A 72089-nucleotide genomic window follows, 5' to 3' on the forward strand; every position below is an offset into this window, starting at 1 on the left:
AGGTTGATGCACTAACCCCCCTTCTCCACCGTGCTGCAAAACATGCACTTTTTGTATTTTTCATTCAAAATAGAACAATCAAACATAGAATAGAAAATAACAATTTTATCGCATGCCAAGTTGACATTACACTGTCAACGGCATGGTCGGACGGCAGCAATATCAATATTTGATGCTGGCTTATTGACAGTCGTAACAAATAATGGAGACGAAGCCCATTTCTTGGTGGCCCTATACCAGGGGTGCCCATTACGTCGATCGCGAGCTACCAGTCGAGCGCGGTAGGTGTGTCAGTCGATCTCCAGCCAGGCTTTTAAAAAAAATAGACCTAAAAATTAGTGATCATCAATCTTCACCAAGACGTCACTTAAATGACATTCACGGTACCGGAGGGTCTTGTGAGATGACGCTGGCTGCTGCAAGATCATTATTATGAAAATATGACCGAGAGGAAGGCGAGAAACACTTTTTATTTCAACAGACTCTCGCGCCGTACCTTCCGTCAAAACTTTAAAGGCCGACTGCACATTTCCTATCTTCACAATAAAAGCCCTGCTTCATGCTGCCTGCGCTAACTAAATACAGAGTCTCGGAAAACTGGCGTGCACAAGCGATCCCTCAGTAAGCTGGCGTGCACATCACTTGTGCACGCCAGCTTTCCGAGACTCTTATTTTGTTAGCGCAGGCAGCATGAAGCAGGGCTTTTATTGTGAAGATAGGAAATGTGCAGTCGGCCTTTAGAGTTTTGACGGAAGGGACGTCGCGAAAGTCTGTTGAAATAAAAAGTGTTTCTCGCCTTCCTCTCTGTCATTTTTTCATAATAATGAACTGGCAGCAGCCAGCGTCATCTCACAAGACCCTCGGGTGCCTTGAATGTCAATCAAGCAAGCTACGGAATTTGCCGCCAATGTTTTTCTTGTAAAGTGTATGGAAGCTGGATGAATTAGATGCCAAAAACCGGCGTTATCATCATTACTGTCTGATTCCAATCAATGCAAGTCATCAGAATCAGGTAATACACCAACTTATATTCTTGTCTTTGTGAAAGAAAGACATCTATATGTGTTACACATGCTTGTATTATCATTAAACACATTTAACTTGTTTACAAAAATGTCTCTTTCAGAAATAAATAAATATAAATGATATATATAAATGAGGTAGATCCCCTCGAGTTGGTCAATTGAAAAGTAGCTCGCCTGCAGAAAAAGTGTGGGCACCCCTGCCCTATACAATGTTTTCATCTTATCCAAACTTTTCACATGACTGGAATATAAGTTGTTGGTTTATTGGTTCAACTCTTTCTGGCGGCATAGTACAAAACGTTTGCGTTATTATGTTCACTCTCGGTTGTCAATTCTTGTAGACTTTGACAAGGATACATAACACTTCTTTGAAACCTTCTCGACCTGGCTGGATGTTGAAAAAATGTTTATTTTCCCCTAAGAAAATAGTTCTGTGATCATTTACTTTAGTTGTCCTCAGTGGTCTTTCAGGTATTTTGGTGTTGCTGTGCCGGCCAGTACATTCTTTCCAGATTATAGATTTTGTCTCCTCCAATTTCTGCTTATTTTGGGTCTATTCCACAGCTTAATGAGCTCCTTTCACTTGCATTGACACCTCTTTGGACCACATATTGAGAGTTCCCCTGCTACCACATGCACACTTTTAAACTTGGAACCAATTGAAGACCTCTGACGAATTCGTGGTCAGGAAATTTGCATCTGTCGTCAAGGGAGCGTTCTCTAGACTTGTCCTGCACATCTGTTGCAAGCCGCGCAGGAAGGGTATTGAACTTCTTGTGAATGTTGTGGGACCTCCAAGTTTGAACGATAAATACTCCCTAAATCGAAGAGCTATTGCTAAATATTTACAGAATAAAATGTGGTCCACATGTGCGTAGTTATGTTAACAATATTTTTCCAACTACAATGACTCAATTTTACAATCTTTATTACTAATAAAGTTCATGACTCTACTACCAGACTGTAACCAAATGAAACTGTTTACAGTTCACATGGTGTTGTTTTAGGCTTTTTGAAGATGTTTCAGAAAGACAAAACTTTTTGGACAGTCTTAAGCAATAATTTTCAAGGAAAGCATAAAATATATTTTTTTATTGCCTTATTGGCTTGATACTCTAATGATGTAACTGACTAGGATAACACCCATCTTGACTCAATTAGTGACATGTCCTCCTTAGTTTAAAAGTTTACTTCATTTTTATATCTTCCTGAAAACTAACTTGTAACAGGGCAATTTTTACTGGTTTTCAGTAGGAAATACTTTTTTTTTTTTAAACAGTTTCTGCATGCTATTATGGCATTACTATCTTTAAGAAAGATAAAATCAGACATTAGCTAATAAAAAATAGAATAAGAATACATTTCTGAAAGTAAATTATTTCTAAAAGAAAATAAAAATCAGCCATCAGTGTCATTATTTTGTAACAAATACAAATGGCATCATTTAAAAATATTTTAGTTATTGCAGTCCAACATGAAAGATAAGTAGACACTTTGAAATGAGAAACCATAGCATAACTGACAGAGGCATTAGGACAAAACATTTTAATCCATCAGTCAACTCCATTTACAAAAGTATATTCCATTTTATATACAATATATACACAGACATATAAACAACAATCATTTTACCACATATATGTATTTATGCAGTAACTCGACAATAGTACTATCATAAAACATACCACTAATATTCTGCAGGGACGCTGTAGTGCAAAAGTGTGCAAAATCTATAGTGCTGTTGCTCTGTGAATACCTTAGAACTGTAAGCCAAGAACAGGGGCCACCAACCTTTACTATCAAAGGAGACATTTTGCTCCTCGTACCACGAAAGAAAATAGTCTGGAGCTGAAAGACATAACATCTCCTATGTATATATATATATATATATATATATATATATATATATCTACTGTAAATGTCATTTTTTTCATAGACAAATACCGTATTTTCCGGACTATAGAGCGCACCAGTATATAAGCCGCAGATATGTTGCGAAATAAGTCACACAAAGATTTTTGAATATTTATTAATACATCTTAATTGTTTCCAAACGGTTCCTGTAACACGGCAGTAAAAAGGATGATCAAAACAAAACCAAAGTTATCGTCACTGCGGGAGATCGCTTTCCAATCAGCTAAACAGACTCAATAAATCCATTGTCTTGGTGAATCACTGAAGAATTTGTGAAACTGAAAAAAATATAAAAAAGAATGTCTTTGTAAGTTCATTTTACTAACACAGACGCTTGTAGAAATGTTAACATATTAGCTAATGCTAACGACAATAGCTTCATTAAATTACAATAGCACGTACAAATATGTATAAAAACATTCCCAGGGTCATCACACATGGGACGATTTAATAAGTGTAAACAGTTTAATTTATATTGTAAATCTAACAAACATTGCTCGGCGTGATGAATGGAGAGTCCATACGAGTTAAAACGCAATGGACGGCTAGAAGATTGAACGGCACTTCTACTTCCGGTTGAAAGGACTAATTGAAAAAACACTCAAATAACAATAACACACCTTATCAGTGTGTTTACTTTACTTTATACTATTGCATAATGGCCGTCAGCAAGGACATTACAACTTAGCCGGACTATTTTAGAAGCTGCAGGGTCGAAAACGTAGGAAAAAAAAGTAGTGGCTTGTAGTTCGGAATTTATGGTAAATTCAGCTTTATTTTCTTCTGAGATGTTTATTTTTTTGGGATGTATTCATGGTAAGCTAACGGCAAGGGTTGCACACTCAAGACGCCAACATCTCTCTTGTACAGCACACAACACAGGCACCGCCTCCCTCTTCCATGCACTCACTAGTCAGGACTCAGACTGTGCACACACACGGCCTCAAAGTTATACAACTCTTTTTGAAAATGCACACTCCCCCGTCTGGCGTTTTTATAAAGTACACAAGAAGAAGGCTGAAGAGCTGCAGGTTGCCGACCAATGCCCTAAAGCCTTTTTATGGCAAACTACACAATAGTAGCTATCTATTTTATATAGTTAGATTAACTCTAAAAATGTCAAATATCACAATTTGGAATTGCTTGGTTTTTTTTAAGCAATACAAAAATTATTTGGCGAGGATAAACATTTTTGTATTAAGCACCTGTGTGTGCAGTATCCTTCCTTGGTGTAATGAGGGAGAGATGCAGGTGACTTTACATAGTGACTTACTTGATGAGCAAACAGACATTCAGCTCGTCACGGTCAATAGCACTTGATCAGTGGAAGCACAAGCATAAAACAGTCCGTACTGTCCTTCTTACAACAGAGTTGTGGTAGAGAGATACTGTTTTTTAACTTCATCACTGCAAATTGCCATCCTGGCAGGATCTCAGAGGCCGATGCTGCAAGCTTCTAGACACCCATGACGCATAGAGGGCTGACTTGTGTAGTTATCAATTCTGCCCAGCAGATGGAGCCTCTCCTAGTCTGACACTTCCGAGGAAAGTGGTGTGGTTGGTCATACTGATGAGCGTGTCCTCATAGACTATACGGATGGAGATCCTCTGGCCAGCGCGCAGCAGGCTCACCCCAGCTGTGTAGCAGGTGTTGAACTTGCGTTGGCCTGTCTCAATGCTGCAGGTGCAGCAGAGGAAGGGGTTGGAATCCACCATCACCTCATAGCTGGCGATGTCTGTGAAGTTGAGGTAGTACACCTGGTGGAGAGGAGGGCAACTTTATGAAAGACGGCAAGGGGTCGTCAATTCAAAATATACTGTGTCCAGCTGACGTGGATTTGAGTTACGAAACGATACAATTAGACACAGATGGTAGAATCCAAAATTGGGAAGACGTGTATGGATAGGTGAAGTGAAGAGGATTTTGGTCGTGAATTACACCAGTAAGAGTTATAAGAGTTACGTCAAGGACCGTACTCACTTCTACCTGACTATATATGAAGTAGACGCCATCCATTAGCACCTCAAGCTCTCCGGAGCGAGAGTGCATTTTAAACACACGGTGATGGATGGACACAGTCTTCCAGTTCCTGAGGATGCCTTCCGAAAGATCTAAACACGTCACAGCAAAAAAAAAAAAAAAAACATTCAATCAATCAGTCATCAATCCTATCCTTTTAATTAATAATATATAATTAATGAGATTAGATTTCCCGTGTGAAAAATTGTGCTTTTACAAAGATGTGATCATCAACACGTTTCAGAGAGGTGTAAGAATATGTTTATTGTTTTAGTTTTTACAATAAAGCTGCACTACATCATACTAAAACAAGGGTGCCCACACTTTTTCTGCAGGCGAGCTACTTTTCAATTGACCAACTCGAGGGGATCTACCTCATTTCTATATATCATTTATATTTATTTATTTATGAAAGAGACATTTTTCTAAACAAGTTAAATGTGTTTAATGATAATACAAGCATGTGTAACACATATAGATGTCTTTCTTTCACAAAGACAAGAATATAAGTTGGTGTATTACCTGATTCTGATGACTTGCATTGATTGGAATCAGACAGTAATGATGATAACGCCCACATTTTCAAATGGAGGAGAAAAAAAGTTGTCCTTTCTGTACAATACCACATGAAAGTGGTTGTTTTTTGGCATCTAATTCATCCAGCTTCCATACACTTTACAAAAAAAACATTGGCGACAAATTCCGTAGCTTGCTTGATTGACATTCACGGCACCCGAGGGTCTTGTGAGATGACGCTGGCTGCTTCCAGTTCATTATTATGAAAAAATGACAGAGAGGAAGGCGAGAAACACTTTTTATTTCAACAGACTTTCGCGCCGTCCCTTCCGTCAAAACTCTAAAGGCCGACTGCACATTTCCTATCTTCACAATAAAAGCCCTGCTTCATGCTGCCTGTGCTAACAAAATAAGAGTCTCAGAAAGCTGGCGTGCACTAGTGATGTGCACGCCAGCTTTCTGAGGGATCGCTTATGCACGCCAGTTTTCCGAGACTCTGTATTTAGTTAGCGCAGGCAGCATGAAGCAGGGCTTTTATTGTGAAGATAGGAAATGTGCAGTCAGCCTTTAGAGTTTTGACGGCAGGTACGGCGCGAGAGTCTGTTGAAATAAAAAGTGTTTCTCGCCTTCCTCTCTGTCATATTTTAATAATAATGATCTTGCAGCAGCCAGCGTCATCTCACAAGACCCTCCGGTACCGTGAATGTCATTTAAGTGACGTCTTGGTGAAGATTGATGATCACTAATTTTTAGGTCTATTTTTTTCAAAAGCCTGGCTCGAGATCGACTGACACACCCCCCGCGGTCGACTGGTAGCTCGCGATCGACGTAATGGGCACCCCTGTAGTAAAATGTAAACTAGTGTTGTCCCTATACCAATATTTTGGTACCTGTACCAAAATTATTTCAATACTTTTCGGTACATTTCTATACAAAGGGGACCAACAAAATTGCGTTACTGGCTTTACTTTATTTTAACGGCACATTTCAGAGGCGGTATAGTACCGAATATGATTCATTAGTATCGCGGTTCTATACTAATACCGGTATACCGTACAATCCTAATGTAAACACTGGAGATGTCCGATAATATCGGACTGCAAATTGTCAGCCGATAAATGCTTTACAATGTAATATTGGACATTATCGGTATCGGTTTCAAAACTATGGGTATCTGTTTCAAAAAGTAAATAAGATTTGTGACTTTTTAAAACGCCGCTGTGTACACTGACGTAGGGAGGAGTACAGAGGGCCTATAAATCTTAAAGGCACTGCCTTTGCATGCCGGCCCAGTCACGTATTATCTACAGCTTTTCACACAAGTGAATGCAACGCATACTTGATCAACAGCCATACAGGTCACACTGAGGGTCGCTGTATGAACAACTTAAACACTGTTACAAATATGCGCCACACTGTCAACCCACACCAAACTAGAATGACAAACACATTTTGGGAGAACAACCGCACCGCAACACAACATAAACACAACAGAACAAATACCCAGAGCCCTTTGCAGCACTAACTCTTCCGGGATGCTACAATATAGATCAGCATGCACTAATGAGCCATGGAAACCTTTTTTCATGTGTAAGTGCCTAAAGCGCACGTACTGTATGTCCTGTGCTGCTGCAAAACTCTTGTGGAATCATATTGCATTTATTGATCAATATAGAGATAAATGTGCAATGAAGTGTACATTTTAGGGTTGTACAGTATACCGGTGTTAGTATAGTACCGTGATACTAATGAATCATTTTCGGTACGATACTGTCTCCGAAATGTACCGCCCTGCGCCCGCGTCGAAGTCACGTCGTGATATTGCTGGTTTACGAGCATGTTCGGCAGCGCACAATCACGGTGTATTTAAAAGCAGACACAGTGTTTGGACAGAAAAGGGAGAATGGACGCATTTTGGCTAGGAAACCAACGATAAAAGTGAAGTTATAACACTGAAACATTCTCAGGAAGAGGTGCTTTAAGACATGGCTAGCTAGCAGCTAAAGTCCAGCCGCCATCGATAGTGTTGTAGCTACTTCTAAATCACTAATCCTCGCCTCCATGGCGACAAATAAAGTATGTTTCTTACAAGTATCATCCCAGCAGGACGAGGAATAGCTAAACATGCTTCACTACACACCGTAGCTCACCGGCATCAAAATGTAAACAAACACCATTGGTGGATCTACACCTGACATCTACTGTAATGATACCAAGTACAGGAGCGTATCTAGTCGATACTATTACGTCAATAGTTTTTGGCATCACAACATCTTCTTTCGTTTTAAAAAAAATGTATATTATGTTTATAAACTCAGGAAATACGTCCCTGATCACGAGGACTTTGAATATGACCGATGTATGATCCTGTAACTACTTGGTATAGGAATGATACCTAAATTTGTGGTATCATCCAAAAGTAATGTAAAGCATCCAAACAACAGAAGAATAAGTGATTATTGCATTTGAACAGAAGTGTAGATAGAACATGTTAAGAGTAAGTAAGCAGATATTAACAGTAAATGAACAAGTAGATTAATAATTCATTTTCTTCCACTTGTCCTTAATAATGTTGACAAAATAATAGAATGATAAATCACACAATATGTTACTGCATACATCAGCAGACTAATTAGGATCCTTTGTTTGTTTACTTACTACTAAAAGACAAGTTGTCTAGTATGTTCACTATTTTATTTAAGGACTTAACCGCAATAAGAAACATGTTTTATGTACCTTAAGATTTTTTGTTAAAATAAAGCCAATAATGCAATTTTTTTGTGGTCCCCTTTATTTAGAAAAGTAGCGAAAAGTACCGAAATTATTTGAGTACCCGTACCAAAATATTGGAATAGTTCCAACACTAGTACCTTATTTTTTCGGACTATAAGTCGCAGTTTTTTTTTCATAATTTGGCCAGGGGTGCGACTTATACTCAGGAGCGACTTATGTGTGAAATTATTAACACATTACCGTAAAATATCAAATAATATTATTAAGCTCATTCACGTAAGAGACTAGACGTATAAGATTTCATGGGATTTAGCGATTAGGAGTGACAGATTGTTTGGTAAACGTATAGCATGTTCTATATGTTATAGTTATTTGAATGACTCTTACCATCATATGTTACGTTAACATACCAGGCACCTTCTCAGTTGGTTATTTAAGCGTCATATAAATAAATTTCCCCCAAAAATGCGATTTATACTACAGTGCGACGTACATGTTTTTTTCCATCTTTATTATGCATTTTTGGCACGTGCGACTTATACTCCGGAGCGACTTATACTCCAAAAAATATGGTACTTTGTATTTAACATTAACAAGGAAACATCATTGTTTTTTTAGTCGCTCGGGCGTGTGCACGATCGCTCCCGGCTCCATCTACACAAATAGAAGCAACACACCTAAGTTAACTTCATGATATGTTGTTAAACAAGGATTAAAAACATGAGATAATGTTGGACCATTCTCATGAATCAAAGCAAAAAGTCTTGCTTATAAAAGTTGTCCCTTCAGCTGAAGGTCCTACAGCAATTGTATTCACAACAGCTGACTGTCATTGTCTCTGGCATGACTGTCGCAAAGGCTATTTCATCCATCCATCCATTTTCTACCGCTTATTCCCTTAGGGGTTGCGGGGGGCGCTGGTGCCTATTTCAATGCGTCTCTTTTGTCAATGCAGAGTAAAAAAAGAAGCATGTTTAAGATTAAACATACAGTGAGTCCTTCTATAATGTGTTTAAATGCAGCAAGGCAGTGTTGTTGAGCTTTGGAAATGAACTCAAAAGAGTACAAGTCTCCGTTGTGCTGTGTAGGAGAGAGTTTTGGAACTCTGGCCAGCGTTTGCAAAAGTCTGCATTTTTAAAGACAAAAAGTGTGCGTTTGCGAGGCCTAAACGCAGAGATAAGTATGTGTGGACACGGCCTTAATATAAACAATTGGAACGCATATTTTTAGTCGTATTTTTTAGCAGAGATAAGCATTTTAACTTGTAGAGAGTGGACCTCTGGTAACAGACCACTCACCTTCTCTCACTTGGATGGTTGTCTCTTGCCCTTGCAAATGAACCACTGCGGGCTGGAAAACAAAGATGTCTTGTGAGTGACTCAGCTGAAATAGTGTTCGGATCAACGGTATTGCGAGGAGATATAATTTTGGTAGGTGACATATTGTACCTGGAATTCTTTTGTTTTTGTCCTATCGGTCCTAACAGGAACCCCTGCAACAAAAAGGGAGACACAGTTCTGAGTGCAGTGGAAGCAAAACTGACACCACGTTGACTAAAAGAAAACAAGCAATGTTCTAGACTAAATAGAGATCATTGCTATCCCACACCATTTTTTGACATCTTGCATTACAAATTCTCACTGTAAAGCGATAGGTTTATTCATTTTGACAACTTGAGCCTTCTCTGAACGTGGGAACATGGCTATAAGCAGGCTCATGCTGTGTAATACAAGAATGGGGTTTGAGTACCTGCTGGGCCTTGAGCGCCTGGAGGCCCCTGTCGCCCAGGGGGGCCGGGCGGTCCTGCAGGACCCATGGCGTTGCTTCCAGGGATACCGGGGATACCAGGAATGCCCGGTGGGCCTTGTGGGCCCTGGGGACCTGGAGGACCAGGGGGACCTGGTATTGCTCGTTTTTTCCCTAAGAAGACAGAATCCAAAATGAGTGAACCATATTACAGTATTTGACAGCAAAGTTGATTTTATTAATAGTCTTACAGGCTAAGATGATAAACAAAAAAATTAGGTTGAAGATAATGAAGCATTTATAAATAGTGGAACTGGCATTATCAAGATTGTATTTGTAGTTAAGAAAAACAATCAGCCATCAGTTGAACAGGTTCATTACCAACAAAGGGTGAGTCAAAGGCATCTAGACTTCTTCTAGGTTACCGGTACTTCTTTTGAGGCCCGTTCAGTTATTTTCAGACCTAAAGACGTTTATTCCTTTTATTACTGATCATTTTTTTTATTGATTATCATGACCTGGAGTAGTGAGAGAATCTACACAGATAAACATGGTTTAGTCCAGTCTCCTTCAGTTCAACCCATCCTTAGATAACACAGGTGACTGCACGTCCTCATAGACATAGCCTTACTGAATATCTGATTACCTTTTTTCCTCTCTTTTCTTTTTTCCTTTCCTGTCGATTCTGAAATAAAAAGAAAAACAAAGTGAAATACTCTACTGACCAATCATCATCGCCTCGGATTGCATCTCAAGAGTCTGGCTTGTTGCGTACAGGTATCTTCTCTATGCTGACATGTTGGGCAGTGAGCACTGGAGTAAGTCCTGTGGGTTTGTCTAGTGTAGCAATTTGTAAGTGTGGTTTCACCTCATCTGTATGAACAAGTGCCTTAAGCATTCACAGGCAATGGAACTGGAGAAGATCATTAGAGAGATACTTTATCCTGCCAAAATCCCTTTCTTTGAATTAAGCCCAGATGGAGAATGCAGATGAAAGTGTGTAAATGTGCATGCGTTTATGTGTGTCTTTCTTTTACGGCCATGTGCACATGTGGGTTTGTGTAGATGACGGTGGGGCATCTATGTCGGTGTGTGAACGACAACATGCCCGTGTGCATACCTTCTTTCATGCAGATGAAGAATTATTTTCAAAAGGCCGTCTCGCTGATCTTGTGTTTACCATGCCATTACAACTACAAAGGCCATTTAACCTTAAAACCTCACAGTTTGAGTCCCCCGTGAACATATGGCCGCAGTTTTTCCTCTGGCTATATGACTGGATGCACCCGCATATAGTTTTCCTAACGAGCAGCCCTATCTAAAATCTGGTGCCCGTTAGGAGGGCAGCAAACACACACTGACGCACCCATACATACACACACATCTCAGACTTGGATTAGAAAAGTCTTTGTCTCAGTGCAAGCAGAGGAAAGAGCTGGGAATGATTAGTGTTTCGGGGTTCGGGACTTTACTGATTTATGTAGGTACTACAAAGTCTCAGGTGAGTTTATTCTTCTAATTTAAACACAATCATCAATTCCCCCCTTACAAGTAACGCCACAGACGTCAGAAGGCCTTGTGATCAATGTACGAGTTGCGCGTCCACATGAAACTTCAAAGACTTTGCTATTCTTTTTTTTTGCATAGCTCAAATTCTAAGCAAAAACAGCTACTAAAGCAAATTTAGACATATTGTCCCATGTGGTCTGCCATTGAGTCATCGATTATGATGAATTAGTTCCAGCGGATTTAATTTATGAAAGCCACAACAGTCCCAGATGATGACCTCCTTGGATGAGTGCATGTTTGGGTGAAAATGTGTGTTCTATAAAAAAATCGTCACTTTTATATCGTATCTATTGAAAGGGGAGATTGATTCACAACATTGAGCCTATATGCTCAGTAGAAATCTCCAAAATATGTTTCAGGGAGGCTTCACGGTGGCAGAGGGGTTAGTGCGTCTGCCTCACAATACGAAGCCCCTGCAGTCCTGGGTTCAAATCCAGGCTCGGGATCTTTCTGTGTGGAGTTTGCATGTTCTCCCCGTGAATGCGTGGGTTCCCTCCGGGTACTCCGGCTTCCTCCCACCTCCAAAGACATGCACCTGGGGATAGGTTGATTGGCAACACTAAATTGGCCCTAGTGTGTGAATGTGAGTGTGAATGTTGTCTGTCTATCTATGTTGGCCCTGCGATGAGGTGGCGACTTGTCCAGGGTGTACCCTGCCTTCCGCCCGATTGTAGCTGAGATAGGCGCCAGCGCCCTCCGCGACCCCGAAAGGGAATAAGCGGTAGAAAATGGATGGATGTTTCAGGGACATAATATTATTCTAGTGCGGGTAAGTAAACATAGTTTTTTCTGTCTTTCAAAAATGGTTAACCTCCTTGTTTGCAATCCTAGTAATAATGTCTATGAAGGTTCTCATTCATCCAGGTCATTGTCATCTCAGGGCATTCAATCGATTGCAACTGGACTTCTTAGTTTGTCTCGAAAGATGTTTTTCCGCTCAGCCGAGTAGGCTTTGTCAGTTCGTGCTCATAGACTTAGAATGGTCAGATCTAGTTCAGCGGCTGCTGCCTAGTAATAATCAACCCCATTTCATTTGATCGCTTAGTGCAGGGGTGCCCACACTTTTTCTGCAGGCGAGCTACTTTTCAATTGACCAACTCGAGGGGATCTACCTCATTTATATATATCACTTATATTTATTTATTTATAAAAGAGACATTTTTGTAAACAAGTTAAATGTGTTTAATGATAATACAAGCATGTGTAACATATATAGATGTCTTTCTTTCACAAAGACAAGAATACAAGTTGGTGTATTACCTGATTCTGATGACTTGCATTGATTGGAATCAGACAGTAATGATGATAACGCCCACATTTTCAAATGGAGGAGAAAAAAAGTTGTCCTTTCTGTACAATACCACATGAAAGTGGTTGGTTTTTGGCATCTAATTCATCCAGCTTCCATACACTTTACAAGAAAAACATTGGCGGCAAATTCCGTAGCTTGCTTGATTGACATTCACGGCACCCGAGGGTCTTGTGAGATGACGCTGGCTGCTGCCAGTTCATTATTATGAAAAAATGACAGAGAGGAAGGCGAGAAACACTTTTTATTTCAATAAACTTTCGCGCCGTCCCTTCCGTCAAACCTCTAAAGGCCGACTGCACATTTCCTATCTTCACAATAAAAGCCCTGCTTCATGCTGCCTGCGTTAACAAAATAAGAGTCTCGGAAAGCTGGCGTGCACAAGTGATGTGCACGCCAGCTTTCTGAGGGATCGCTTGTGCACACCAGTTTTCCGAAGCTCTGTATTTAGTTAGCGCAGGCAGCATGAAGCAGGGCTTTTATTGTGAAGATAGGAAATGTGCAGTCGGCCTTTAGAGTTTTGACGGAAGGTACGGCGCGAGAGTCTGTTGAAATAAAAAGTGTTTCTCGCCTTCCTCTCGGTCATATTTTCATAATAATGATCTTGCAGCAGCCAGCGTCATCTCACAAGACCCTCCGGTACCGTGAATGTCATTTAAGTGACGTCTTGGTGAAGATTGATGATCACTAACTTTTAGGTCTATTTTTTTTAAAAGCCTGGCTGGAGATCGACTGACACACCCCCCGCGGTCGACTGGTAGCTCGCGATCGACGTAATGGGCACCCCTGGCTTAGTGCATAACCTCAGTAAAAGAACACGGAAACAACAGCTTTATTGAGTATGAGCATGGGGCGGCATAGCTCGGTTGGTAGAGCGGCCGTGCCAGCAACTTGAGGGTTGCAGGTTCGATTCCCGCTTCTGCCATCCTAGTCACTGCCGTTGTGTCCTTGGGCAAGACACTTTACCCACCTGCTCCCAGTGCCACCCACACTGGTTTAAATGTAACTTAGATATTGGGTTTCACTATGTAAAGCGCTTTGAGTCGCTAGAGAAAAGCGCTATATAAATATACTTTAGTAACAAAAGTAACATATACTCCAATAAAGTGAGAACCTATTAACAATCTGTTTTCAATATTTCAAATTCTAAATTTGTCACACTCTTCATTACAGTTTACTGAACCCCCTCCAAAGAAACATTAAATCATAGGAATAATTTATCCATCACTAACCCATTGGCAGGCAGATTTTGTGAAAACAAAACAAAAAAAAACATCCCAAACTTTTGGGTAATAAGGAAATTTAACATACAGTACCTGTTTGTAGCTGCTTTCCTGGACTTCTTTTTGCCCTCTGAGTTATGCCCCTGTTATCTTCTGTGGCTAGTAAGTCTCTGTTTTGATGCAGTGAGTTATCCTAGAGAAAAGAAAATAAGCAAAAATTACAGACATCTTTTACACAATGTCCCTTTTCTTTCATTTATTCAAATGAAACTGTTTTTCAATGATGATAAGTAAACACTGTTAATTTTGCCTATCCACTTGCTGAAGACACAGCAGGTTATACAGTATTCAAACGGTAGTCATTGACAAATTATACAAGGTATGTTTCAGCTGAATGAAAGTCGTCCTATCATTACCCAAGTTTTTTTGTCAGGGAATTCCAAAGTGTTGATGCCTAAAGTGTTGATTAATGTCCAGGTCTCACAGGTGCATGATACATGAGCAGGGCGGAATGTGAGAAACTATAAGACCATAAAGGTAGAATTTGGAGTAAGGATTGAAAAAAGTATCCATGCTTGAGACAATGAGACACTTTGGACAAACTTATTAAAAATGATGGCGATATAAAATTTGAGGAAGAAGCCTGAGCAAGGGCTGTTTTTTTTTTGTTTTTAAGGTTTGTTCTGTAAACTCAAGGCATTTGAGTGTGAAACACTCAAGTCATTGTCTGTCCCGCTGGGTCTGTAACTTACCCTGTAACTTAAGTCACCTTTGTCTGCTTTAAACATCCGCCTGGTCACAAATAACTCACGTTCATTCACAAAAGAAGGACATGAATTGTGTTTTGTCTGAGATCATTGCTCATTCGCATAGCACCTGGTCCCATGCCTGCCCAGATGCAGCATTAATGGGCTAAAATGTGAGTCAACAAAACGGCTGACGTGATTGGTTAGCCCATCCTTTGAAAAAGTGAAGGCGCTCCCAGGGGTCATGACTAACTCCTGCCTTTGTATCTACATTAACATCAAGTCTTTTGTCAGCTACGATGACACATTTTTTTTCCCAACTGGCAGCAGTCTTAAGGGTCATAGCAAGTTTTTTGCTAAGATTTTTATTTGTCCATTGTTGGCCACCTTCTGTTCCCATAGAAATATTCTGAGGGTCCTTACTGCTGTCTAAAATAATCTGAAAGTGAAGAGACTAGCTAGAAACTTAATAGACCACCCATAGCTCAACCAAGAGGTGGGTTGCACTTTGTCAGCATAAATGATGCTCCAACAGTGAGGGGCTTAACATCTGCTTGGAAGTTGTGCAATAGACATCCCCAAAGCAGTGACACGTGCAGCGTCTAAACATGGTTATAAAGGTCGTAAATAACTCGGTATTATTTAGTCATCTGGCCACGAATAAAGATAACATAACTCAATTTAATATTGCTCATCTCCAACGGAGAAGAAAAAGTATTTTTTGTGTTGGATGAACTTCCAGAGCCTCTTTTTGTGGTTGCACGCAGAGCAACCGAAACGCCGCAATAGGAAAGTAGACAAGAGCTCACAGTAGTTAGATGGTGTTTGTCAATGTCAATGAAGGATCCTCAAGCAGATGGATTTCAAGGATGACGCTATGTAACAGAATCCTGCCAAAGGAATTTCCAGGGTCCTTCGAAAAATACTGACAATGTGGTCTTTTTTTCTGAGAATGTTTAAGGACGTGGCCTTTGTCCTTGGCAATGGTAAATCACACACGATCCCCCGAGCACCTTAACAATTCTGGCGCAAGTGAAAGGGAAGCAAAGCTGATTGTGTATCGCACCTTGGAGGTTTTATGTTGTGCAGTTTCCTTTTCCAGTGAAAGCCTAACTACTTCTTTATGTGGTCATTAATTTGAAAAGCATATGACACTATCCAGGAGTTCAATGTTATCATGACACAATTCACCCATCCATCCATTTCTTACGCTTATCTGAGGTCGGGTTGCTGGGGCAGCAGCCTAAGCAGGGAAGCCCAGATTTCCCTCTCCCCAACCACATCGTCCAACTCCTCCCGGGGGATCCCGAGGCGTTCCCAGGCCACCCAGGAGACATTGTCTTCCCAACGTTTCCTGGGTCTTCCCCGTGGCCTCTTACCGGTCTGACGTGCCCAAAACACCTCCCTAGGGAGGCGTTCGGGTGGCATTCTGACCAGATGCCCGAACCACCTCATCTGGCTCCTCTCGACGTGGAGGAGCAGCGGCTTTACTTTGAGTTCCTCTCGGATGACAGAGCTTCTCACCCTATCTCTAAGGGAGAACCCCGCCACCCAGCAGAGGAAGCTCATTACGGCCGGGATCTTGTCCTTTCGGTCATGACCCAAAGCTCATGAGCATAGGTGAGGATGGGAACGTAGATCGACCGGTAAATTGAGAGCTTTGCCTTCCGGCTCAGCTCCTTCTTCACCACAACGGATCGGTACAACGTCCGCATTACTGAAGACGCCGCACCGATCCGCCTGTCGATCTCACGATCCACTATTCCCCCACTCGTGAACAAGACTCCTAGGTACTTGAACTCCTCCACTTGGGGCAGGGTCTCCTCCCCAACCCGGAGATGGCACTCCACCCTTTTCCGGGCGAGAACCATGGACTCGGACTTGGAGGTGCTGATTCTCATTCCGGTCGCTTCACACTCGACTGCAAACCGATCCAGTGAGAGCTGAAGATCCCGGTCAGATGAAGCCATCAGGACCACATCATCTGCAAAAAGCAGAGACCTAATCCTGCGGTCACCAAACCGGAATCCCTCAACGCCTTGACTGCGCCTAGAAATTCTGTCCATAAAAGTTATGAACAGAATCGGTGACAAAGGACAGCCTTGGCGGAGTCCAACCCTCACTGGAAATTTGTTCGACTTACTGCCGGCAATGCGGACCAAGCTCTGGCACTGATCGTATAGGGAGCGGACTGCCACAATAACACAGTCCGATACCCCATACTCTCTGAGCACTCCCCACAGGACTTCCCGAGGGACACGGTCGAATGCCTTCTCCAAGTCCACAAAGCACATGTAGACTGGTTGGGCAAACTCCCATGCACCCTCAAGAACCCTGCCGAGAGTATAGAGCTGGTCCACAGTTCCACGACCAGGACGAAAACCACACTGTTCCTCCTGAATCCGAGGTTCGACTATCCGGCGTAGCCTCCTCTCCAGTACACCTGAATAAACCTTACCGGGAAGGCTGAGGAGTGTGATCCCACGATAGTTGGAACACACCCTCCGGTCCCCCTTCTTTGATTAATGTTTTTGAATACAATTCCACAAGCTTGGCACACCTATTTTTGGGCAGTGTTACCCATTACTCTTTGCAGCACCTTTCAAGCTCCATCAGGTTGGATGAGAAGCATTGTTTTATGCAGGATGTCTCTGTACATTGCTGCATTCATTTTAGTCTAGTCAGGGAGGAATGGACTCTTATCAGTGACACTGAATCTGTGTAACATCTGGTTGACCTTTAAGGGGGACCCTCCTAACAAGGAATCTGTATCTTGACCAGCTGACATAATGTATATGTACATGTCTGACCTTCTGAGCATTAAAGGCTGATTGAGTAGTGTGGCAACAAGGGTTTAAAAGACACACAGATCTCCAGATGTTTGCTGTTCATTTGGTGTGCAGGTGTCTCCACATCTCCTGTCCAGCTGTTTGCATAGAAGGGCCTGTTACCTCTCAAAGAATTTTGTGCATACGTTGAGGCAAATGGCAGTACACTTTTTTCTGTTCTGACAGCCAAACATCGTTCCACAGCCAGTTTCTGGCCCGAGATGAAGCTGCACCCCAAAGCCAAAAACAAACAAGCTATCTGCCAGACTGCTACTAAGGTGAAGCTGGTGTTTTAGATGAAAGCAACATGACATTTTATTCATGAAAAGACTATTGGAATGCCTTCATTCAACCATATATAAAGCCTTTGTACCCTTCAAAGGCATGCAGCGTTACTGTAAATCACGGCGACAACGTGCTGGTATGTATGCCAAGTGCCAACTATTGAGCAAACCATTCTTTTTCAGAACAAGGAGAAATTGCTAATAATTAGAGGGCTTTCAAACTTTCAAAGCGAGGAAGGTGTTGGTGTACACCAGGGGTGCCCATTACGTCAATCGCGAGCTACCAGTCGACCGCGGGGGGTGTGTCAGGCGATCTCCAGCCAGGCTTTTAAAAAAAATACACCTAAAAATTAGTGATCATCAATCTTCACCAAGACGTCACTTAAATGACATTCACGGTACCGGAGGGTCTTGTGAGATGACGCTGGCTGCTGCAAGATCATTATTATGAAAATATGACCGAGAGGAAGGCGAGAAACACTTTTTATTTCAACAGACTCTCGCGCCGTACCTTCCGTCAAAACTCTAAAGGCCGACTGCACATTTCCTATCTTCACAATAAAAGCCCTGCTTTATGCTGCCTGCGCTAACTAAATACAGAGTCTCGGAAAACTGGCGTGCACAAGCGATCCCTCAGAAAGCTGCCGTGCACATCACTTGTGCACGCCAGCTTTCCGAGACTCTTATTTTGTTAGCGCAGGCAGCATGAAGCAGGGCTTTTATTGTGAAGATAGGAAATGTGCAGTCGGCCTTTAGAGTTTTGACGGAAGGGACGGCGCGAAAGTCTGTTGAAATAAAAAGTGTTTCTCGCCTTCCTCTCTGTCATTTTTTCATAATAATGATCTTGCAGCAGCCAGCGTCATCTCACAAGACCCTCGGGTGCCGTGAATGTCAATCAAGCAAGCTACGGAATTTGCCGCCAATGTTTTTCTTGTAAAGTGTATGGAAGCTGGATGAATTAGATGCCAAAAACCAACCACTTTCATGTGGTATTGTACAGAAAGGACAACTTTTTTTCTCCTCCATTTGAAAATGTGGGCGTTATCATCATTACTGTCTGATTCCAATCAATGCAAGTCATCAGAATCAGGTAATACACCAACTTATATTCTTGTCTTTGTGAAAGAAAGACATCTATATGTGTTACACATGCTTGTATTATCATTAAACACATTTAACTTGTTTACAAAAATGTCTCTTTCATAAATAAATAAATATAAATGATGTATATAAATGAGGTAGATCCCCTCGAGTTGGTCAATTGAAAAGTAGCTCGCCTGCAGAAAAAGTGTGAGCACCCCTGGTGTACACCAAGGACATGGTTCCCTGTTCTGTGAGGATATGAGTACAAATCAATCACCCCAGTGATGTGTGATTTTATTATCTCAAGATGTCTTTTTATTTCGTTACCAAAATCAAACTACCGAATGCTCCAACATTTTAAGATGATTAGGAGAGGGAATCACAACTATTCAACCATGATACCCTCACATAGATTCGGTGGTGATAATCCAAAACCCCAGAAAAGCACCATCATTTTGCAGTTGGAAAAGTTAGGTAAAACTGAGAGGTGAAATTGAGGATGACAGATGCACAGTGGGAGTTAATGGGTGCCTATCACTGCTCTCTTGGTAGTATGAACTTAGAGCAGCAGGTAACATTCTGATTCCTCCTACAAAACTAGTTGTCATACCTCATTTTATATCAGCTTTGAGTCTGTGATGGGTCACACAAAAGGTTGCTAAGTGCATGGAAAAAATATAAAAGGACACCCTGAAGGGCAGGTTAACCTGATTCCTTTTTCCTTTTTATTAGGGTGTGAAAGGAGTTTTACCATCCACAAAGGTTGCATGGAGGCAACCGGACTCTCCTTATTTGTTGAAAACGTTTCAGGAGACTCCAGTTGCATCGATTTAACCATTGTGGAATACAAGACCCGATGACTAAAAATCTACACGGACTCTGGTCTTATACATAGGGCTGCACGATAATGGCCAAAATAAAAATTACGTTTATTTTTTCACGAAGAGTGAAATCATGATTATTAATCAGGATCATTCCGTTTATTATGTTAGATAAAACAGTGTTGGGTGTGATCGTGACGCTATCAATTTATTCCAAATAAATTGCTTTAGACGTATTTAGTGAAACAAAAACAAATGTGAAACTGCATTAATATACATTAAGTAAGAATGTATCAATAATCGACTTTTACTCGAATCGTAGCTCCTGAATTGATTGATACTTTTATTAGTAGATTGCACAGTTCAGTACATTTTCAGTACAATTGACCACTAAATGGTAACACCCGAATATGTTTTTAAATTTTTTAAGTCGGGGTCCACGTTAATTAATTCATTGTACGATTCATGAATCGTAATCAAATCGTGAGGTGGCCAAAGATTCCGACCTCTCGTGCTATGTCACATGATTATTTTTCAAAGTAATACATTTGTGAAATGAACAAAACTATAAAATGTTACCACTAAATGGTAACACCCGAATAAGATTTTCAACTTGTTTAAGTCAGAGTCCACATTGATCAATTCATGGTAAATGAAGGTTATTTAAATTTTTTTTTTGCATTTTAAATATTAAAAAAATGCGATACAAGTTTGCTTAGTTTGGAGCCCATGGTAACTGCGCTTTAAAAACATCCAAACCCCTCCATCAAGGATTTATATACATTATGAAAGTATATATGTAATGAAGTAACGGGCATATTTATGTTAACATTTAATATTTACTAGGGCTGCGAATCTTTGGGTGTCCCACGATTCGATTCAATATCGATTCTTGGGGTCGCGATTCGATTATAAATCGATTTTTTGGATTCCAACACGATTTCCGATTCAAAAACTATATTTTTCCGATTCAAAACGATTCTGTATACATTCAATACATAGGATTTCAGCAGGATGTACCCCAGTCTGCTGACATGCTAGCAGAGTAGTAGATTTAAAAAAAAAAAAAAAAGCTTTTATAATTGTAAAGGACAATGTTTTATCAACTGATTGCAATAATGTACATTTGTTTTAACTATTAAACGAACCAAAAATATTAATTATTTTATCTTTGTGAAAACATTGGACACAGTGTGTTGTCAAGCTTGTGAAATGCGATGCAAGTGTAATCCACTGTGAGACTATTGTTTTTATTTTTTTTATGAATGTCTAATGATAATGTCAATGATGGATTCTTAATCACTGCTATGCTGAAATTATAACTAATATTGATACTGTTGTTGATAATATTCATTTTTGTTTCACTACTTTTGGTTTGTTCTGTGTTGTGTTTGTGTCTCCTCTCAATTGCTCTGTTTATTGCAGTTCTGAGTGTTGCTGGGTCAGGTTTGGTTTTGGAATTGGATTGCATTGTTATGGTATTGCTGTGTATTGTTTTGTTGAATTGATAAAAAAAAAAGATATATATATATATATTAAAAAAAAAAAAAGAGAATCAATTCTGAATCACACACCATGAGAATCGTGATTCAAATTCGAATCGATTTTTTTCCACACCCCTAATATTTACGTATTTATTGATCTATTTAAGCATTTAAGCACACTTAATTGAAAAACACTTTTTTTTTCATCACTGATTATTACTCACTGCAGATTTCATGAGAGCCAATAAACATAATAAAACATCACTCACTGTGCAAAGCCTTTTGTCATTAAGATGCAGACTGCTGGGATGTTCATATATTCCCATTTTGGTGATTTATAATCCTCGCAAAGAAAAGGGCTAGGGTATGAACCAAGTGTCTTTTTTTGTCGTCGTCGCCAGTTCCAGGTCTAAATGGCTGTCGGAGTGTACTAACTTGTCAGAGTGCCTATTCAGACTTCTTCTGTCCAGGCGAGATGTATGATTTATGATCTAGAAAAAAAACTTACAGGGAGCAAGGAAGCAACAGACCACTCGATATAAACACATGAAAATGAACATGGTGATGCTATACATAGTTAGTGCTTGGTTAATATTTTGGTCACAAAATGTAAATGAAGTATTGTTGGTGTTTTTTGAGTGGTTATTTATTGGATTTTATGGGCGAAATAAAAGCACTCCAATTGGCTACGCTGTAGGCCAGGGGTGCCCACACTTTTTCTGCAGGCGAGCTACTTTTCAATTGACCAACTCGAGGGGATCTACCTCATTTATATATATCATTTATATTTATTTATTTATGAAAGAGACATTTTTTAAACAAGTTAAATGTGTTTAATGATAATACAAGCATGTGCAACACATAGATGTCTTTCTTTCACAAAGAGAAGAATATAAGTTGGTGTATTACCTGATTCTGATGACTTGCATTGATTGGAATCAGACAGTAATGATGATAACGCCCACATTTTCAAATGGAGGAGAAAACAAGTTGTCCTTTCTGTACAATACCACATGAAAGTGGTTGGTTTTTGGCATTTAATTCATCCAGCTTCCATACACTTTACAAGAAAAACATTGGCGGCAAATTCTGTAGCTTGCTTGATTGACATTCACGGCACCCGAGGGTCTTGTGAGATGACGCTGGCTGCTGCCAGTTCATTATTATGAAAAAATGACAGAGAGGAAGGCGAGAAACACTTTTTATTTCAACAGACTTTCGCGCCGTCCCTTCCATCAAAACTCTAAAGGCCGACTGCACATTTCCTATCTTCACAATAAAAGCCCTGCTTCATGCTGCCTGTGCTAACAAAATAAGAGTCTGGGAAAGCTGGCGTGCACATCACTTGTGCACGCCAGCTATTATGAGGGATCGCTTGTGCACGCCAGTTTTCCGAGACTCTGTATTTAGTTAGCGCAGGCAACATGAAGCAGGGCTTTTATTGTGAAGATAGGAAATGTGCAGTCGGCCTTTAAAGTTTTGACGGAAGGTACGGCGCGAGAGTCTGTTGAAATAAAAAGTGTTTCTCGCCTTCCTCTCGGTCATATTTTCATAATAATGATCTTGCAGCAGCCAGCGTCATCTCACAAGACCCTCCGGTACCGTGAATGTCATTTAAGTGACGTCTTGGTGAAGATTGATGATCACTCATTTTTAGGTCTATTTTTTTTAAAAGCCTGGCTGGTTGACTGGTAGCTCGCGATCGACGTAATGGGCACCCCTGCTGTAGGCAGACTTTTATTTACAAGTTAGAATGCATAAAAAAAAAATCCATTCGTTGTCATGTCTTTAATGATTTTGAAATCCCTCCCCTCCAAAAAAAAATGCAGTTCCCCTTTTTCTTTAAATATATATCTTTTCCCACCATAATTTATCAGAATTAAAATAACCATCTTTATTTGACAGACATCCAACTTTGAACACTACACATGCGACTTTGACAAAAACAAGAAAGGAAGTGAACTATTCGTCAATCAATCAATGTTTACTTATATTGCCCTAAATCATGATTGTCTCAAAGGGCTGCGCAAGCCACAACGACTTCCTCTGCTCATATCCCACATCAGGGCAAGAAAAAACTCAACCCAATGGGATGACAATGAGAAACCTTGGAGGGGACCAGTGCAATGGACGTCAAGTGGATCCAGCATAATATTTTAAGAGTCTAGTCCATGGGTGTCAAACTCAGGCCCGCGGGCCAAATCTGGCCCGCCGTGTAATTTCACTTGACCCCTTGAGGCAATATCAAATTAACATTAGAGCTGGCCCGCTGCTGTAACACCGCATTCACCGCTAATACTCTTACTTGCCAACCCTCCCAATTTTCCCGGGAGACTCCCGAAGGCCGACTGCACATTTCCTATCTTCACAATAAAAGCCCTGCTTCATGCTGCCTGCACTAACTAAATACAGAGTCTCGGAAAACTGGCGTGCACAAGCGATCCCTCAGAAAGCTGCCGTGCACATCACTTGTGCACGCCAGCTTTCCGAGACTCTTATTTTGTTAGCGCAGGCAGCATGAAGCAGGGCTTTTATTGTGAAGATAGGAAATGTGCAGTCGGCCTTTAGAGTTTTGACGGAAGGGACGGCGCGAAAGTCTGTTGAAATAAAAAGTGTTTCTCGCCTTCCTCTCTGTCATTTTTTCATAATAATGAACTGGCAGCAGCCAGCGTCATCTCACAAGACCCTCGGGTGCCGTGAATGTCAATCAAGCAAGCTACGGAATTTGCCACCAATGTTTTTCTTGTAAAGTGTATGGAAGCTGGATGAATTAGATGCCAAAAACCAACCACTTTCATGTGGTATTGTACAGAAAGGACAACTTTTTTTCTCCTCCATTTGAAAATGTGGGCGTTATTATCATTACTGTCTGATTCCAATCAATGCAAGTCATCAGAATCAGGTAATACACCAACTTATATTCTTGTCTTTGTGAAAGAAAGACATCTATATGTGTTACACATGCTTGTATTATCATTAAACACATTTAACTTGTTTACAAAAATGTCTCTTTTATAAATAAATAAATATAAATGATATATATAAATGAGGTAGATCCCCTCGAGTTGGTCAATTGAAAAGTAGCTCGCCTGCAGGAAAAGTGTGGGCAGCCCTGGTGTATATTATAGCATCCCGGAAGAGTTAGTGCTGAAAGGGGTTCTGGTTATTACTTGTGTTACGGTGCAGATGTTCTCCCAAAATGTGTTTGTCATTCTTGTTTGGTGTGGCTTCACAGTGTGGCGCATATTTGTAACAGTGTTAAAGTCGTTTATACGGCCACCCCCGGTGTGACCTGTATGGCTGTTGACCAAGTATGCTTGCATTCATTCCTGTGTGTTAAAACCGCAGATATTATGTGACTGGGCCGGCACATTGTTTCTATGGCGGAAAAGCGGATGTGACAACAGGTTGTAGAGGATGCTGAAGCCAGTGCCTTTGAGGCACGCCCCCAATATTGTTGTCCGAGTGGAAATCGGGAGAAATTCGGAAGAATTGTTGCCCCGGGAGATTTACGGGAGGGGCAGTGAAATTCAGGAGGGTTGGCAAATGCGTTGTTACAGCGGCACCGCCCGTGTATAATACCGGCGGGCCAGCTCTCATCTTAATTTGATATTACCTCAAGGGCCAAATGAATTTACACGGCGGGCCAAATTTGGCCCACGGGCCAGAGTTTGACACCCATGCAGTATACCTTCCTGACACAAAATACTACACACATGAATCAGTTTCTACACACATGAATTAAATTTCTCGGTGTCTGTGGGACTGCTTGTCATAGACAGTGCCTTTTGACGACAACTCTGTTCCGCTTGGTCCGTGTTTTCCTTTTCATCACTTTCTGGTTTTGATAAAACGTTTGTACTAGCAACTTTGTAACACTGTCTCTTTACTGTCGAATATACATCTCCATGTCACGAGCAACGACTTGTTTGCTCCATAATTTGCAGATTTTAGTGGTTTGGTTGGTGTCTGACTTTTTAAAAATCCCAGCAAAGCAGTTCCTCTTCCGCTTTTTAGCACCAATTCCTCTTTGGATTTTGTTGATCTAGCTTTAATTGTGCTGTCCGCCTCTGCTAGTACCAGACTGCTGTGTTGTTGACATCCACACTGCCGCCGGCTTTCACTGTAAAGTTGTTTCGAGTAAAAATGCTACTGCAGTTACATTAGCCGCAGACCAGATGTTAAGTTTACAATTCCAACAATAGAGAGTGCTGTGGTACAATAGACATTTTTATGTTCGATTCGTCACACTGCCAGGGGTTTGAACTAAGATCTGCTGATTGAGAAACAGGAGTGCTCGACTACAAGCCAAAAGCTGGACCTGTCAGCTTGATGTCCAGTCCTTGATGCTCTTCAAGCATCAGCCAATGAGGTTGACATACTTGACTAATATAGTCGCACTAGCTGGTATCCATTACACTTACTCCAGTAAACATCACTCTCAATCCGGCTCACGGCACCTGCCTGGATTCGCCCCCTTCACAATACATTTCTGAGTCAAGTCTGAAATGCTCGCTAATGACACTTACCAGAATGACAAATCAATCAATCAATATTTATTTATATATAAATGACCCAAAACATACAGTGTCAAGTGGTGGCTTTCAGTTTTTCCGTACTATGTGAGCGTCTGTCTTATCTTTGACTTTCCATCTGAGGAAAAATAGTCCGAAACTCATCCATCCATCCATCATCTTCCGCTTATCCGAGGTCGGGTCGCGGGGGCAGCAGCCTAAGCAGGGAAGCCCAGACTTCCCTCTCCCCAGCCACTTCGTCTAGCTCTTCCCGGGGGACCCCGAGGCGTTCCCAGGCCAGCCGGGAGACATAGTCTTCCCAACGTGTCCTGGGTCTTCCCCGTGGCCTCCTGCCGACTGGACGTGCCCTAAACACCTCCCTAGGGAGGCGTTCGGGTGGCATCCTGACCAGATGCCCGAGCCACCTCATCTGGCTCCTCTCGATGTGGAGAAGCAGCGGCTTTACTTTGAGTTCCTCCCGGATGGCAGAGCTTCTCACCCTATCTCTAAGGGAGAGCCCTGCCACTCGGCGGAGGAAACTCATTTCGGCCGCTTGTACCCGTGATCTTATCCTTTCGGTCATGACCCAAAGCTCATGACCATAGGTGAGGATGGGAACGTAGATCAACCGGTAAATTGAGAGCTTTGCCTTCCGGCTCAGCTCCTTCTTCACCACAACGGATCGGTACAACGTCCGCATTACTGAAGACGCCGCACCGATCCGCCTGTCGATCTCACGATCCACTCTTCTCCCACTCCTGAACAAGACTCCTAGGTACTTGAACTCCTCCACTTGGGGCAGGGTCTCCTCCCCAACCCGGAGATGGCACTCCACCCTTTTCCGGGCGAGAACCATGGACTCGGACTTGGAGGTGCTGATTCTCATTCCGGTCGCTTCACACTCGGCTGCGAACCGATCCAGCGAGAGCTGAAGATCCCGGTCCGAAACTGTGAGTTGGAATTTCAAATCATCACTTGCCCAACAGGCTGCAGTTTCTATCTAAAAAAAAAAACATGTTGCACCTGAATATTGAATAACGTTTTTTTTTAAATTGGAGGTTCACTTTTAAATTACATGCTGGTGACAACCCACCCTGGTTCTCCCACAGCATGCATGCTGAACTTGTTGCCCAATTCAAGCTGACTTTCTGATAGCCGTTAACGCCACTCCAGATGTTTGAACATCTGGTTTGTTGAGGACTTTGAAGGCACACTTCTAAGCAGATAATTATTTTGCTGAAAATTATTTAATGCAATACTTTTAAGAAACAAACCAGTCTCCAGCCTACAACTTCCAGATCACTTAATGTCTTGAAATTTAATCAAATAGCTTGAAACATTTTCAGGGGAGATTTAGAGTCCTACTGACGCTGTTATTCTGCATCAGCTAGATTTGTGTTTATCTCTAAACGGCGTGGCGCAGTGGTACAGTGGCCGTGCGCAACCCGAGGGTCCCTGGTTCAAATCCCACCTAGTACCAACCTTGTCACGTCCGTTGTGTCCTGAGCAAGACACTTCACCCTTGCTCCTGATGGGTGTTGGTTGGCGCCTTGCATGGCAGCTCCCTCCATCAGTGTGTGAATGTGTGTGTGAATGGGTAAATGTGGAAGTAGTGTCAAAGCACTTTGAGTACCTTGAAAGTAGAAAAGCGCTATACAAGTACAACCCATTTATAAACTTGAGTGCAACCCACCGCCGGGGAGTTTAACTGTTCAGAACCGGCCAGGTCTGCTGGACAGCTGGCATTTACTGTGTTACCAGAGGGTTTACTAACGGCGCATGTTGAGTGGGGGGCTGTTTGTGCACTGTGTGAGATCATACACGACCAAATCATCTGCAAATCATCATTATGAGTATGATCATGTGTAAAATGTTATTATTAAGTTGACCCCATGCCCAAAATGAATAAAGAGTAGATTTATTTTAAAGTCTGAAACTCTCTGGCTCAATGAAACCTTTCATAATAATTAGGGATGCACCGATTAATCGGTAACCGAATATATTCGGCCGAATATGGCAAAAAAAGCAACATTCGGCCTTCGGTGGAATGAGTTAAAAACAAGGCCGAATAGTGGTGTGTGACGCAATTTTTGTGACGCAATTTTTTGACGCGGTGACGCAATCAACCAACGTGCAGTGACGCGGTGACGTTGGGATATGTTGTGTACCTGTATAAGTGTATGAGGTTACAAGCACACACTTATTGAGATTTAGTGGGGCCTCTGTTTACATTATTAACCTGTTGTGTAGGCTACCTGTATAAGTGTATGAAGTGAAGTGAATTATATTTATATAGCGCTTTTCTCAAGTGACTCAAAGCGCTTTACATAGTGAAACCCAATATCTAAGTTACATTTAAACCAGTGTGGGTGGCACTGGGAGCAGGTGGGTAAAGTGCCTTGCCCAAGGACACAACGGCAGTGACTAGGATGGCGGAAGCGGGAATCGAACCTGCAACCCTCAAGTTGCTGGCACGGCCACTCTACCAACCGAGCTATACCGCCCCAGCGGTATGAGGTTATAAGCACATACTTAATTGAGATTTACTTAAGCCTTCTGTTTACATTATTAGCATATCTACTGTGGCTAAGCAGACTTTTGCCAAAAGGACAATAATTCATTTGTTGTGGGTTTATCCACTTTAATGCACTTTATTTTGTTTTGGAATGCATGTTTTGTTTGAAGGCCTAATATAAATGAAAAACTGTGCTTTTTTTGAAAAGCAAAGACTACTGGAATATTAAAAAAATGTCAATATTCAATAAAAAATTACTTTATTTGAAAAACATGTCTAAATATTTATTCTAGGCTATTTATCCATCCATTTTCTACCGCTTATTCCCTTTTAGGGGTCGCGGGGGGCGCTGGCGCCTATCTCAGCTACAATCGGGCGGAAGGCAGGGTACACCCTGGACAAGTCGCAAATCCAACTTGATGGAGCTTGAGAAGTGCTGCAAAAAAGGAATGGCAAAGAGGAATGGGCGAAACTGCCCAAAAATAGGTGTGCCGAGCTAGTGGCATCGTATTTAAAAAGAGTTGAGGCTGTAATTAATGCCAAGGGTACATGAACAAAGTATTGAGCAAAAGCTGTGAATACATTTTAATACACTGTCATTATGAGATCCATTTCCATTTTCTACCGCTTATTCCCTTTCGGGGTCGCTGGCGCCTATCTCAGCTACAATCGGGCGGAAGGCAGGGTACACCCTGGACAAGTCGCCACCTCATCGCAGGGCCAACACAGATAGACAGACAACATTCACACTCACATTCACACACTAGGGCCAATTTAGTGTTGCCAATCAACCTATCCCCAGGTGCATGTCTTTGGAAGTGGGAGGAAGCCGGAGTACCCGGAGAGAACCCACGCATTCACGGGGAGAACATGCAAACTCCACACAGAAAGATCCCGAGCCTGGATTTGAACCCAGGACTGCAGGAACTTCGTATTGTGAGGCAGACGCACTAACCCCTCTGCCACCGTGAAGCCCCCTAGGCTATTTATGCAATATTAAAAAAATTGTGAAAAACCGCATTCATTATTCGGTAACCGGCCTTCAGCCAAGCGTTTACATTTTATTCGGCTTCGGCCACAAATTTTCATTTCGGTGCATCCTTAAAAATATTATTATTCATAATAATAATAATGATAATATATTCAATTTATAAGCGCCTTTCAAAAAATGCAAGGACACTTTACAATACACAGATACAATATGTACAACCTGGTAACAACAAATACAGTTGTAAAGACAGTTACAATGAGTATGTAATTTCAAAGAGGTGGATTTTGAGTCTAGATTTCAATGTATGAAGGGAGTCAATATTGCAGATGTCCGATTGGAGAGAGAGAGATTGGGAGCAGAATGACTGAAAGCTTTTGCTCCCCATGGTGATGAGGAGGGTTGATGGCACAGCAAGGTGGATGGAAGAGAAGGATCTGAGGGAGCGTGCTGGAGTAGCGATGTGGAGGAGGTTAAACAAATATGAAGGGGTGAAGTTGTGGATGGCCTTGAAAGTACATAGAACTACTTTGGAATCAATCATTTGCCTGACCAGAGAAGTTTTTGTGATCGTTAAGATCTGGGCAGCAGAGTTATACACCAGTTGGAGCTTGTTTAGGGACTTCTGGGGGAGCCAAAGAGAAGGGCGTTGCAATAATCGAGGCTGGAGGTGACCAGACTGTGAACAAGGATTCAAGCAGCGCAAACAGTAAGAGAAGGGCGGAGCTGGTGAATTTTACGGAGGCGGAAATAAGCAGAGCAGGTGATTTTTATGGATGTAAGATTGGAATGACAGTGTGCTATCCAAGATGACACTCAGACTCTTAACCTGGGAGGAGGGAACACTGGGGAGTTGTCAATATTTAGGTAGGGACTGTTGACTTTGGACAGTGTGGATTTTATACCAATAAGAATCATTTCAGTTTTAGCAGAGTTTAATTTTAAGAAGTTCGAGGTGAATCGGGATTTTATTTCAACGAAGCAGAAGTTGAGGGATGAAGTTGGGAATGTGGCGTTAAGCCTGGTGGAGAGGTAGAGCTGGGTGTCGTCAGCGTAGCAGTGAATGTAAATGTTAAATTTATGAAAAAATACGGCCAATCGGGAGAAGGTAAGGGATGAAGAGAAGGGGACCCGAGACCGATCCTTGAGGAAAACCTATTGTGACTGCGGAATGATCGGATTTAAAGGATTGTATGAACCGAGTGCGGCCTGTGAGGTATGAGTGAAACCAGTTCAGGGTTTTTTTTTTTTGACAATGCAATGGATGAGTCTATTTAGGAGGAATGGATGAGAGGTGGGCTTCATGGTGCAGAGGGGTTAGTGCGTCTGCATCACAATACGAAGTCCTGGAGTCCTGGGTTCAAATCCAGGCTCGGGATCTTTCTGTGTGGAGTTTGCATGTTCTCCCCGTGAATGCGTGGGTTCTGTCCGGGTACTCCGGCTTCCTCCCACTTCCAAAGACATGCACCTGGGGATAGGTTGATTGGCAACACTAAATTGGCCCTAGTGTGTGAATGTGAGTGTGAATGTTGTCTGTCTATCTGTGTTGGCCCTGCGATGAGGTGGCGACTTGTCCAGGGTGTACCCCACCTTCCGCCGATTGTAGCTGAGATAGGCGCCAGCGCCCCCCGCGACCCCAAAAGGGAATAAGCGGTAGAAAAAGGATGGATGGATGGATGGATGAGAGGGGGGTGTCATGTTCAAATATTTTTTTTTTTTTGACATGAAACTCTGATACAATACAAATTCATATAATGTATGTAGCCTCCAGAAGAAGCCATGGTCTGACGTTCTTTTTTACTTTTATTGCCAATCCTATGTTAAAAATCAGCCCAATTCTAACACGTATTCCCTCACATGCACATACTTTTACTTCACTTCCTAATTATTAGCCAATCCCCTTTCATTTCACCTCAATCACAAGCAAACATAAACATTTCACACCAGCAGGTCAATACAGGTTTGCCTTCCGGAAGATACGTATTAATCTAAGAGTTTTAAAAGGGAGTCGATCAATGTTATTGATACTACAATAGGAAAACATTGGATTTAAGAACGGCAGACTTTATATTAAGCATTACACTTATATAAATGAGAGCGTTGAACGTAAAGTTTATTTCGCCCGCCTGTGACATCATCAAAACAAAAAATGTAGAAAACTATGGCAGCTGAGAAAGGTCACAAAAAAAAGCAAAGGCCGCAAGACCATATAATTTATTAGAACACAACTTTCAGCCACAACACGATCGCGAAAGCCACAACAAAAACAAACGACACAAGACAATTTTAAGCCGCAACACAAATTTAAGCCACGAAAGACGCAACTGACAAAACAGAAGTGACAACCGTACAAGTTGAAGTGAGTGACACAAAACGCAACTGAATGCCAAGGAAACAATATTTTATGACAAACAAGTTCAAGAGAGGGATGAAGGAGGCTATGGAAATTAGGAAGTGAGGGGCCATACATGCTTTTACACACCTGGGATGCTGTCCGTTACCAGCGACACCAGGGCAAAGTACATATATTATATGACCTGAGTACTCTGGAATGCCCCTCCTGGTAACAGTTCGAGATGCCACCACAGTAGAAGCATTTAAGTCTCACCTTAAAACTCATTTGTATACTCTAGCCTTTAAATACACTCCCTTTTTAGACCAGTTGATCTGCCGTTTCTTTTCTTTTTCTCCGATGTCCCACTCTCCCTTGTGGAGGGGGTCCGGTCCGATCCGGTGGCCATGTACTGCTTGCCTGTGTATCGGCTGGGGACATCTCTGCGCTGCTGATCCGCCTCCGCTTGGGATGGTTTTCCTGCTGGCTCCGCTGTGAACAGGACTCTCGCTGCTGGGTTGGATCCGCTTTGGACTGGACTCTCGCGACTGTGTTGGATCCATTATGGATTGAACTTTCACAGTATCATGTTAGACCCGCTCGACATCCATTGCTTTCCTCCTCTCCAAGGTTCTCATAGTCATCATTGTCACCGACGTCCCACTGGGTGTGAGTTTTCCTTGCCCCTTATGTGGGCCTACCGAGGATGTCATAGTGGTTTGTGCAGCCCTTTGAGACACTAGTGATTTAGGGCTATATAAGTAAACATTGATTGATTGATTGATTGATTGATTGATCGCGGTGCTTTATTTAGCAGGTAAATCTACTTTTAAAATGTTGGTCACTGTAGTTTTATCCAAAATGTCAACCTATGTTGAAAATATGAGCAGTATATGTTTCCACTTGTTCCTTAAGTGTGGTTTGCACTTTATTGAAATAAGATGTGTATGCTTTGGCCATTAATTGTTTACTTGCTTGTTTGTATCAATCATTTGTTCAAGAAATAACAAAAATATCGGAAACTTTTACGTGCAGTACCGTATTTTTCGGAGTATAAGTCGCACCTGCCGCAAATGCATAATAGAGAAGGGAAAAAACATATATAAGTCGCACTGGAGTATAAGTCGCATTTTTTGGGGACATTTATTTGATAAAACCCAACACCAAGAATAGACAATTTAAAATAAATAAAGAATGGTGAACAACAGGCTGAATAAGTGTACGTTATATGACACATAAATAACCAACTGAGAAGGTGCCTGGTATGTTAACCTAACATATTATGGTAAGAGTCATTCAAATAACTATAACATATAGAACATGCTATATGTTTAACAAACAATCTGTCACTCCTAATTGCTAAATGCGATGAAATCTTATACGTCTAGTCTCTTACGTGAATGAGCCAAATAATATTATTTGATATTTTACGGTAATGTGTTAATAATTTCACACATAATTTCCTCCTGAGTATAAGTCACACCCCCGGCCAAACTATGAAAAAAACTGTGACTTATATTCCGAAAAATAAGGTATTCAGTATTTATTTCACAGTCACACTGGTTGTTTTTTTTGTTGCTAAAAAGTTACTGAATCGACTTCAACTCACTGAATTGTTTCAGATCCAATTATTGGCAACCATCAATATCAAATAGTCGTATTGGTGTTAAAACAAATCGTTACGCCAATAGTATAAATGAATATATACTGTAAAGCCTATTATGTGCGCAATATTGAATAGTGAAAACAAAAACAATTAAACACCAGAACAGCGCTGCCAAAACCGAATGTTGTCACATGATTGTCTGCAGCGGAGGCAGCACGTCTGCGATGAAGAAATAGTTTAATACATTTGAGATAAACCTTTGAAGAGACGACGGTGGCGGCGTTTAAGGAGAGAAGGCTCGCAGCACCCCTTAGCGAAAATGATGTCAGTGAATGTTTTCAGACAGTCGAGGCTCGCTGCAGATCGCTGTTCATCCTGTAGATGGAGCGACAGGAGTAAAGAGTCTCTCAACACGAGTACAGTCTTCAATAACACCAGAAAAAAAATCTACATTATTCGCTAGTCGTGTTTAATAAAGAAAAAGTCACTAAAAGTCTCTAGAGCAGGGGTGCCCATTACGTCGATCGCGAGCTACCAGTCGACCGCGGGGGGGTGTGTCAGTCGATCTCCAGCCAGGCTTTTAAAAAAATAGACCTAAAAATGAGTGATCATCAATCTTCACCAAGACGTCACTTAAATGACATTCACGGTACCGGAGGGTCTTGTGAGATGACGCTGGCTGCTGCAAGATCATTATTATGAAAATATGACCGAGAGGAAGGCGAGAAACACTTTTTATTTCAACAGACTCTCGCGCCGTACCTTCCGTCAAAACTCTAAAGGCCGACTGCACATTTCCTATCTTCACAATAAAAGCCCTGCTTCATGCTGCCTGCGCTAACTAAATACAGAGTCTCGGAAAACTGGCGTGCACAAGCGATCCCTCAGAAAGCTGGCGTGCACATCACTTGTGCACGCCAGCTTTCTGAGACTCTTATTTTGATAGCGCAGGCAGCATGAAGCAGGGCTTTTATTGTGAAGATAGGAAATGTGCAGTCGGCCTTTAGAGTTTTGACGGAAGGGACGGCGCGAGAGTCTGTTGAAATAAAAAGTGTTTCTCGCCTTCCTCGCTGTCATTTTTTCATAATAATGAACTGGCAGCAGCCAGCGTCATCTCACAAGACCCTCGGGTGCCGTGAATGTCAATCAAGCAAGCTACGGAATTTGCCGCCAATGTTTTTCTTGTAAAGTGTATGGAAGCTGGATGAATTAGATGCCAAAAACCAACCACTTTCATGTGGTATTGTACAGAAAGGACAACCTTTTTTTCTCCATTTGAAAATGTGGGCGTTATCATCATTACTGTCTGATTCCAATCAATGCAAGTCATCAGAATCAGGTAATACACCAACTTATATTCTTGTCTTCGTGAAAGAAAGACATCTATATGTGTTACACATGCTTGTATTATCATTAAACACATTTAACTTGTTTACAAAAATGTCTCTTTCATAAATAAATAAATATAAATGATATATATAAATGAGGTAGATCCCCTCGAGTTGGTCAATTGAAAAGTAGCTCGCCTGCAGAAAAAGTGTGGGCACCCCTGCTCTAGACACTTGAAATACATTGCACAATAAGCAGTAACAATTAAAAAATAGAGCAAAACGATACTATTAATTAGTAATAAGATATTGTTTTATATTATAACATATTTGAATGCTCGTCTGTCTATCTGTGTTGGCCCTGCGTGGAGGTGGCAACTTGTCCCATTATAGCTGAGATAGGCAACAGCGCCCCCCGCATCCCCAAAGGTAATAAGCGGTAAAAAATGGATGGATGTAATTTTTTAGCCTTTTAAAAAAAACACATCACCATAAAAAAATGATGCAAATAATACGATGATGTCATGGTTTTCCGTTCGGGCTCCAGTACTCTGGAATGCCCTCCCGGTAACAGTTCGAGATGCTACCTCAGTAGAAGCATTTAAGTCTCACCTTAAAACTCATCTGTATACTCTAGCCTTTAAATAGACCTCCTTTTTAGACCAGTTGATCTGCCGCTTCTTTTCTTTCTCCTATGTCCCCCCCTCCCTTGTGGAGGGGGTCCGGTCCGATGACCATGGATGAAGTACTGACTGTCCAGAGTCGAGACCCAGGATGGACCGCTCGTCGGGACCCAGGATGGACCGCTCGCCTGTATCGGTTGGGGACATCTCTACGCTGCTGATCCGCTTGAGATGGTTTCCTGTGGACGGGACTCTCACTGCTGTCTTGGAGCCACTATGGATTGAACTTTCACAGTATCATGTTAGACCCGCTCGACATCCATTGCTTTCGGTCCCCTAGAGGGGGGGGGGGTTGCCCACATCTGAGGTCCTCTCCAAGGTTTCTCATAGTCAGCATTGTCACTGGCGTCCCACTGAATGTGAATTCTCCCTGCCCACTGGGTGTGAGTTTTCCTTGCCCTTTTGTGGGTTCTTCCGAGGATGTTGTAGTCGTAATGATTTGTGCAGTCCTTTGAGACATTTGTGATTTGGGGCTATATAAATAAACATTGATTGATTGATTGATTGATGGTGAGCGCGCCTCACCACGCCTCCATTGCCTGAGGTATCTTGGCAATCCGGGGGAAACCCTGTAAATTATAAAATTTACATCTCTACATTTTAGCATACAATTAGGCACCAGCGCCCCCCGCGACCCCGAAAGGGAATAAGCGGTAGAAAATGGATGGATGGATGGATGGATAATTCAGCAACTAGGCTGGACACCATTGTATAAGAACCAACTACTTAGCACGCTCTACTGCTCGTATTGTGGCATGACACAATTTTTGTAAAAATTTAATGAACAATTCTGTGGAAAGAGTTTTTAAATCGCCACATTTTAAAATATCATAGAATTGTCAGAATACCCATTTTGTTTAGCGCTCAACACTAAATTGTCCATTTATGTAAACAACACCTACTTATTCCTAAATTGTAATGGGTGGAAAAGAAGACTTTCAAGTATATCAAAGGATTTGTTTAAAATTCTTTAACTAGCTGCTTAAGAGAAAAATAATATTCAAAACTCCTCTGCTACTTTTCAGTAAAACAAATAGGAAACCTTGTGTGTGGCGTTTCCAAGGTAAAATATGCTCTTAGAACCTTTATTTAACCAGATAAGAAACCCATTGAGATCAAGATCTCTTTCACAAGGGTGACCTGGCCAAGAGGTCAACAGCACATGTCACAGAGAAGTTTCCAAAAACTAATACATTAAGGCATACATTTTAAAATACATAAAAGAGAACTGTAAAACAATAAAGATTTACACCTTTTAAAAACACAGGCACTGAGCAAAAGTCTCTTGCTCTCTGTCCCTCAGGACAGAACGGAAGGCTCCAAATGGAATTAGTTCAGTGAGTTTCAGTTTTGTCTGCAATGCATTCCATGCCATAGGGGCAGCAATACCAAAAGCTCTTTTGCCAAATTCAGTTCGTACATGGGGAACAGTTAAAACGTGAAGTGAAGTGAAGTGAATTATATTTATATAGCGCTTTTCTCTAGTGACTCAAAGCGCTTTAGATAGTGAAACCCAATATCTAAGTTACATTTAAACCAGTGTGGGTGGCACTGGGAGCAGGTGGGTAAAGTGTCTTGCCCAAGGACACAACGGCATTGACTAGGATGGCGGGAGCGGGAATCGAACCTGCAACCCTCAAGTTGCTGGCACGGCCGCTCAACCAACCGAGCTAAACCGCCCCAACGTACAAATTGTTAGAACGTAACGGATAAGAGCTGTTTTTTCTCTGCTTCCCTAGTAATTTGTTTACACATTTTAGTTGTATACTTCCTGTTTCACATCTCCGTCTACCAGTGGAGGACTGTGTGTTTCCCACCTAGGCCTTCAGTCATATTCGACTTCAATGCTCCATCCATCCATCCATCCATCATCTTCCGCTTATCCGAGGTCGGGTCGCGGGGGCAGCAGCCTAAGCAGGGAAACCCAGACTTCCCTCTCTCCAGCCACTTCGTCTAGCTCTTCCCGGGGGATCCCGAGGCGTTCCCAGGCCAGCCGGGAGACATAGTCTTCCCAACGTGTCCTGGGTCTTCCCCGTGGCCTCCTACCAGCTGGACGTGCCCTAAACACATCCCTAGGAAGGCGTTCGGGTGGCATCCTGACCAGATGCCCGAGCCACCTCATCTGGCTCCTCTCAATGTGGAGGAGCAGCGGATTTACGTTGAGATCCTCCCGGATGGCAGAGCTTCTCACCCTATCTCTAAGGGAGAGCCCCGCCACCCGGTGGAGGAAACTCATTTTGGCCGCTTGTACCCGTGATCTTATCCTTTCGGTCATGACCCAAAGCTCATGACCATAGGTGAGGATGGGAACGTAGATCGACCGGTAAATTGAGAGCTTTGCCTTCCGGCTCAGCTCCTTCTTCACCACAACGGATCGATACAACGTCCGCATTACTGAAGACGCCGCACCGATTCGCCTGTCAATCTCACGATCCACTCTTCCCCCACTCGTGAACAAGACTCCTAGGTACTTGAACTCCTCCACTTGGGGCAGGGTCTCCTCCCCAACCCGGAGATGGCAAAAAGAAAGAGAGAAAGAAAAAAAAAAAAGACTTCAATGCTTACCTCTCAAAATACCATAATTTATGTCCCCACATGACCATAGCTGGGAGAAATACTATACAGAAACACATTTACGCACTACTGCGCATTGAATCACTACCAACAATGTACAAAATGGGTTATTTTCTGGCGCATTTAAAAATCCATAAACTCCCGTCAACAATTAAAACATATCTTATGTGGTACTGTCAAAATTAAAATGGCAAAACATTTATTAAACGTGAAAAAATAAAGACATTAAATATTTGAACTCACAATTTGTAGAACCCATGCGACGCCGTACGGCCCCTCAGAGTCTGTTGATTTGAGTGGAAATGGCGGGCATTTCCCCATTTCTTCGCCGACCGTGTCTCACAAGATGTAGTTTTACTTAAGTATCCATCTTGAAAATGGCCTTGCAAATATATATCAGCCACCTAATCAACATGTTGCCTTCCTTTGTGAGTACCGGCAAGTTTTTTGTGGCTTTCCATTTCCTGTTTTCGCAACTTGTGATTGGATACTCACTTGGGAGTCCGAAGTGAGTATTCAACCACAGCGTAAGACCAGCTAGAAGGCCTTACTGACAACAACTCGTGATCTGATTGGCTATCGCAACTGTCTATCACCTCTATGTGTCCCTTCACCGACAGTTAGTCGTTGATTCTGAAGGCCCCGGGCAGATTTCGTACAACATGGCAACATAAGCTAGCTGAATTCTGATTGGATACAAACTCTAACCTAAAAACAATAGCATAGTATGACCTGAAGATAGTAAGAATACTTTTAGATATTTAGGTAAAATAAATGAAAAAAACATTTTTAATTATAATCATGATTTCTGGTTATGTTAGGCCAGAAGAGAAGGCCTTAAATGATAAATAAATGACAAATGACCAACTGACCAAGCTGACCAACACGCCGGATTGTAGTCAGCTGGAGGCGTGTCTTAATGAAATTAAACAATGGATGTCCGCTAACTTTTTGCAACTCAACGCCAAAAAAACGGAAATGCTGATTATCGGTCCTGCTAGACACCGACCTTTATTTAATGATACAACTCTAACATTTGACAACAAAACAATTAAACAAGGCGACACGGTAAAGAATCTGGGTGTTATCTTCGACCCAACTCTCTCCTTTGAGTCACACATTAAAAGCGTTACTAAAACGGCCTTCTTTCATCTCCGTAATATCGCTAAAATTCGCTCCATTCTGTCCACTAAAGACGCTGAGATCATTATCCATGCGTTTGTTACGTCTCGTCTCGATTACTGTAACGTATTATTTTCGGGTCTCCCCATCTCTAGCATTAAAAGATTACAGTTGGTACAAAATGCGGCTGCTAGACTTTTGACAAGAACAAGAAAGTTTGATCACATTACGCCTGTACTGGCTCACCTGCACTGGCTTCCTGTGCACTTAAGATGTGACTTTAAGGTTTTACTACTTACGTATAAAATACTACACGGTCTAGCTCCATCCTATCTTGCCGATTGTATTGTACCATATGTCCCGGCAAGAAATCTGCGTTCAAAGGACTCCGGCTAATTAGTGATTCCTAGAGCCCAAAAAAAGTCTGCGGGCTATAGAGCGTTTTCCGTTCGGGCTCCAGTACTCTGGAATGCCCTCCCGGTAACAGTTCGAGATGCCACCTCAGTAGAAGCATTTAAGTCTCACCTTAAAACTCATTTGTATACTCTAGCCTTTAAATAGACTCCCTTTTTTAGACCAGTTGATCTGCCGTTTCTTTTCTTTTTCTCCTATGTCCCACTCTCCCTTGTGGAGGGGGTCCGGTCCGATCCGGTGGCCATGTACTGCTCGCCTGTGTATCGGCTGGGGACATCTCTGCGCTGCTGATCCGCCTCCGCTTGGGATGGTTTCCTGCTGGCTCCGCTGTGAACGGAACTCTCGCTGCTATGTTGGATCCGCTTTGGACTGGACTCTCGCGACTGTGTTGGATCCATTATGGATTGAACTTTCACAGTATCATGTTAGACCCGCTCGACATCCATTGCTTTCCTCCTCTCCAAGGTTCTCATAGTCATCATTGTCACCGACGTCCCACTGGTGTGAGTTTTCCTTGCCCTTATGTGGGCCTACCGAGGATGTCGCAGTGGTTTGTGCAGCCCTTTGAGACACTAGTGATTTAGGGCTATATAAGTAAACATTGATCGATTGATTGAAATGGGTTGTACTTGTATAGCGCTTTTCTACCTTCAAGGTACTCAAAGCGCTTTGACACTACTTCCACATTCACACAAACATTGTAAGGCGCTAACCAGCACCCATCAGGAGCAAGGGTGAAGTGTCTTGCTCAGGACACAACGGACGTGACGAGGTTGGTACTAGGTGGGGCTTGAACCAGGGACCCTCGGGTTGCACACGGCCACTGTACCACTGTGCCACGCCTTGCTGGCCCTGACGGTACGCCACTGCCGTATACCTATCTATTTGAATTGTAGCATTGCTGCTAACATGCCTTTGATGGAGTCTTCAGTGAACAATCCATAAGCAAAAGATTCTTCAAAGGGAAAGTCTCAAAAGCTAGCAAGTGCAGCAGCTGCGTCCAAGCGCCACATGCTCCTGTTTCTCCAACTATGTAAACTGTGGGATGTGTAATCAGAGTTGTTTAATGCAGACATCTGGAAAGGACAGCATCACAGTGCTGTTAAATATTTACAGCTGGCCCACAGTCTTTCACATCTTGAAGCGTCACCATCTGGATTGAATACTCGGCCCATCTCCTCGGCTTAATCCAGGGAAACCTCCACTATCTAAAATAGGCTTAGCAAAAGACACAGACTAAATTGAGAGTCATCGCTAAGGAAAATGTTACAAAGCCAACACGAGCGTCAACAGAACCATAGCCATACTTTATTTCCTATTATCCGTTCGGGCTCCAGTACTCTGGAATGCCCTCCCGGTAACAGTTCGAGATGCCACCTCAGTAGAAGCATTTAAGTCTCACCTTAAAACTCATTTGTATACTCTAGCCTTTAAATAGACTCCCTTTTTAGACCAGTTGATCTGCCGCTTCTTTTCTTTTTCTTCTAAGTCCCACTCTCCCTTGTGGAGGGGGTCCGGTCCGATCCGGTGGCCACGTACTGCTCGCCTGTGTATCGGCTGGGACATCTCTGCGCTGCTGATCCGCCTCCGCTTGGGATGGTTTCCTGCTGGCTCCGCTGTGAACAGGACTCTCGCTGCTGTGTTGGATCCGCTTTGGACTGGACTCTCGCGACTGTGTTGGATCCATTGTGGATTGAACTGTCACAGTATCATGTTAGACCCGCTCGACATCCATTGCTTTCCTCCTCTCTAAGGTTCTCAGTCATTATTGTCACCGATGTCCCACTGGGTGTGAGTTTTCCTTGCCCTTATGTGGGCCTACCGAGGATGTCGTGGTGGTTTGTGCAGCCCTTTGAGACACTAGTGATTTAGGGCTGTATAAGTAAACATTGATTGATTGATTGATTATCCTGTCTCATGTTTCCTTCATAAAAACAAAATGATCTTGCGTAGCTTCCAGTCCGCTCGTCTTTCGCAACAGTCGGGAAACATCAGCGTGACAGGCAGCCCGGCGAGTCGCAGGTCACATGAGTCGATTAATCGACATGAGAGATATGGTTGGACATGAAGATGTCAGGGAAGGACCATGAGGTTGGATGGGAATTGTTGTTTTTATCCATGATGTCTTTGTACATCGCAGCATTCATCTTTCCCTCTATCCTGATCCGCTTGAGATGGTTTTCCTGTGACGGGACTCTCGCTGCTGTCTGATCCGCTTGAACTGTGTTGGAGCCACTATGGATTGAACTTTCACAGTATCATGTTAGACCCGCTCGACATCCATTGCTTTCGGTCCCTAGAGGGGGGGGGGGGGGGGTGGGGGCCCACATCTGAGGTCCTCTCCAAGGTTTCTCATAGTCAGCATTGTCACTGGGTCCCTGGGGTTCTCCTGCCCACTGGATGTGAGTTTCTCCCTTGCCCACTGGGTGTGAGTTTCTTGCCTGAGGATGTTGTAGTCGAGATGTTGTGTCTATTGTGCAGTCCTTTGAGACATTTGTGATTTGGGGCTATATAAATAAACATTGATTGATTGATTGATTGATCTGACAAGCAGTGTTAATTTCGTTGACGAAAAGTCGTCATAGTTATCGTCAACGACCTTTTTTCTGACTAAAACGAGACAATAACTAAATAAAATAATTACGTGGACTAAGACGATGACGAGGGGTATTAACATATTCGTCAACGAATAAAACAAGACGAAAATGTCTGCCAGAGACGAGATCCTCAATCGGAACTCATTTCTTTAGGAAGAGGCGGGAGAAGTTGGGAAGAGAACCAATCAGAGCGACGTGGTAAGGAAGTTACGTAAACGTAGTTTGCGTTTGAGACTGACCCGGGAATGCGCTGCAGAAGAGGAGAGAGGACATATGGGGAAATTTTATATTTGACGTCAAGGATAGCTTCTGTAGCCGAGGATCGGAACGCCAAGTGCCCTGTCTTCGGCTGCCGCCCAGCTCACATTGCACCCGACCTCTATGGCCCCTGCTATGGGTGGGGAGCCCATTGGAGGGGTGACCCACGTTGCCTCTTCGGGCTGTGCCCGGCCGGGCCCCATGGGAACAGGCCCGGCCACCAGGCGCTCGCCATCGTGCCCCACCTCCGGGCCTGGCTCCAGAGGGAGGCCCCGGTGACCCGCGTCCGGGCGAGGGAAATCTGGGTCTATGTTTTTTCTTCTTCATAAAGGTCTTCGAACTGCTCTTTGTCTGATCCCTCACCTAGAACCTGTTTGCTTTGGGAGACCCTACCAGGGGGCATAAAGCCCCCGGACAACATAGCTCCTAGGACCATTGGGACACGCAAACTCCTCTACCACGATAAGGTGCCCCAAGTGGAGGAGTTCAAGTACCTTGGAGTCTTGTTCACGAGTGGGGGAAGAGTGGATCGTGAGATCGACAGGCGGATCGGTGCGGCGTCTTCAGTAATGCAGACGTTGTATCGATCCGTTGTGGTGAAGAAGGAGCTGAGCCGGAAGGCAAAGCTCTCAATTTACCGGTCGATCTACGTTCCCATCCTCACCTATAGTAATGAGCTTTGGGTCATGACCGAAAGGATAAGATCACGAGACAAGCGGCCGAAATGAGTTTCCTCCGCCGTGTGGCGGGGCTCTCCCTTAGAGATAGGGTGAGAAGCTCTGCCATCCGGGAGGAACTCAAAGTAAAGCCGCTGCTCCTTCACATGGAGAGGAGCCAGATGAGGTGGTTCGGGCATCTGGTCAGGATGCCACCCGAACGCCTCCCTAGGGAGGTGTTTAGGGCACGTCCAACCGGTAGGAGGCCACGGGGAAGACCCAGGACACGTTCAATCAATCAATCAATGTTTACTTATATAGCCCTAAATCACTAGTGTCTCAAAGGGCTGCACAAACCACTACGACATCCTCGGTAGGCCCACATAAGGGCAAGGAAAACTCACACCCAGTGGGACATCGGTGACAATAATGACCCAGTGGGACGTCGGTGACAATGATGACTATGAGAACCTTAGAGAGGAGGAAAGCAATGGATGCCGAGCGGGTCTAACATGATACTGTGAAAGTTCAATCCACGTTGGGAAGACTATGTCTCACGGCTGGCCTGGGAACGCCTCGGGATCCCCCGGGAAGAGCTAGACGAAGTGGCTGGGGAGAGGGAAGTCTGGGTTTCCCTGCTTAGGCTGTTGCCCCCGCGACCCGACCTCGGATAAGCAGAAGAAGATGGATGGATGGATGGACGTCAAAGATAACAAGACGCAGTGTAAGAAATGCAGCGCGAGGATTACGGGGAAAAACACAACAAACTTGAAGCGACATTTACAGTCCAATCAGCCCGAAATCCACACACAGGTAAGCCTTTTCCACAACATACAACTCACTCGACGTTATCCCGTTTATTACACGGCTTACTCGAGAAATACTAAACTTGAGACATGATTTTCATCAAAATAAGACTTGTATCTGTGATTTTTCTGCTGTTTTGCTTTGACTTTCAGAAATTGAAGGGAAAGTTTACATATTACCCTTTTAGTCGACTAAATCTACTGTAGTTTTCGTCGACTGTAATCTTATGATATTTCGTCAACTAAAACAAGACTAAAACTACAACAATTTAAATAACTAAATTATGACTAAAACTAAATTACATTTTAGTCAAAAGACTATGACTAAACCTAAATCAAATTTTGCTGTCAAAATGAACACTGCTGACCAGTCTCCCAGTTCCAGCCGCCTCCATAGGGACGGTTCTGGCCTGGTGATGAGCACTGCCTGGTTTCCTCCAAATGATGTCTGGCATTCATGCCAAAGAGTTCAATCTTTGTCTCATCACACCAGAGAATTTAGTTTCTAATGGTCTAAGAGTCTTTCAGGTGCATTTTGGCAAACTTTTTACTAAGAAATGGCTTCCATCTGGCCGCTGTACCATGGTGGATTGCTGCAAAGATGGTTGTTCTTCTGGAAAGTTCTCCTCTCTCCAAAGAGAAGAGGATGGCTCCAGCTCTGACAGAGTGACCATCAGGTTCCTCATCCCCTCCCCGACTAGACTAAGATGACTGCAGCAATGTACAAATACATTTTGGATGACAACCAGTGCTGCAAATCCAACTTGATGGAGCTTGAGAAGTGCTGCAAAAAAGGAATGGCAAAGAGGAATGGGCGAAACTGCCCAAAAATAGGTGTGCCGAGCTAGTGGCATCGTATTTAAAAAGAGTTGAGGCTGTAATTAATGCCAAGGGTACATGAACAAAGTATTGAGCAAAAGCTGTGAATACATTTTAATACAACTGTTGACACTGTTATTATGAGGTCCATTTCCATTTTCTACCGCTTATTCCCTTTCGGGGTCGCTGGCGCCTATCTCAGCTACAATCGGGCGGAAGGCGGGGTACACCCTGGACAAGTCGCCACCTCATCGCGGGGCCAACACAGATAGACAGACAACATTCACACACTAGGGCCAATTTAGTGTTGCCAATCAACCTATCCCCAGGTGCATGTCTTTGGAAGTGGGAGGAAGCCGGAGTACCCGGAGGGAACCCACGCATTCACGGGGAGAACATGCAAACTCCACACAGAAAGATCCCGAGCCTGGATTTGAACCCGGGACTGCAGGACCTTCGTATTGTGAGGCAGACGCACTAACCCCTCTGCCACCGTGAAGCCGTCATTATGAGGTATTGTCTAGAATTTTAAGGACAAAAATTATTGTTCCATAAACTTACTACAAAACATGCTTTTATTTCATCAATGTATAATTTTGTGGCTGTATTTGATGTACTCTGCTGCTACAGTCGTGCAGTGTTTAGTGACCAGCAGGCTCTATAACACGTACGTAAAGAATGTAAAAAACAAAAATAACTTCCTACTCTCATTTTGCCAAAATATTCATTAGCTTTGGATCAACAATCATGGATATTGTTTTACTTTTGTGTTAAGTATGTCAACTGGTGGCTGCCTCCAATGGATTGTTTGCAATCATTGTGCTATACCTGTGCTTTCAGACTTAAAGGCCTACTGAAAGCCACTACTACCAACCACGCAGTCTGATAGTTTATATATCAATGATGAAATCTTAAAATTGCAACACATGCCAATACGGCCAGGTTAATTTACTAAATTGCAATTTTAAATGTCGCGCCGAAGTATCCTGCTGAAACGTCGCCGTATGATGACGCATGCGCGTGACGTCACGCATTGTAGAGGACATTTTGTTCCAGCACCGTTTCCAGTCTGTTTTCATCGCATAATTACAGAGTATTCTGGACATTTATGTTGCTGAATCTTTTGCAATTTGTTCAATGAATAATGGAGACGTCAAAGAAGAAAGCTGTAGGTGGGAAGCGGTGTATTACGGCCGCATTTAGCAACACAAACAAAGCCGGTGTTTCATTGTTTACAAATTCCGAAAGATGACAGTGAAACTTTACTATGGAACAGAGCGGTCAAACGAACATGGTTGGATTGGAGCATACACGCAAAGTACAGTGTATTATGCAGCGATCATTTCGAAAGATCGTGTTTCGAAGAGGGTCCCCTGCGAAGGGCAGAGATGGGCATCGCCACCACCCCGTCGACTGGTGCTGAAGAAAGGTGCGGGGCCGACCTTCAGGTTGTACAGGTACGACCATATAATCTCACTAAAAACTAGTAACACAATAAGCAGATAAGGGATTTTCCAGAATTATCCTGGTAAATTCGTCTAACATCTGAATCGTTCCCACCGTATAGTATTTTTTCTTTTTTTTTGTAGTCCTTCACTCTCACGCTCCTCATCCACGAATCTTTCATCCTCGCTCAAATTAATGGGGAAATTGTCGCTTTCTCGGTCCGAATCGCTCTCGCTGCTGGTGGCCATGATTGTAAACAATGTTCAGATTAGAGGAGCTCCACAACCCGTGACGTCACGCGCATGTTGTCTGCTACTTCCGGTACAGGCAAAGCTTTTTTATCAGCACCAAAAGTTGCCAACTTTATCGTCGATGTTCTCTACTAAATCCTTTCAGAAAAAATACGGCAATATCGCGAAATGATCAAGTATGACACATAGAATGGACCTGCTATCCCCGTTTAAATAAGAAAATCTCATTTCAGTAGGCTTTTAAGACAAACTTCATCGATCCACCACCATCTATAATTACACCCACAATTTGGTTTTATTTACGCTCTGTCCATTTGTATTTTTTGTTCAACCTTCTCTTCTGCTGTTGTCAAACTGCATTATCTTTAGTTTTACTGAGATTCAAAAATGCTATGACAATAACAGACTCTCTTTAGTTTGTTAGTTCCTTTAGGGGACATTTTTTTTTCTAATCTATAAACTCAAGAATTATTTCAACATGATGAATGAGTTGAATCAGAGCAAACACAAACAAAAAGTCTGATTAAAAAAAGAGATGGATATAACAATTTGTCGGTGGGTTTATTCTCCCAGTTGGGACCAATACAGTAGTTCAGTCACAAAGACACGCTGTGATTGCCTGCGGGTTCATATTGAGGACAGGATTGCTGGTGAGCTGCAGCAGTTTGTGAGACTAAAGTCTGTCCCGGACGTTACTGCTCCTTGTAAATCCTGTTTTAATTCCTATGCTAGTGTTAGCCATATTTCATTCTTCTGGGCTCCACTTCCAGCTGTGTGAGGGGGGAAGAGGCACAACGCATATTGAACATTAATTACGTCGTGACGAGCTTGACTTTGGCGACGGTGGACAGGGAAGGTCGCCCACACACGTACATAAACACACGCACATGGCCATTATCAATAGAGGCGGATTGTTCCGTGCAGGATTATACCAAGCACCGTTGCATGCCTACAGTTTACTACTGCGGTGTCTTTTCAATCAATCAATCAATGTTTATTTATATAGCCCCAAATCACAAATGTCTCAAAGGACTGCACAAATCATTACGACTACAACATCCTCGGAAGAACCCACAAAAGGGCAAGGAAAACTCACACCCAGTGGGCAGGGAGAATTCACATCCAGTGGGACGCCAGTGACAATGCTGACTATGAGAAACCTTGGAGAGGACCTCAGATGTGGGCAACCCCCCCCCCCCCTCTAGGGGACCGAAAGCAATGGATGTCGAGCGGGTCCAACATGATACTGTGAAAGTTCAATCCATAGTGGCTCCAAGACAGCAGCGAGAGTCCCGTCCACAGGAAACCATCTCAAGCGGATCAGCAGCGTAGAGATGTCCCCAACCGATACAGGCGAGCGGTCCATCCTGGGTCTCGACTCTGGACAGCCAGTACTTCATCCATGGTCATCGGACCGGACCCCCTCCACAAGGGAGGGGGGGGACATAGGAGAAAGAAAAGAAGCGGCAGATCAACTGGTCTAAAAAGGAGGTCTATTTAAAGGCTAGAGTATACAGATGAGTTTTAAGGTGAGACTTAAATGCTTCTACTGAGGTAGCATCTTTTAACAAACATTTCCGACCATTTTTGATTAAGGAAATATATGCCAACTAAAGATGCGCGGATAGGCAATTATATCATCCGCAACCGCATCACCAAAGTCGTCATCCACCCGTCATCCACCCGCCGTCCACCCGAACCAACCGCCCGCTGAAATATATCAGAGGTCGGCCGCCTTTACCACTCACAGAGCTATTTAAACCTGTTTCACAGAGTAATGAAGACAATTGGAGCCGCTAACGTTCTCCCGACTATCCAAAAGCGTTCATCCTGATGACATGAATATGAGCGTGCTGTGAAGCCATTGCCTTAGTTAGACACCTTCAACAACATGTACACACCGATTTTTAGTCAGGCAACATGTTGTGTGCAGCTTCCGCAATCACACGTACAAGATTGAAAGGCATACTGGGTGACACAGAGTACACTGATGGTTGTGATATAAACAACTTTAACACTTACTAATATGCGCCACGCTGTGAAGCCACACGATACAAGATTGACAAACACATTTCGGGAGAACATCCAACACTAAATTGGCCCTAGTGTGTGAATGTGAGTGTGAATGTTGTCTGTCTATCTGTGTTGGCCCTGCGATGAGGTGGCGACTTGTCCAGGGTGTACCCCGCCTTCCGCCCGATTGTAGCTGAGATAGGCGCCAGCGCCCCCCGCGACCCCGAAAGGGAATAAGCGGTAGAAAATGGATGGATGGATGGATCCTCACAGTAACACAACATAAAGGAAACACAACAGCCCTTCTTAGTTTTTATAAGTTACCGCCAACGATGAAATGATCCATTTTAATAGCTACGGCAGTAGCATATAGCAGTTAGCGTTCCGTGACCCACAATGCACTTCTGCCATGACCCTCCCCCGCCGAATTCTTATTGGTTGACGTGTATGTGACGATTGCTGACATTTTCTTGGTCTCTTCCGCGAATGAGATAAATAATATTATTTGATATTTTACGGTAATTTGTTAATATTTTCACACATAAGTCGCTCCGGAGTATATGTCGCACTCCCGACTTATAGTCCGAAAAATATGGTAATGTACCCCACCGGGCTAATAATTGGACTTCAAGTAACTATAGATTTTCCATCCATCCATCCATCATCCATCATCTTCCGCTTATCCGAGGTCAGGTCGCGGGGGCAACAGCCTAAGCAGGGAAACCCAGACTTCCCTCTCCCCAGCCACTTCGTCTAGCTCTTCCCGGGGGATCCCGAGGCATTCCCAGGCCAGCCGGGAGACATAGTCTTCCCAACGTGTCCTGGGTCTTCCCCGTGGCCTCCTACCGGTTGGACGTGCCCTAAACACCTCCCTAGGGAGGCGTTCGGGTGGCATCCTGACCAGATGCCCGAACCACCTCATCTGGCTCCTCTCGATGTGGAGGAGCAGCGGCTTTACTTTGAGTTCCTCCCGGATGGCAGAGCTTCTCACCCTATCTCTAAGGGAGAGCCCCGCCACACGGCGGAGGAAACTCATTTCGGCCGCTTGTACCCGTGATCTTATCCTTTCGGTCATGACCCAAAGCTCATGACCATAGGTGAGGATGGGAACGTAGATCGACCGGTAAATTGAGAGCTTTGCCTTCCGGCTCAGCTCCTTCTTCACTACAACGGATCGGTACAACGTCCGCATTACTGAAGACGCCGCACCGATCCGCCTGTCGATCTCGCGATCCACTCTTCCCTCACTCGTGAACAAGACCGGTAGCAAAGATGGCAAAGAGAAAATGCGTGATGATAAACCGGAAAGTGAATTTATTGAACTTGCAGTGAAATATCTTCCTGGGTAGAATTATATGAATGATACAATGAAATACATATGATTTATACGCTAATTTTTCCAGGCATGTGTTAATTTTAATAGCTTAGAGCAGTAGTTCTCAAATGGGGGTACGCGTACCCCTGGGGGTACTTGAAGGTATGCCAAGGGGTACGTGACATTTGTATTCTAAAAATTGCAACAGTTCAAAAATCCTTTATAAATATATTTTTGGAATAATACTTCAACAAAATATGAATGTAAATTCATAAACTGTGAAAAGAAATACAACAATGATGACAGCTAGATTTTTTTGTGGACATGTTCCATAAATATTGATTTTAAAGATTCATTTTTGTGTGAAGAAATGTTTAGAATTAAGTTCATGAATCCAGATGCATCTCTATTACAATCCCCAAAGAGGGCACTTTAAGTTGATGATTACTTCTATGTGTAGAAATCTTTATTTAGGGTCCTTGGCCATGTCCTTTGCCATGGGCCAAGGACCCTATTGAAACTACTGTGTTTTATTATTATTCCGCACCTACGCGCTGTAATTTTACCCCCTTAACATGCTTCAAAACTCACCAAATTTGACACACACGTCGGTATAGCTAACCTTCCCAACATATTAAGCAACCAATCCCCCAAAATGAAAATTGCGCTCTAGCGCCTCCTAGGAAAAAATTACAGACAAAACTGCATGTAACTTCTGTTAGGAATGTCATAGCGACATGAAATTAAAACTCCTATGTGGGTCTGACTTAGACCCAATTTTCATACACTCACTTCTTTCAGCAAAAATCTACAGGAAGTTGGCAAAAACCCCTTCAAAATAAAATGTTTGCAAAAAATGCAATTTTTGCCTCTTTGCGCTGTAATTTGACCCCTTTAAAATGCTTCAAATGTCACCAAACTTGGCGCACACATAAGGACTGGCGAATATTGCGATCTAATGAAAAAAACAAAACCCAAAACTCAAAATTGCGTTCTAGCGCTATTTTTGAATAAAACACTGAAAAAACTGCTTCTAGGAAGAAAACAGACAAAACTGCTTGTAACGTCCGGTAAGAATGTCGGAGGGACATGAAACAAAAACCTCTATGTAGGTCTCGCTTAAACCTACATTTCATAGATTGACAACCCCCAACAAAAATCAACAGGAAGTTTGCAATCCCCCCTTCAAAACAAACGTTTTGGAAAAAACGGTCACCTTTCTTCAAACATTATCTCCTCTGAGTGCGTTTGTTGTTTTGGCTTCAAACTTGCACAGGAGAGAGATTGAACCCTTCTGATTAAAAGTATAGAACAGAGTTTTGATAAGTTCTCAGGTTTTGATTTTACGCGCCTTCAAAGAACCCCTGTGCAAAGTCTCGTAAAAAATGTCATTTTTGCCTCTTTGAGCTGTTATTTGACCCCCTTAAAATGCTTCTAAACTCACCAAACTTGACAGACACATCAGGTCTGGCAAAAATTGCGTCTTCTAACGCTTATCCGGCCGTGGGTCTCGGGGGCAGCAGCCAAAGGCGGACCCGACCAACGCTGCTTGCAGCTTTAATTTATAATTGAATCACTTGTTTATTTTTCAACAAGTTTTTAGTTATTTTTATATCTTTTTTCCAAATAGTTCAAGAAAGACCACTACAAATGAGCAATATTTTGCACTGTTATACAATTTAATAAATCAGAAACTGATGACATAGTGCTGTATTTTACTTCTTTATCTCTTTTTTTCAACCAAAAATACTTTGCTCTGATTAGGGGTAACTTGAATTTAAAAAAATGTTCACAGTGGGTACATCACTGAAAAAAAGTTGAGAACCACTGGCTTAGAGCATAATGGCTACTGACTATCATGTAGGGATGTAACGGTATGTGTATTTGTATTGAACCGTTTCGGTACGGGGGATTCGGTTTGGCACGCGGGCGTACCGAACGAGTTTGGAAGCAGAAGTCTTCACAAGCTGCTCTGCTTTCTGCCTCTGTGGCTCTGTCTCAGCAGCAAGCATTGTCCCGCCCACACAACCATTTGATTGGTTACATACAAAGCCATTCAGCAGTGCGTATTCAGACTTCAGAACGATGAAATCAATGCTTCAGCATCGAGCAGAGATATTCGTTTAGCAGGGGAGCAGCGCACTCTACCCAAATTATGCTAAACACTTCCCAGTCACAACTATTACAAACATCACTATGAGCCCGTTGACCTTCTAGAAACTTAAACTGCAGCTCAGCTAGCTCACAGTATAGGCTTAAGGTGAGGGCTAATTAGCTTTTAGCGTAACATTAGCTCATTTTGCTGTGTGGTGTGTGTGTGTGTGTGTGTGTGTGTGTGTGTGTGTGTGTGTGTGTGTGTGTGTGTGTGTGTGTGTGTGTGTGTGTGTGTGTGCGCGAATAGTCTCTCCTATTCCAATTGTACTATTAATTCAGCTATAGTTACATGAATCATTAGTAATGTAGCAGCCTAGTTTTGAATAGCAGGGTCCCTGCTATCACATGTTGATAAAAATACAACATTTACATAATAAAAGTCAACTACAGGCTTCCCAAATGCTGTAATAAATTAAGCATGATGAGTTGACATTAAACAGTTTCAATGGAAACTGTTTAATGTTGCACTTTTTATATGTAGAAGAAAGGTTTTTTCATTTTATTTAATCAAAGCAACAACTTGAGGCAGTTTAATGTGGATTAACGTGGGCAGAATTATTATAGTGTTCCCAATGTTAAAAGGATAAAGCCATTGTTTACAAATTTGGTAAATAATTAACCAAAACATTTATATTTTGTTGCTTTCTTACTGTACCGAAAATGAACCGAACCGTGACCTCTAAACCGAGGTACGTACCGAACCGAAATTTTTGTGTACTGTTACACCCCTACTATCATAAATGAATTTATTTATGTATTTCCGGCAGACAGACATATATAGCAACACTTCATCAATCAATCAATCAATCAATACATTTTTACTTATATAGCCCTAAATCACTAGTGTCTCAAAGGGCTGCACAAGCCACAACGACATCCTCGGCTCAGATCCCACATCAGGGCAAGAAAAAAACTCAACCCAATGGGATGACAATAAGAAACCTTCATCAAGCTTTGTAATTGGACAGACTATCATGAAAATGTATTTTGTGAATATGAGCAGCCAAGCCCTTTCCTGTGTCGCTCTCATTTTTTTTTTCCATTCTATCAGATACATCCCTAAAAACGAGCAAATTGAGTAACAATATCAAAATCTTATGGTACGATATTACCATGGTATTAAGGCCATGGTACGATATTGTGTGACTGTACAAAAAAAATATTGGTAAAAATGTCATAGTGTGTTAAATGTCAGGAATGAGGGCACTAATACACCCCCATACCATCACAGATGCTGGCTTTTGAACTTTGCGCCTATAACAATCCAGACAGTTATTTTCCTCTTTGTTCCGGAGGACACGACGTCCACAGTTTCCAAACACAATTTGAAATGTGGACCACAGAACACTTTACATCACTCCATCTTAGATGAGCTGGGGTCCAGCGAAGCCAGCGGCGTTTCTGGGTGTTGTTGATAAATGGCTTTCGCTTTGCATAGTACAGTTTTAACTTGCACTTACAGATGTAGCGACCAACTGTAGTTACTAACAGTGGTTTTCTGAAGTGTTCCTGAGCCCATGTGGTGATATCCTTTACACACCGACGTTGCTTTTTGATGCAGTACTGCCTGAGGGATCAAAGGTCACGGGCATTCAATGTTACTTGCAGTGATTTCTCCAGATTCTCTAGAACTTTTGATGATATTACGGACCGTAGATGTTGAATTGTCTAAAATCTTTGCAATAGCTAATTGAGAAATGTTGTTCTTAAACCGTTCAACAATTTGCTAACGCATTTGTTCACAAAGTGGGTGACCCTCGCCCCATCCTTGCTTGTAAATGAGTGAGCATTTCATGGAAGCTGCTTTAACACACAATCATGCCACCCACCAGGGGTTGGAATTGGGGGTTAAATCACCATAAATGATTCCCGGGCGCGGCACCGCTGCTGCCCACTGCTCCCCTCACTTCCCAGGGGGTGATCAAGGTTGATGGGTCAAATGCAGAGGACAAATTTCATCACCAATGATTGTGTGTGACAATCATTGGTACTTTAACTTGAACTAACCTGTTCCTGATTAACATGTTCACCTTTGAGATGTTCCAAATAATGCTGTAGATGTATATGTATATGCATGTGTGTGGATATATACATATATATAGATACATATCTTCTTTCTTATCTTTTTGACTATTTATATTACTAAATTATTGTGTATGCACCTTAGGGGAACTGTTCCAATTTTGTTGTTCTTTGAACCTGTTCACTGTAATAAGGACAATACAACTCTATTGTGATGAACAGTCCTCAACTTTCTCAGTCTTTTTTGCCGCTCGTGCCAGTTTTTTTGGGGGGAAGCATGTTGCTGGCATCAAATTCCAAATGAGCTAATATTTGCAAAAAAATAACACAGTTTTCCGCAGCTTTTCAATTTGGCCCGCCGGACATTCCCAAATAATTGTTATAGGTCATTAAGATGGAAAGTGAGGCTGCCATTATGTTTGTAAAGTCTTGAACTATACAAAGTATTTCAATGGTTGGAATCTGCGTTTTTGGATGATATAGCAGTTACTATGGTAATCAAATTAGTTACTATGGTAATCAAATTAGTTACTACCACGTCTGGACGAAGTGGCTGGGTAGAGGGAAGTCTGGGCTTGTTTGCTTAGGCTGCTGTCCCCGCAACCCCACCTCGGATAAGCGGAAGAAAATGGATGAATGTAAGGATGGTAATCTAATGAGTTACTATGGTCATTTAATTAGTTAATATGGTAATATAATTAGTTACTATGGTAATCTATGTCACAGCAGCTCAGATGAGGCACCAGGCAGTGTGGGTGGGGAGCGTTTCCACAGACGCGGAAGGAGATTTTCACAAAAAAGTTCTAGAGCTTTTCAAAACCAATGCAATATAAATTGTAGACCTTAAGGCAGGGGTTCTGAACTTGTTTGACAAGTTAAATATTAATACTGAATTTCTATGCTTACTATTGATTTTAATTTCATTCAATAGACTTAAGGCTTAGGTCAGGCTGATTTAGAAAAAAACAATAATAACTAAACATACTCCATAAGAAGGTAGTCATAAAAATTGAAGAACTATTCAGTAATACAATATTATTATTGGAATAAACTAAATTAATAATCAACGTTTTACTAAACTCATTAAAATTAAAGAGTTTCACCGCTTGAGTCATAATTTTTGCGCAAAATAATCCGACTGTAGCTCCAGACTTCTTCTGTTTGTTTTAGATTGTCATTGCTGCCACAAGTGGTGGAAAAGTGTATTACAACTGAGTATAAGATGAAAAAACAGACCTATTTTGGCCCAACAACCTTTTGTTAAGAAACACTGCCTCAATGTTAAAAGTCCCTGGGAACCCAGAGACGTCATTTATGTGTTAAATACGTTTTAATTTGTTTTGCTTTCAACATTTAAATATCTTGTGTATCAACTTGTGGGCTCTGTACCGATTGATTGAGAGCTTAGTGATATATCCGAGATATCAGAATGTATCATACTTCACTGTTTGTTGCATATTTGTTGCGTTTCACCTTATTGTAAAATATGTCGATCGAAAGGTGTGACATCATTATTTTGTCAATATTCAGTGTTTTATTGTCCATAGAAAATGTAAAACTCCATAAGGCGGTCTGTCATAACCTTTTTAGCATTCAATCAGACATTATTGTGAGGTTTTTTATTAATGTCCCTAAAACTAGATTTACAAGCCCCCAGACACATTGTTTTCTCTAAATGTGGCCCCCCGAGTCAAAATAAATGCCCAGGCATGGTCAAGACCCTTTTTTAAGCACTAGTGTGCCTTTTCTAAGAGAGCGCCATATATTCTAGAACAGGGGTCACCAACCTTTTTGAAACCAAGAGCTACTTCTTGGGTACGGATTATTGTGAAGGGCTACCAGTTTGATACGCACTTAAATAAATGGTCAGAAATAGCCAATTTGCTCAATTTACCTTAAACTAAGTTATTATTAATAATTTATGATATTTATCTTTGTGGAAACACTGATCATCTTAATGATTTCTCAGAAAAAATATACATTTTTGATGACATGTTTTAAATAGGTTAAAATCCAATCTGCACTTTGTTAGAATATCCAACAAATTGGACCAAAATTTATATTCCTAACAAAGACAAATCATTATTTCTTCTAGATTTTCCAGAACAAAAATGTTAAAAGAAATTCGAGAGACTTTGAAATAAGATTTAAATTTGATTCTACAGATTTTCTAGATTTGCCAGAATAATGTTTTTGAATTTTAACCTTAATAAGTTTAAAGAAGTATTTCACAAATATTATTTGTCGACAAAACAGAAGCTAAAATGAATAATTAAATTAAAATATATTTATTATTCTTTAAAATGAAAAATAAATTGACTTGAACATTGATTTAAATTGTCAGGAATGAAGAAAAAGGTATATAGGACGGCGTGGCGCGGTGGAGGAGTGGCTGTGCGCAACCCTGGTTCAATCCCCACCTAGTACCAAGCTCGTCACGTCCGTTGTGTCCTGAGCAAGGCACTTCACCCTTGCTCCTGATGGTTGCTGGTTAGCGCCTTGCATGGCAGCTCCCTCCATCTGTGTGTGTGAATGGGTGAATGTGGAAGTAGTGTCAAAACCTTTCTAACTTGAAGGTAGAAAAACGCTATACAAGTACAACCCATTTTAAAATCCTAAAATCATTTTTAAGGTTGTATTTTTCCTCTAAAATTGTCTTTCTGAAAGTTATAAGAAGCAAAGTACAAAAATAAATGAATTTATTCAAAGTGAAGACCAAGTCTTTAAAATATTTTCTTGGATTTTCAAATTCTATTTGAGTTTTGTCTCTCTTAGAATTAAAAATGTCGAGCAAAGCGAGACTAGCTTGATAGTAAATAAATACAATTTAAAAATTTGAGGCAGCTCACTGGTAAGTGCTGCTATTTGAGCTATTTTTAGAACCGGCCAGTGGGCGACTCATCTGGTCCTTACGGGCGACCTGGTGCCCGCGCGTTGGTGACCCTTGCTCCAGGACAGGGGTCGGGAACCTTTTTGGCTGAGAGAGCCAAGAAGCCAAATATTTTAAAATGTATTTCCCTAAGAGCCATATAATATTTTTTTTTTAACACTGAACACAACTAAACGCATGCTTTTTTAAGTAAGACCAACATTTCCAGAGTAGAATAAGTCTCTTATACTTTGCAATAACATTGCGGCATAGCTCGGTTGGTAGAGTGGCCGTGCCAGCAACTTGAGGGTTGCAGGTTCGATTCCCGCTTGTGCCATCCCAGTTACTGCCGTTGTGTCCTTGGGCAAGACACTTTACCCACCTGCTCCCAGTGCCCACCCACACTGGTTTAAATGTAACTTAGATATTGGGTGTCACTATGTAAAGCGCTTTGAGTCACTTGAGAAAAGCGCTATATAAATATACTTCATGTTATTCTGAAGCTAACTGTGGAGGGGGTGCAGCAAAGCGGGATGTTGCCAGGACCGGCCTCGAAATCAGCGACAGGTGCGTAGACGGCCCACCTGGGCCCTTTTTATCTAATCACCTGTCGCTCAGGAGGAGAGACAGGGTTGGGGCTGGAGCCAGAGCGCGAGTGAGGACGAAAGAGAAAAAGACAATTGCTGGAAAGCAACTGAGAGAAAAATCAAATAAAACATTATTGTAACCCTAAAACAGGCTCTTGGTGGTCTGAAGAACCCCCAGGAGGGGGCAAATAAATTACTTCTTACCATTAACGCGACTTCTTGAACATAAAAATGCATGAGAATGTTTTATATGTTGAACGTTGTTTTTAACACTGCGATTACAAGTGGAATTATTCATTACTTATCCTGTTAAGCAATGCCAGCTCAGATTTATCCGAGAGCCAGATGCAGTCATCAAAAGAACCACATCTGGCTCTAGAGCCATAGGTTCCCTACCCCTGCTCTAGAATGTAGATGAGAGACGTGTTGATTCAATAGTGAGTAGTGGAAACATCCCCACAACAAAACCCGACGGCAGCCATCAAAAAGCTGTGGTTATTTTCATGTACCTCAGGATCATCTGTGGCGCGGCTGCTGCTGCTGCTGCTGCCGGGGTCGAGCCGCGGGGGTCCGGGCGGGAGGACCGCAGACGCCGGGCTGGCCAAGTCACTCCCCACGAGTGTCAACACGGAGTCCCGCTTCTGGTGGATTAGTTCCCTTTTGACCTCGGAGCGCAGGTCCAAGTAGCAGAGCAGGGTGACGGCGTGCAGGGAGAGTGACAGCGTGAATAATCCCAGGAAGAAGACGCTGCTGCTGCTGCTGTTCCGGCACTTGGCGCCGCACGTGCAGGAGTCACCTCCGGGCATCACTTTACGCGGGAAATCCTCCACGGGTAAAACATCGAGTGCCATCATTGGACTAGTTAGACACACTTTAACTCGGCATAATCCGCTATTTATTTAAGTGGACACTCACATTTGCAGCAGCGGCAGGTCGGCGCGAACTTTCTCTGTAGTCATACTGTGGGACACGCCCACCTCTTCCCTGATTGGTCTGTCAACCAGGCAGTGGTTTAGACGCGTCGGAGCCTCACACTCGGTGATAGTGCGACACCTAATGGACAGTTTGTATAACACCTGTGGCTTATTAGGTCCTGTGAGACCTGAGTGTTTTTAATTGTGACATGGAGAGAAAAAAACAAACCAACTCTACATGCCCCTAAAGCTGACCAACACGCCGGATTGTAGTCAGCTGGAGGCGTGTTTTAATGAAATTATCAATCAATTAATCAATCAATCAATGTTTACTTATATAGCCCTAAATCACTAGTGTCTCAAAGGGCTGCACAAACCACTACGACATCCTCGGTAGGCCCACATAAGGGCAAGGAAAAACTCACACCCAGTGGGACGTCGGTGACAATGATGACTATGAGAAACCTTGGAGAGGAGGAAAGCAATGGATGTCGAGCGGGTCTAACATGATACTGTGAAAGTTCAATCCATAATGGCTCCAACACAGTCGCGAGAGTCCAGTCCAAAGCGGATCCAACACAGCAGCGAGAGTCCCGTTCACAGCGGAGCCAGCAGGAAACCATCCCAAGCGGAGGCGGATCAGCAGCGCAGAGATGTCCTCAGCCGATACACAGGCGAGCAGTACATGGCCACCGGATCGGACCGGACCCCCTCCACAAGGGAGAGTGGGACATAGGAGAAAAAGAAAAGAAACGGCAGATCAACTGGTCTAAAAAGGGAGTCTATTTAAAGGCTAGAGTATACAAATGAGTTTTAAGGTGAGACTTGAATGCTTCTACTGAGGTGGCATCTCGAACTGTTACCGGGAGGGCATTCCAGAGTACTGGAGCCCGAACGGAAAACGCTCTATAGCCCGCAGACTTTTTTTGGGCTTTGGGAATCACTAATAAGCCGGAATCCTTTGAACGCAGATTTCTTGCCGGGACATATGGTACAATACAATCGGCAAGATAGGATGGAGCTAGACCGTGTAGTATTTTATACGTAAGTAGTAAAACCTTAAAGTCACATCTTAAGTGCACAGGAAGCCAGTGCAGGTGAGCCAGTAAATTAAACAATGGATGTCCGCTAACTTTTTGCAACTCAACACCAAAAAAACGGAAATGCTGATTATCGGTCCTGCTAGACACCGACCTCTATTTAATGATACAACTCTAACATTTGACAACCAAACAATGACAATAAAACAAAGACTATACAGTGTGAATGATTCATATGTTATTAGACACATTTACTAGGATAATTCTGGAAAATCCCTTATCTGCTTATTGTGTTACTAGTGTTTTAGTAAGATTAAATGGTCGTACCTGTACAACCTGAAGGTCGGCCCCACACCTTTCTTTCTTTAGCACCAGTCGATGGGTGGTGGCGATGCCCATCTCTGCCCTTCGCATGGGACCCTCTTCGAAACACGATCTTTCGAAGTGATCTCCGCATAATACACTGTACTTTGTGTGTGTGCTCCAATCCAACCGTGTTTGCTTGACCGCTCTGTTCCATAGTAAAGCTTTACCGTCATCTTTCGGGAATGTAAACAATGAAACACCGGCTGTGTTTGTGTTGCTAAAGGCGGCCGCAATACACCGCTTCCCACCTACAGCTTTCTTCTTTGACGTCTCTATTATTCATTGAACAAATTGCAAAAGATTCAGCAACACAGTTGTCCAGAATACTGTGGAATTATGTGATGAAAATAAATGACTTATAGCTGTGAACGGTGCTGGAACAAAATATAAGGAAGAAGAATTACGATAATAGTCATTAACCTATTGAAAATAAGATATTATTCATCTGAAGAGAACTGTTGTATTAAAAATGAGTTTATTGTAAATCGTGTACCAATTAAGAAAAGGAAGAGAACATATGTGTTAGTGATTGCTATTAAGTGGAGAAGTGGGCCGGGTTGAATACCATTTGCTTCTTCCTACTCCCATATATGTGACCACTCCTTTTAGAGACGGCCTCAATGATGTTGACGGTGAAACTCCTGAATAAATAGAGGGATGCGGGAGCTGAACCTTGGAGCGTAGGGCGTGACTGTGACTAAGTGTGCAGCGCCATGCGTTCTCCTCATGAGCTAAATTGAACTCTGTCTCTGCATGGTTCCTTTCTTCTTGTCTGTTTAATAGATGTCATCAGTGTTTGAACCTGACAATGATCCACTTTATGAGGCTATTCAAGCAACAAGTGTTTGCAGAATATAAGGAAGAAGAACTACGATAATAGTCATTAACCTTTTGCAAATAAGACATTATTCATCCGAAGAGAACTGTCGTATTAAGAATGAGTTGATTGTAAATTGTGTACCAATTAAGAACAGGAAGAGAACATATGTGTTAGTGATTGCTATTAAGTGGAGAAGTGGGCCGGGGTTAAATACGATTTGCTTCTTCCTACTCCCATATATGTGACCACTCCGTTTAGAGGCGGCCTCAATGATGTTGACGGTGAAACTCCTGAATAAATAGAGGGATGCGGGAGCTGAACCTTGGATCGTATGGCGTGACTGTGACTAAGTGTGCAGCTCCATGCGTTCTCCTCATGAGCTAAATTGAACTCTGTCTCTGCATGGTTCCTTTCTTCTTGTCTGTTTAATAGATGTCATCAGTGTTTGAACCTGACAATGATCCACTTTAAGGGGCTATTTGTTCGCAAAGTAGAAGGAAGAAGAACTACAATAAACGCCATTAACCTATTGCAAATAAGACATTATTCATCTGCAGAGAACTGTTGTATTAAGAATGAGTTGATTGTAAATTGTGTACAAATTAAGAACAGGAAGAGAACATATGTGTTAGCGATTGCTATTAAGTGGAGAAGTGGGCCGGGTTGTATATGATTTGCTTCTTCCTACTCCCATATATGTGACCACTCCGTTTAGAGGCGGCCTCAATGATGTTGACGGTGAAACTCCTGAATAAATAGAGGGATGCGTGAGCTGAACCTTGGAGCGTAGGGCGTGACTGTGACTAAGTGTGCAGCTCCATGCGTTCTCCTCATGAGCTAAATTGAACTCTATCTCTGCATGGTTCCTTTCTTCTTGTCTGTTTAATAGATGTCATCAGTGTTTGAACCTGACAATGATCCACTTTAAGAGGCTATTAAAGTTACAAGTGTTTGCAAAGTAGAAGGAAGAAGAACTACAATAAACACGATTAACCTTTTGCAAATAAGACATTATTCATCTGAAGAGAACTGTTGTATTAAGAATGAGTTTGTTGTAAATTGTGTACCAATTAAGAACAGGAAGAGAACATATGTGTTAGTGATTGCTATTAAGTGGAGGAGTGGGCCGGGTTGAATATGATTTGCTTCTTCCTACTCCCATATATGTGACCACTCCTTCTAGAGGCGGCCTCAACGATGTTGACGGTGAAACTCATGAATAAATAGAGGGATGCGGGAGCTGAACCTTGGAGCGTATGGCGTGACTGTGACTAAGTGTGCAGCGCCATGCGTTCTCCTCATGAGCTAAATTGAACTCTGTCTCTGCATGGTTCCTTTCTTCTTGTCTGTTTAATAGATGTCATCAGTGTTTGAACCTGACAATGATCCACTTTAAGAGGCTATTCAAGCAACAAGTGTTTGCAGAATATAAGGAAGAAGAACTACGATAATAGTCATTAACCTATTGAAAATAAGTTATTATTCATCTGAAGAGAACTGTTGTATTAAAAATGAGTTTATTGTAAATTGTGTACCAATTAAGAACAGGAAGAGAACATATGTGTTAGTGATTGCTATTAAGTGGAGAAGTGGGCCGGGTTGAATACGATTTGCTTCTTCCTACTCCCATATATGTGACCACTCCTTCTAGAGGCGGCCTCAATGATGTTGACGGTGAAACTCCTGAATAAATAGAGGGATGCAGGAGCTGAACCTTGGAGCGTAGGGCGTGACTGTGACTAAGTGTGCAGCGCCATGCGTTCTCCTCATGAGCTAAATTGAACTCTGTCTCTGCATGGTTCCTTTCTTCTTGTCTGTTTAATAGATGTCATCAGTGTTTGAACCTGACAATGATCCACTTTAAGGGGCTATTTGTTCGCAAAGTAGAAGGAAGAAGAACTACAATAAACGCCATTAACCTATTGCAAATAAGACATTATTCATCTGAAGAGAACTGTTGTATTAAGAATGAGTTGATTGTAAATTGTGTACCAATTAAGAACAGGAAGAGAACATATGTGTTAGTGATTGCTATTTAGTGGAGAAGTGGGCCGGGGTTAAATATGATTTGCTTCTTCCTACTCCCATATATGTGACCACTCCTTCTAGAGGCGGCCTCAATGATGTTGACAGTGAAACTCCTGAATAAATAGAGGGATGCGGGAGCTGAACCTTGGAGTGTAGGGCGTGACTGTGACTAAGTGTGCAGCTCCATGCGTTCTCCTCATGAGCTAAATTGAACTCTGTCTCTGCATGGTTCCTTTCTTCTTGTCTGTTTAATAGATGCCATCAGTGTTTAAACCTGACAATGATCCACTTTATGAGGCTATTCAAGTTACAAGTGTTTGCAAAGTAGAAGGAAGAAGAACTACAATAAACGCCATTAACCTTTTGCAAATAAGACATTATTCATCTGAAGAGAACTGTTGTATTAAGAATGAGTTTGTTGTAAATTGTGTACCAATTAAGAACAGGAAGAGAACATATGTGTTAGTGATTGCTATTAAGTGGAGGAGTGGGCCGGGTTGAATATGATTTGCTTCTTCCTACTCCCATATATGTGACCACTCCTTCTAGAGGCGGCCTCAATGATGTTGACGGTGAAACTCATGAATAAATAGAGGGATGCGGGAGCTGAACCTAGGAGCGTAGGGCGTGACTGTGACTAAGTGTGCAGCTCCATGCGTTCTCCTCATGAGCTAAATTGAACTCTATCTGTGCATGGTTCCTTTCTTCTTGTCTGTTTAATAGATGTCATCAGTGTTTGAACCTGACAATGATCCACTTTAAGGGGCTATTTGTTCGCAAAGTAGAAGGAAGAAGAACTACAATAAACGCCATTAACCTATTGCAAATAAGACATTATTCATCTGAAGAGAACTGTTGTATTAAGAATGAGTTGATTGTAAATTGTGTACAAATTAAGAACAGGAAGAGAACATATGTGTTAGCGATTGCTATTAAGTGGAGAAGTGGGCCGGGTTGTATATGATTTGCTTCTTCCTACTCCCATATATGTGACCACTCCGTTTAGAGGCGGCCTCAATGATGTTGACGGTGAAACTCCTGAATAAATAGAGGGATGCGGGAGCTGAACCTTGGAGCGTAGGGCGTGACTGTGACTAAGTGTGCAGCTCCATGCGTTCTCCTCATGAGCTAAATTGAACCTCTGTCTCTGCATGGTTCCTTTCTTCTTGTCTGTTTAATAGATGTCATCAGTGTTTGAACCTGACAATGATCCACTTTAAGAGGCTATTAAAGTTACAAGTGTTTGCAAAGTAGAAGGAAGAAGAACTACAATAAACACCATTAACCTTTTGCAAATAAGACATTATTCATCTGAAGAGAACTGTTGTATTAAGAATGAGTTTGTTGTAAATTGTGTACCAATTAAGAACAGGAAGAGAACATATGTGTTAGTGATTGCTATTAAGTGGAGGAGTGGGTCGGGTTAAATATGATTTGCTTCTTCCTACTCCCATATATGTGACCACTCCTTCTAGAGGCGGCCTCAATGATGTTGACGGTGAAACTCATGAATAAATAGAGGGATGCGGGAGCTGAACCTAGGAGCGTAGGGCGTGACTGTGACTAAGTGTGCAGCTCCATGCGTTCTCCTCATGAGCTAAATTGAACTCTGTCTCTGCATGGTTCCTTTCTTCTTGTCTGTTTAATAGATGTCATCAGTGTTTGAACCTGACAATGATCCACTTTAAGAGGCTATTCAAGTTACAAGTGTTTGCAAAGTAGAAGGAAGAAGAACTACAATAAACGGCATTAACCTTTTGCAAATAAGACATTATTCATCTGAAGAGAACTGTTGTATTAAGAATGAGTTTGTTGTAAATTGTGGACCAATTAAGAACAGGAAGAGAACATATGTGTTAGTGATTGCTATTTAGTGGAGAAGTGGGTCGGGTTAAATACGATTTGCTTCTTCCTACTCCCATATATGTGACCACTCCTTCTAGAGGCGGCCTCAATGATGTTGACGGTGAAACTCCTGAATAAATAGAGGGATGCGGGAGCTGAACCTTAGAGCGTAGGGCGTGACTGTGACTAAGTGTGCAGCTCCATGCATTCTCCTCATGAGCTAAATTGAACTCTGTCTCTGCATGGTTCCTTTCATCTTGTCTGTTTAATAGATGTCATCAGTGTTTGAACCTGACAATGATCCACTTTAAGAGGCTATTCAAGCAACAAGTGTTTGCAGAATATAAGGAAGAAGAACTACGATAATAGTCATTAACCTATTGAAAATAAGTTATTATTCATCTGAAGAGAACTGTTGTATTAAAAATGAGTTTATTGTAAATTGTGTACCAATTAAGAACAGGAAGAGAACATATGTGTTAGTGATTGCTATTAAGTGGAGAAGTGGGCCGGGTTGAATACGATTTGCTTCTTCCTACTCCCATATATGTGACCACTCCTTCTAGAGGCGGCCTCAATGATGTTGACGGTGAAACTCCTGAATAAATAGAGGGATGCGGGAGCTGAACCTTAGAGCGTAGGGCGTGACTGTGACTAAGTGTGCAGCTCCATGCGTTCTCCTCATGAGCTAAATTGAACTCTGTCTCTGCATGGTTCCTTTCTTCTTGTCTGTTTAATAGATGTCATCAGTGTTTGAACCTGACAATGATCCACTTTAAGAGGCTATTAAAGTTACAAGTGTTTGCAAAGAAGAACTACAATAAACACCATTAACCTTTTGCAAATAAGACATTATTCATCTGAAGAGAACTATTGTATTAAGAATGAGTTGAAGAGAACATATGTGTTGGTGATTGCTATGAAGTGGAAAAGGGGTGGGATTAAATATGATTTGCGTCTTCCCTACTCCGTTTTCGGACATGTTGTAAAGAAAATAAAATAAAATATGTTTTTACCTTCTCCCAGTGCCACCCACACTGGTTTAAATGTAACTTAGATATTGGGTTTTACTATGTAAAGCGCTTTGAGTCACTAAAGAATATAATACACTTCACTTCACAAGTGATGTATCATACTGAAAATGTATACATGTTCAAAATAAACTTCAACCGTCCGACCAACATTCAGTGATTAATATCGTATTGTGAACACGCCAGAGAGTGAACACGCCATGCATGATTGAGAAGGCTTTCAACATACCTGTTCTTTGTTTAGCACCTTGCATTGTGTTGTGTGGGTGGTTCAAAGGCTCAGTGAGGAACTGGACAGGTGTGACTGAAAGCAAGCATTTAACAAGCAAGGGATTCTTATGCATACTGACTGTCCTCGTAATGATCAGAGAGAGGGATGGGTATCATTTACATATCAACTGACAACTACCAAGACAGTGCCCATGCTTAAACGGTGCCTAAAAATGGGAGAACACGCACATTGTTGCAAAAATAACAAAAAACCCTTCTTATTCTCACAGAAATGTGTGACATCCAAGTTAAAAAGTGTCACGTCTGTAAATCTGGTTTTATGTTTGATCATGTTTTGTTTTGTTTCCCGGTTTACACTTCCTGGTTTTGTTTTTCCATAGTAACCCATTAGTTTCCACCTGGTCTCCTAGTCACGCCCATGCCCTCAGTCCCGCACCTGTTCCTAATGATCACAGCCACTATATAAGTCAATTTCTTTCCGTCCATCAGTCTGGGAACATCAACTTTCATTACCCATGCCGTTCTAACTTTCATTGCCTTACATACTTCATGCCATGCTTTTTGATTCATCCACGCCAAGTAAGTTTTTGTTTGTATTAATGTCTTTGATAGTATCTTTTGTTTGTTTGTAGATAATATTGCCATTGTGCTGTTTTTGTTCTAAGTTATAGTATAGATTTTTATCCGCCACAGAGCGCGTCCTTGGTTTGCCTTATTTTTGTATTTTGAGTATTAATAAAATTAAAACTATGTACCTGAATTCACGCCTGGCTCGTCCCATATTCCCTCTGCGTCGAAGGAGCACAAACAATCCAAGTCCAAGCCTGACAAAAAGATTAGTCATTTAAATACGTCAAATATATCGATTACATGATCCATCCATCCATCCATCATCTTCCGCTTATCCGAGGTCGGGTCGCGGGGGCAACAACCTAAGCAGGGAAACCCAGACTTCCCTCTCCCCAGCCACTTCGTCTAGCTCTTCCCGGGGGATCCCGAGGCGTTCCCAGGCCAGCCGGGAGACATAGTCTTCCCAACATGTCCTGGGTCTTCCCCGTGGCCTCCTACCGGTTGGACGTGCCCTAAACACCTCCCTAGGGAGGCGTTCGGGTGGCATCCTGACCAGATGCCCGAACCACCTCATCTGGCTCCTCTCGATGTGAAAGAGCAGCGGCTTTACTTTGAGTTCCTCCCGGATGGCAGAGCTTCTCACCCTATCTCTAAGGGAGAGCCCCGCCACACAGCGGAGGAAACTCATTTCGGCCGCTTGTACCCGTGATCTTATCCTTTCGGTCATGACCCAAAGCTCATGACCATAGGTGAGGATGGGAACGTAGATCGACCGGTAAATTGAGAGCTTTGCCTTCCGGCTCAGCTCCTTCTTCACCACAACGGATCGATACAACGTCCGCATTACTGAAGACGCCGCACCGATCCGCCTGTCGATCTCACGATCCACTCTTCCCCCACTCGTGAACAAGACTCCTAGGTACTTGAACTCCTCCACTTGGGGCAGGGTCTCAGATGGCACTCCACCCTTTTCCGGGCGAGAACCATGGACTCGGACTTGGAGGTGCTGATTCTCATTCCGGTCGCTTCACATTCGGCTGCAAACCGATCCAGTAAGACCTGAAGATCCCGGTCAGATGAAGCCAAGTTATGAACAGAATCGGTGACAAAGGACAGCCTTGGCGGAGTCCAACCCTCACTGGAAACATGTCCGACTTACTGCCGGCAATGCGGACCAAGCTCTGACACTGATCATACAGGGAGCGGACTGCCACAATAAGACAGTCCGATACCCCATACTCTCTGAGCACTCCCCACAGGACTTCCCGAGGGACACGGTCAAATGCCTTCTCCAAGTCCACAAAGCACATGTAGACTGGTTGGGCAAACTCCCATGCACCCTCAAGAACCCTGCCGAGAGTATAGAGCTGGTCCACAGTTCCACGACCAGGACGAAAACCACACTGTTCCTCCTGAATCCGAGGTTCGACTATCCGGCGTAGCCTCCTCTCCAGTACACCTGAATAAACCTTACCGGGAAGGCTGAGGAGTGTGATCCCACGATAGTTGGAACACACCCTCCGGTCCCCCTTCTTAAAGAGAGGAACCACCACCCCGGTCTGCCAATCCAGAGGTACCGCCCCCGATGTCCACGCGATGCTGCAGAGTATTGTCAACCAAGACAGCCCCACAGCATCCAGAGGCTTAAGGAACTCCGGGCGGATCTCGTCCACCCCTGGGGCCTTGCCGCCGAGGAGCTTTTTAACTACCTCAGCGACCTCAGCCCCAGAAATAGGAGAGTCCACTACAGATTCCCCAGGCACCGCTTCCTCAAAGGAAGACGTGTTGGTGGGATTGAGGAGGTCTTCGAAGTATTACATGATAACGAAGCAATACATTCAAACATCCATCCATCCATTTCCTACCGCTTATTACCTTTTTGGGGTTGCGGGGGGTGCCCGATTGTAGCTGAGATAGGCGCCAGCGCCCCCCCCCCGCAACATTCAAACATAAGAAAACCAATCAAATTGTCGTAATTATTGCAGAAATACTATAGAACATAAATAACTTTCATAACATTGTGATTCTTGAATTATTGATACTCATACAGTCGTGGTCAAAAGTTTACATACACTTGTGAAGATCATAAAGTCATGGCTGTCTTGAGTTTCCAATAATTTCTACAACTCTTATTTTTTGTGATAGAGTGATTGGAGCACATATTTGTTGGTCACAAAAAGTATTCATGAAGTTTGGTTATTTTATGAATTTATTACGGGTCTACTGAAAATGTGACCAAATCTGCTGTGTCAAAAGTATACATACAGCAATGTTAATATATGTCTACATGTACCTTGGCAAGTTTCACTGCAATATGGCGCTTTTGGTTGCCATCCACAAGCTTCTGGCAAGCTTCTGGTTGAATTGTTGACCACTCCTCTTGACGAAATTGGTGCAGTTCAGCTAGATTTCTTGGTTTTCTGACATTGACTTGTTTCTTCAGCATTGTCCACAGGTTTAAGTCAGGACTTTGGGAAGGCCATTCTAAAACCTTAATTGTAGCCTGATTCCTTTACCACTTTCGACGTGTGTTTGGGGGTCATTGTCCTGTTGGAACACCCAACTGTGCCCAAGACCCAACCTCCGGGCTGAGGATTTTAGGTTGTCCTGAAATCCTACTTTTTCATTGTCCCATTTAATGACTAATACAACTTTTTTTTTTTTTTTCTGTCCTGTCCAGCTTCTCAGGCAAATCATATAGTTGATGTAGATGCACATATCAGCTGTTCAGATTTACTTTACAAAAGAGAAGTGTAGGATACTTCTCTTGTTGTCTTATTTGAATGTGACTTTATTAAATGTATTTATATTATCATTTGGTGCAGCCGGGGCCGGAGCAGGAGGGGATGGAAAGAGAAAAAAAGGAAGACAGAGGGGGAAATTGTGGGGATAAGAGAGACAAAAACAACAACAGCAAACACAACAATAACAACAACAACAATAGAACAACACCAGCACATACGATATGTATAAATATGATCGTAAAAGTGATAGCAAGTAAGCAGTTAGTGAAATAAATAATATAGTAATGACAATGAGCATTTTTACACTACAACTGGAGCAATACAAATACCAATAGAAAAAGCGCTATTGATTATGAACAAAACCAATAGATTACCTCTATTGTCAACAATAAAGTTGTTCAAATGCAACGATACGTATACATAATGATAGCTAGGAAGATAAAAAAAATAAATAAATAGATAAAAAAGAAAAGAAAAAAGAAGAAGGAATACCGAAAGATGAAAGGGAAGAGAGAGAGGCAACCTATATTAATCTTGTAGATTGTTATAGTAACAATTGTTTAAGCTCTGTCAATATGCCTTGTGTTACCCAGTTTACCCTAGGGCAACATCATTGATATATGTTTGATAAAACATGATTATGTGCATGTATGTATATGTACTTGTATATAAACACAATGTGTATATGAATGTTTGTACAGTAAATGTAAATGTACAGTATATGTATGTTTGTACAGTAAATGCATATGTACAGTATATGTATGTTTGTATAGTGAATGTATATGTACAGTATATGTATGTTTGTACAGTGAATGTATATGTACAGTATATGTATGTTTGTACAGTGAATGTATATGTACAGTATATGTATGTTTGTACAGTGAATGTATATGTACAGTATATGTATGTTTGTACAGTGAATGTATATGTACAGTATATGTATGTTTGTACAGTAAATGTATATGTACAGTATATGTGTGTTTGTTTGTACAGTGAATGTATATGTACAGTATATGTATGTTTGTTTGTACAGTGAATGCATATGTACAGTATATGTTTGTTTTTACAGTAAATGTATATGTACAGTATATGTATGTTTGTACAGTAAATGTATATGTACAGTATATGTTTGTTTTTACAGTAAATGTATATGTACAGTATATGTATGTTTGTACAGTAAATGTATATGTACAGTATATGTATGTTTGTTTGTACAGTAAATGTATATGTACAGTGTATGTATGTTTGTACAGTAAATGTATATGTACAGTATATGTTTGTTTGTACAGTAAATGTATATGTACAGTATATGTATGTTTGTACAGTAAATGTATATGTACAGTATATGTATGTTTGTACAGTGAATGTATATGTACAGTATATGTATGTTTGTACAGTGAATGTATATGTACAGTATATGTATGTTTGTACAGTAAATGTGCGCGTGGATGGACGGACTTGGAGTATGTAGGTATGTAATGTATTTGTGTATGTATGTGGGAGCGTAGGTACCAATGTATGGATGTTTGTATGTATGAGTAACGGTGTGTGTTGTGTTAGTATATGTGTGTTTGTATGTACAATATATTTGACCCCTAGTATGCGTGGGAGCCAGAGTGCGGACCCAGCCGCCCAGAGAGCCCAACCCAATACAACTTGAATGACATCCCATGGACAAAATATAAGACCTTCTGGAGGAAAGTCATGTGGTCAGATGAAGCAAAAATTGAGCTGTCTGGCCACAATATGTTTGGAGGAGAAAAAATGAGGTCTTAAATTCCAGGAAAAGCGTCCTACCGTCAAGCTTGGTGGTGGTAGTATTTTGCTCTGGGCCTGTTTTTCTGCCAATGAAACTTGTGCTTTACAGAGAGTAAATGGGACAGTGAAAAAGGAGGACTTCCTCCAAATTCTGCAGGAGAATCTAAAATCATCAGCCTAGAGCAGGGGTGCCCACACTTTTTCTGCAGGCGAGCTACTTTTCAATTGACCAACTCGAGGGGATCTACCTCATTTATATATATCATTTATATTTATTTATTTATGAAAGAGACATTTTTGTAAACAAGTTAAATGTGTTTAATGATAACACAAGCATGTGTAACACATATAGATGTCTTTCTTTCACAAAGACAAGAATATAAGTTGGTGTATTACCTGATTCTGATGACTTGCATTGATTGGAATCAGACAGTAATGATGATAACGCCCACATTTTCAAATGGAGGAGAAAAAAAGTTCTCCTTTCTGTACAATACCACATGAAAGTGGTTGGTTTTTGGCATCTAATTCATCCAGCTTCCATACACTTTACAAGAAAAACATTGGCGGCAAATTCCGTAGCTTGCTTGAATGACATTCATGGCACCCGAGGGTCTTGTGAGATGACGCTGGCTGCTGCCAGTTCATTATTATGAAAAAATGACAAGGCGAGAAACACTTTTTATTTCAACAGACTTTCGCGCCGTCCCTTCCGTCAAAACTCTAAAGGCCGACTAGACATTTCCTATCTTCACAATAAAAGCCCTGCTTCATGCTGCCTGCGCTAACTAAATACAGAGTCTCGGAAAGCTGGCGTGCACAAGTGATGTGCACGCCAGCTTTCCGAGACTCTTTCCGGTACCGTGTATGTCATTTAAGTGACGTCTTGGTGAAGATTGATGATCACTAATTTTTAGGTCTATTTTTTTTAAAAGCCTGGCTGGAGATCGAGTGACACACCCCCCCGCGGTCGACTGGTAGCTCGCGATAGACGTAATGGGCACCCCTGGCCTAGAGGTCGGGTCTTGGGCACAGTTGGGTTATATGAGACGGAGGTATTTTTATAGTGCATAGTTGAAAAGAGTAGGACGCAACAAAGCCCACCAGAAATAATAAAGAACAACAATAGTAGATTTTATTTGTTACACACTTTTCATTTAAATAAATCTTAAAGTGCTACATTACAAACCAATATTTAAAACAATAAAATCACGTTACTTCCCACCTCTGCAAAAGGTGCACTACAGAACCCTCTCACAGGGCACATATAGACAAGCGCCTACATTTACCTTCACATCAATCGACAATTAGCCTAAAATGCATGTTTTGGGGACGTACAATAAAAATAAAGTACTGGCTATATGTTCAGTATACAAACCCCTTTTCCATATGAGTTGGGAAATTATGTTACATGTAAATAAAAAAGGAATACAATGATTTGCAAATCCATTTCAAGCCATATTTTGTTGAATGTACTACAAAGACAAGATATTTGATGTTCAAACTCATAAACTTTATTTTTTTTTTGCAAATAATAATAAACTCAGAATTTCACGGCTGCAACACGTGCCA

General features: G+C 42.1%; 1 protein-coding gene across 2 annotated transcripts; it reads right to left on the reverse strand.

Moving 5' to 3' along the window:
• Positions 1-2540: 2540 nt before the first annotated feature.
• Positions 2541-58135, reverse strand: eda (ectodysplasin A). Of its 2 annotated transcripts, none has more exons than XM_061901986.1 (8): positions 57680-58135; positions 14149-14248; positions 10601-10639; positions 9958-10128; positions 9657-9700; positions 9507-9558; positions 4927-5051; positions 2541-4697 (listed from the first exon to the last, which is right to left on the reverse strand). In XM_061901986.1, exons 1-8 carry the CDS (start codon positions 58022-58024, stop codon positions 4437-4439), a joined length of 1137 nt encoding a protein of 378 aa, XP_061757970.1. In that variant the 5' UTR covers positions 58025-58135; the 3' UTR covers positions 2541-4436. The 2 variants fall into 2 exon arrangements, with proteins under 2 accessions (XP_061757970.1, XP_061757969.1); XM_061901985.1 differs by having other exon boundaries at positions 4921-5051.
• Positions 58136-72089: the final 13954 nt, after the last annotated feature.

This window comes from Nerophis ophidion, linkage group LG05 (genome assembly GCF_033978795.1).
Source record: "Nerophis ophidion isolate RoL-2023_Sa linkage group LG05, RoL_Noph_v1.0, whole genome shotgun sequence".
NCBI classification, from domain to species: Eukaryota; Metazoa; Chordata; class Actinopteri; order Syngnathiformes; family Syngnathidae; genus Nerophis; species Nerophis ophidion.

What these genes read in the sequence shown, in the direction of transcription:
- eda (XM_061901985.1), bottom strand. Translation starts at nt 58,024, where the DNA reads ATGATGGCACTCGATGTTTTACCCGTGGAGGATTTCCCGCGTAAAGTG. An exon ending in GCGCCACAGATGATCCTGAG is followed by an intron (nt 14,249 to 57,679) that starts GTACATGAAAAT and finishes TCTTTTCTCTAG; the next exon opens with GATAACTCACTGCATCAAAA. An exon ending in TCATATATAGTCAGGTAGAA is followed by an intron (nt 4,698 to 4,920) that starts GTGAGTACGGTC and finishes CCTCTCCACCAG; the next exon opens with GTGTACTACCTCAACTTCAC.